The following is a 72,089-nucleotide window of genomic DNA, read 5'->3' on the forward strand; positions in this document are numbered from 1 at the left end:
GATGTCAGGGTTTTGACAAAGCCTTTGCCACCCTGGACTTTACAGATCCTCAGGATAACACTTGCTTAAATAAAAGGCAATATGGAATTCTGACTATATAATGGTAGTTGCAGTCCCATGAAATCCAAAGTTAACTGCATCTATATGCTAAGGTGCCCTCCAAAATACCATCCTATACAGCACTGACTCAGCCTTGACTTTGCCTCATCCCAGAAACAAGGAAATGGTTTACCTAGAGTTTAGATAAAATGTGTTTTTGCAGCAGTGAGCCATACACAATAAAGAAAACCTTGTTCTTTGTACCGGAAGAGTGACAATGGCATTATCACTTTTTCTTCATTCACACTGTAAAACCCCCAATTAATGCACAAATGTTTGGAATGACACACACAAGAAAATTTTACTATATAAACTGGTTAAAAAAAAGATTAAAATAACTCTGTCTCCTGAAGAGCAGCAGGAGTTATGCACGCTCAGAGCATCACAGGCCTCCTTTGCTCTTGGGGCACCAAAGATGCTGTGCTGCAATGCTTGTTGTGCTGACGAAGGCTCCTGGGCTCTGTGGTCAACCTACAGGTAATACCTAAATGCTCCAGTAAAGGTTACAAACAGGTTAAGTGAAACAGGACTTAACTATAATCTCAATGGCGTTTCACCTTGTCTGTCATTTTTGGGCACTATGCAAATTTCAAAATGTCAGGATGTGAGAAATATAAATGGTCAGAAACCTGGTTATTCAAGGGGTTCTTTAAAAAGGCTGAATGCTACTGCTATACCAAAAAGAAAAATCAAGTTCCCAGGTGTCCCAGTTCAGTCCAGGACAGAATAGTCTCTTTGGTGCCCTCTACTGTAATGACTTTAGCTACAGCCCACTTTTGTTTAATATTTATTTTGAACGTTGTTCTTCTACTGTACCTTTGTGCTTGTTCTCCACAGCTAGTTGCCAAAAACACTACTCTAAAAACTTGAACTTGGAGTCATAACAATCTACATTGTTACAGTAACCACATATAGAATAAACAACATAATGCTAAGACAGGGAGAATTGCATCATGAGGTAAATCTGGGCTTTTCATTCTCACACATACTGATAGTGACAAGGCCAAACTTGTGTTTCGCTATGAATCTTTGTCTTTGTTTGGTACTCATCACGTGAAGAATTAAAATCAAGAAAGATAGTGGCAGGGACATGATAAATAAAGTTGGTTTAGTGCCTTTTCAGGCTGCTTCTTGCAGCCAAGTAACTATTTCTGAAGGGAGTACATTGTTAAAATGGGTGCTTATAAAGCTTAAGGGTAGAACTTCAACTTTCATACGTCGAGTTCAAAAACTCATTTGTAAAGTATGTACTTCTATTACTGAAGTATGCAAAAGCTTCCAGCTTCTATTCTTAGCTTACTAAGATAAATAGATCCAAAGGGATCTCCATGATAAAATAGCCAAAACAGACAAGAAAAAAAAAAACCACCACACCCACAAACCCAAACACTTAACTGCCAATATTTTTACTATGGTAGTGACGGAATGAATGCTTGTTTTCAAGCTCCAGTGTGTTGACATATCTTTCCACCAACACTAGAAGCATTATCTTCAGGAACATAAATTCCTTCCTAGATCATTACAAGAGCTGTTCAGCACTCCTAATCATCTTATGATTTATTGTGTAGTCACACAGCAACATTTGTCTCCCCTCTGTATCATCTGTGCATGACACTTGGCCTTCCTATGACATGATCCTTTTCAGTTACTGCATGGATATGGATTAAACTTTGGCTACCCCATAGCAGAAACACCTAGATGCATCAGAATCCAGGGAAGAGAGTCAGAAGGGATCAAGCAGGCAAGGGAAGATTAAGCTGCTCAAGACAGCAAGCCAGCATGCTTCAGAAGAGGCATGGAAAAAGCCAGTCCCAGAAGATGATGGACGATTGAGATGTTTGGTTTGACATGAGTTTCCTTAGCAATTCTGTCTTGACAGAATGAGTAAGTCCTGGGGTTCTGCCTGCTCATCCTTTTAAATGAAGATTCTACAATAACAAAGTTTAATAAACAAAACGGCACAGAGCAAGATTTGAAGTGAAAAGTAAGACTGCCATCAGTGCAATCACATTAAGGAGAAATAAAGCTGTTACACTGGGTGGCAAGGGAGGGGCAGGGAAAGCTGCACAACAGCTTGTCACAGAGTGGTCTTTATAAAGATCAGCTGCATCTTCTAGAAGATATGTTAGTGAGTGGGTGAGGACAGATGCACTCAAGACAAGTAAAACCCAGACACTATTAAGCCATCCTTATAATCATTGAATAAGACCTTATCCTACCCCAAATGGCATTTTCACAGCATATTCTGCTACAGATTAAGAAGCACTTAAATGGAAAAATGAAAATACCTCTGCTTTTCCTTAGTTTACTGAAAAACTGACAAGAATACAGCCCCATTGGTACGAGCTGAAAGACATACACTTTTTGGTACATCCTAACGATCTCCAAGAAAAGCTGTACAGGCTTCCAGAACATGGACCTAAAGCATACCTCTCAATTTAAAAACCACATACCAAGTAGGTATCTCATACTAGTATCTTATTTTTGTAGTACCCAAAGGATCACAATACACTTCATTTTCTCAGCACATTAGCTCACCTGTGTGAATTCAAAGCTTCCCATGCTGTCTTAAAATAAAGGCCATAGTTTATGTGAACAAAAAGTAAATTCATGTTAAGTTCTCAAGTTGTGTATTTGTAGACAACAATAATAGTTGTGTATTTGTAGAAACAGTAGAAATATACAAGACAGTAAGCACTTTACAATAACACAGGCCTTCAGGGTCTGTCAAAGCTAAAGAGAAGTATAGAAACATTTGCCCTCCTTTTTGCCTCCCCTAAAGGCGATTCAACAAGAACAGAATCAGTAGACAATTCAAGTGAACAACACTAATTTTTATTTGTAAGTGTTACAATACAGCCACCATTAAAAAAAAGTGAACATTAGACTTGCATAGATTTTTTTAAATTTTTATTTTTAGGCCAAAGACTCTCCATTCACTGTTTGGCACAATAATAGCTAACAAGTTTTACTGTATATCTGTAATTCTCAAGAAAAAGAACGAACCACACATCTGGTTTATCTAGTAAGCAAAGCTAATACAGAGCTGTGATTTTATTTTCACTCAAATACTGGAAGTCTTCTGGGAAAGACTTCTTTGTACTTTGGTTAAGAACTTACAAATCAAAAGCCTAAGTATCATCCTTTTGCAGAATTACATTCTTGGAAATGCGTACGGTATCGTGTGCCATGTCCCTCTGATAGAAGGCACAATTTTTGAAAAGAACATTCATGAAAAAACAGAAGCCAATTCTGAAAGGATAAGAGTGACACCCACTAACATTGGTAGATTTTGTTTTTAATCTGGGCAAGACCTCAACTTTTATTTTCTCCTCACTCCTTCCCGCCCCACTTCCCCAAAGTAATAAAATCTGTAAAGTAACTTCAATATTCATAAGATGAAAACTTTTCCAGGCACAAACGGTTGTAAAGAAAGAGAAACATGAGTCACCAGAGCTTTCTATTGGTACAGAGTTACTTTATGAACTAGATGTGGGAATAGTCACTGCTCCAAGAACCCGTGTCAACAACAAGCAAATGATTACAGGCATTTTTTTTTAAGCTTCATTCTCCCTGAATACTTGAGGTCTAGTGAACAAAACTGTATGTGACAGTAAAGCTGATCATTTTGTCTAAAGTGCTTGATGAAAGCAGGGAAACTATAAAAATGATACATTAGTGACACTGAAAGTGAAAGAGTTAACATTTATCATACAAAACAAGATAAACTGGAACATTTCCATTTTTAGTTCTTCCATTAAACAAGATACAACAAAAAGATCCTTCACGGTGAAGAGCTCCCTTAAAGTCTATGTAGTTCACAACACATTTTTTCTTACATTTCTGGGATATGAAGTCATTTGACATAAGACTCAGGAATAATATTCCAAAAAAGAAAGTATTATTATGGCTAAGAAACAAAGATTATTTAGCAAGTTTTAGTCACTCAAAACAAATCTTTGGGAAAACGCTATTTAATACTTTCAATAACTTTGAATGCCCCAACACTACATATTTTACAGTAGAAATGCAAGAGCCTTTGGAATGCAGCAACACCTGGTTGTGTGCACATCTTTTCTTAAGACATCATCTTTTTCTTACATTCCACTGAGCAGAAGACCATCCCTTCCACCGGCATGAACTTCTGGCCAATTAGGCACTTGCTGCAACAGGAACACAAGAAGCATTCCTGCGTAGCGTGCCAGTTGAAGTTGTTGTATGTCACACGCTGAACTTCTGGATCTATAGCATTATGACAGCCTTGGCAGATCTGTTTGGAAACAAAACGACACTTAGAAGAAGCATACTCATCCTCTCTACAAACCCAATAAAAGCTGGAATTCTTAAATGTTTTTTGAGGAGACAGATGTTAAAAGAAGCCTTGGAAATAAGCCTCCAGCTTTTGATTTTCCTTTATTTTTAAAGCAGAGTTTCCAATCAAAATATAGCTGAGGACACAAAACAACAAAATGCACACAAGGTGTTAATTGCTGCTGGGACTAAACTTAAAAACTTGTTATACCAAACAGCATAGGTTTTTATACATTAACCCATACATTTGAAGAGATGTTACAAATTTTCCTGGGCATTGGCAGCTGCAAAACAATGTCAAATAATTAAAGATTACTAGAAAGTCTTGCATGTAATAAATCTTAAAATTTGATTATCAAAAGTTAGATCTCAAGGAAGTTAATGTTTTAAGAAAAAAAGAAAAAGCCTCTCCAAAAGGCAATTTGTCACACCTCCCTCAGAAGATTATCAACTGCCAGCTAGAGATAGTAGTTTTCCCCTCCATTAAGAGTACAGATGCACACTGGACTGAACTCCCAACTAATAGGTAGTTAATTGTTAGACATGAATGGACCATCATTTCAGATTAGAGTTCCCAGCATAACTAGAAATTGACAACTACCATCCTTTCCCAAACTTCTAGCTTTATCCTGTCAGTCACTCTCCTTTATAACTCACATAGATAGAAATACAAAGTACCTAGATTGCAGTTGCCACTACAGGCTTTTAGCAGATCAGCTGAAGTTGAATCCCACTGGTCTCAATGAACTACGATTGACACAAACTAAATATTTAGCAGCATTATTCATGTTCACCTACTTTACTACTCCCATTACAAAATCCTGCTTCACCACTGGCAAAGCTAAAGATATTTTCAGAACAGCCTCACCCCTGCCAGTGGCTTTTTTGCAAGTTTATGAACTGACAAAATATTTGTCTGTTTCTAAGGTTTTATTCAAAGGGGAAAAAAGATTGACTTAAGCCTAAACTTGCATTCAATTTATACTCTTCAGATACTCCCACACTGGGAGAAAGGAGGAGTTTCAAGCTCCATAGATTTATGTTCCCTTCGTTCACAGCACCGACATGTGTGGAAGGACCTTACCGCAGCGTGGTTCTTCATGTAGCAGGGTTTGCAGACTGGCTTGTCATTCACCATTACATAGATTTCCCCAGCCAAAACACAATCACAGTCAAAACAGCAGAAGTGTTTCAGATGCCAGTTTTGACCTTCCGCTTGAGTATATTCATTGCTGAATATTAGCTATAAGGAAGACACAAACCAATATTAACATATGCATTTGAGTAGTATTTATCTTAATAAAGCTATCCTCAGGAGGCTTTGTGATTTCCAAGGAACTCCTGGTGATTTCACTGTTTCAAATGATGTCAACAACAAAAATGGATGCATTCATTTGTTAGACTGTTTTATTAAGAGCCAGTAGATGCCAAAGAAGCCAGCCAGGCTCTGTATGCTGCACACAGTGTTATTTAGTAAGGCGCTCCCCCTAGTGCCCTTCAGCTGCATAACTGGACTTCGTAGAAGAATTTACACTTGCATATCACAGCTTATGTCCCTGTAGATTGCCCTAAAGCCCCACTAAATCCAAAGCAAACTATGGATCTTTCTGAATGTGAAGTGTCCATATTAGTTTCAGTTTCTTGCAACCACGATCAGCTAAAGCTGGTGAAGGCACATCATCTCCCTGCACTGAAATATTTTACTAAAAGTCATATTCACTTCTCAGGAGAGTAAACTTGTGTGCTAGACCAAAGGACTAGGATATTTCCTACCTCGTCACATCCAGCACAGCGAGGCTTTTCGCTATCACAATAATGTCTTCCACAGTACAGGTTACCATTCTTCCAAAAATAGATCATATCTACTAGAAGTTCACTGCAGGTGCAACAGACAAAACAAGCTGGGTGCCACAATTTGTCATATCCGGCACGTTCTGCATAGACAGCTGGGTCACCTTCTTTCATGTTCAGTTTGCAGCGATAGCAGGACTGGAAAGAAGTTATTGCCAAGTTAAAAAAGTCTTTGAAGAGATACATTTATAGCAGTTACATATTACTGACATACTTAACAAATCCCACCTTCCCTGAATGAAATTGAAGCATTAGTCCCATGATCAGATAGTAGCTTGACATGATGCCGCGGTACAGGTTTATCTAAGTAATTCAGAATGATGTACATTCTACTGACACTGTACTACCGGATTATAGTATTTTGCCGTATTCACATTCTTACAGCTACAGTCCAGTTCTTCAAAAAAACCCAACACCACATAATTAAAATTCATGTTATGTTCTGTTAGCCCTGCATACTCAAGAATAAGGAAAGAGTAATAAGAAGCCTCCCAAACTGACTAGACTATGACTAGAACACATGACAAGAAAATGGCTGTACTTATAAGTCATGAAAAGATCAAGCCATATTTGCATCACTAGTGAGAAAAAAAAGTGTTAATATTTCAAACTCATTCTGTTTAAAGCTGTGTTCTAGGGATACCAGTCACTCATGGCTGTTGTCCAATAGTCGGTGATTAACCACTTTAGGATGGGGAGAGCAGTTATAGAAAAGGGATTACAAAGTATATGAATACACTACACTGCAAATAGTTCCAAAATGTTCATAGTCAGTCTTCTGCCCTCTACCTGCTTACAGAGAGGGTTTTGTCATCAAGTCAAAAAAAAACCCCAACACAGGTGGCTTATGTTACTGAAACAAAAATTTTAATCTACAGTTTAATCACCAGCTTGGCATTTCCTGCATTCCAGTTGGTCTGTGGACTGGGCTGAACATCCTGGGAGGGTTTTCTCTATGATTCACACCACTACAAGCCCAGCCACAAACAGTTTTCAATTGTGTGGGGTGGTTTTTTTTTTTTTGTTTGTTTGTTTTTTTTTTTTTTTTTTTTTAATATATCTCTATCTATCTATATATACACACACATCTATACGTATTTTTTTTTTTTTTTTAAAAGTGTCTCAACTTTAGGCATACTGATCAGATCCCCACATTTATTTCAGATAAGCATATTTTGTGATAAAGACATCAAAAGGGGAGGAAGAACAGCTTGGATGAGAATGAAAGGAGAAGTATAAACATACATATGTATATAAAGCTTTTTGACTCTTCTTTCTACTTTAGACCTCCTATTCCAAGAGGAGTAAATTGGAAGGTTTAGTAGTTTTATGGACCCAGATCAGGGCAAGACAGTTTACCCACCATTTGCAACACCCCTAGCTGAGGTGCTTAAAAGGCACATAAAGACATTTGCTTCTTTACAAGATGAAAATATGCTGAATATCCATTTTACTGTTATTCAGCTTTTAATCATGGTGAAATAGATTTAATTTTTTAAAATAGAATCAATTATTATTGGTATATTTACATTAATAGTGAAGACCTAGTTGTATAGCTGTTGTGTTTTCTTTTTTTTTAAAAAAAGTCATGTTTAGAAGAATCGCAATCCATTCCTGTAATGAAAGTAAATTTTTCAAGAGATTCTGTTTGCCACAGCTACAGGAAAACATGCTTTGAGACTCAGTCTGAAAGCCAGTGAAGAAAATTTGGAGAAAAAAAGATTCCGCACTAACAGATAGAAAAAAGCATAGACAAGGACAATAATTCTTCTGCAAGGTATTTAAGAGCTCTTCTCTGTATTGGTTTATTTTGAACTGTCAAAAAAAAAAAAGTTGAGATAATGCTACAGCATATAGCTGAGGCTCAAGCACATTGCAGAAATCAGAAAAATATACTTAAAAATAGTATATCTAAATCCTGATTATTTAGTACCAACAATAGATAAGCAACTCAAATGTTCACTTACCCTATTAAACACTTCTAAGCCTCTTTCTAAATCACTGCACACAGTGATGAGATGCCTGGCCTTAATGCTAGGAGGCATATCCAGCTGCTCAAGTAGAGAAAACTTTGGAAGTAATAAACAGGTATAGTATAAAAACGAAGCACCTTTTGATACAATTACTCAAGAGGACAGAGTAACTCCTGCCCTTGACTTGAGTCCAAGTCAGTTGGCCAGTGGGGTACAAAGCAGGGTGAGCAATTCTGCATGTCTTTCTTGAGGAGGTAAGAGAAGAATTGCTGTGGAGAATCTACAGTAATCTACAGTAACCCAGCAGAAGCAGCTGGGTTACATAAAATGACAACAACCTAATCAAACCACAATAAAATAACTTTAGTATGTCAGAATGTCCATGACAAGATAATGGAAAAATAACTCCATAATTAATTTTAGAAAGTAGCTACAGGTAACCAAATGGCACAGCGTATGACAGATTAAGGTAAATGGGCATGTTCAAAGCTAAAATGTAAACGTTACCTTTATATTCCATATGAACTAAACCTGAAGTAATATCCTTTGCCAATTTAAAAACAAACAACAAAACAACACCAAAACCAGCACACAACATCCCTCAATACCACTGAAAACCAGACTTCAACTATGTTAAGCTTTTATCTCTGTCTAGAACTTCAATATGCATTTTCTGTAAGTAACCTGGAGATGAATAGTTTTGGGGATTCATACATACAAAAGCAACATTTCTGGAAATCAAGTTACAGTAGCTTTTGCCACTCTGAAGGTCTGCCTTCACTAAACTAATGTTATTTCAGTAATCCTACCTCTATTTTGTATTCATAATTGGTAGCAGAGACATGCACAGTAGAAGTTAGCAAGTTACATCAGAAATACTTTATTAAGTCTATAGGTTTAGAAATATCAGTGAAAGCTAGGTTATTACAGATCTTATTTTTTGTTGAGCTATTCCAAAGCAGAAATCAGATGCCAAAGAAAAAATTAGATCAAAGAAGAAAGATCCAAATATGAAAAGAAGGCTCATCAAAACAGCTGCTATATGGCTTGGCTTGTTGGAGATGGGAGGGAGAGGTGTTAACGTATTAGTTTCATTTAATTTTAAATGCAATTTGTTAATGGGTAATTCTGGTGCACTTCCAAGAAAGAAAAGAAAACAAGCTTCTAAAATTAAACGAAACTCTTCCAGAGGAAAAAAGTATAGCAATTACTCCATAAAACTACACAAGTTTCTTGATTATTATTCTGCAAAAGCCGTCCTGCTACACTATATCTTCAAGCTAACATGTTTTTGCAATAAGGATGAAAAGGTCACTTATGAAGTTATTTGCTGAAATGCACTAAATACAGACAAAACCCAGGGTTTTGTGCAGACATTCACAATGTTTTCCAGTTCCCCTTCTTTCTTTCCCTCCCCAGATTTTCACCTTTCTAAATTCACAAACAAGTTAATTGGGCTAAAATGACTAAAGAGAGCATTCAGATGGTACTATACGTTCTTGTTTTATCTTTCCTTTCTTATACTTACATACTGAGATGCCTTCTGATCTGGGGACTTGTCCTCCATCGCTCCTACAGCAGCCGAAGTGCTTCTGTCACCATTGCTCACGTTATTCTTGTTGGCAGCTCTCGTTTCTGCCTCACCAGGGAGCTTGACATCTCCTACGCCAAGCGCCTCATTTTTGTACTTCTTCACAAATTGTTCCATCTGCTTAACTTCGTTTGGGGAGAGCTCGTGGCATTTTGAAGGATCCTGATCGTGAGCAGGCAGCTGCTTGGCCAACTGCTTCTTCCTGTACTGGGCGCCTTCCGAGCCAGCAACAGGCTGCTTCTCCTTGGGCAGCATCTGCATATACTGCCTAGCCTGAACCAGGAGGAATTAGATATTAGATGCTGCTTTAACTACAGACTCATCCTTTTAAGCAAACACCCGATTAAAATATTTCTACTGTTGTTAGCGACAGCCAAATTTGTCAAAAATAATTTTTTTTTTTCCATAAACATTAAGCTCCTGAAACACAGTACATGGAGATAAAATACAGCAGATGCATTAATTGGCTTCTTCCCAGGGTAAGAGACAGGCTTCCTTTTAAGCCTCTTACAGAACAGAATTATTACTTCTCAGAGTAAACAATTAACATTTACACAGCACCTTGTCTCTTCAAAGCTATCTTAAACTGCTGATCATCAGTAAAGCTTTAAAAAGTAGAGGCTGAAACAGTTTGCCTGGGACACACAGCCCACTGCAGAAATAATTCTAGCTGAATAAATAAGAAAGCTCTAGTTCTAATAAAGCAAGTACAAGCCTAAAAATCAAAGTGGTAACTGAATATTAATTACCAGCTGATTTAGACACACAAAGCTTGATTAATTCACTGAAAAAAGATATTTTGAGAGGTAGATCAGAGATAATGTGACTCCAGCATGGATGACACAACACTGCCGTACAGTAAATTAGCAATCAAAGTTTGAAAAGCAAAGCAAAATCCTCAGAAGGCTATCTACCATCTCATCTACTTCAGCTGAAAACATACTGGAAGAGAGCTCTTCTTTTAGATGTCAACACTGACCTTGTTCTAACCATATACAGTAAAAGCTATAAGCAAGACAGTGTTCCCCTTAACTTTAAACAATGACATAAATTGTTGTGGGGTTGTTCAGAGGCTTTTTTATTGTTTTTTAAAAAAAATTGCATGGAGTGTGTCCTTAAGTTTACTAAAAAAGGCAGGTTAGGGAAATTGCACTCTAGGGACTTAACACATAAGTCTTAATCCTATCTTTTAAAAAACACTTCATCTCCCCAGTTCTCAAGAAGTTCCATAGAGAAGCATCCATATCTGCAAGGTGACACAGGCAACACTCATTAAGCAGGTATCATGTTTTCAGTTTTGAGGAGGAAAAAAGAAGAGGTACACACAGAATGACCACACGAAGCAAATTTATCCTTCTGGTAAGCTCTGCTTCTCTACCTCCCATCAACTGCTGCCTTGCCCATGAAGAAGAGATGGGTTGGACTTACAAGCGTCTGATTCTGCACAGGAGGAGCCCACTCATAAGTCACGGTATTGATCGATATGTTCTTTCTGGCTGGCACTGGATTAGTCAGTATCATTACATTACGTTTATACATGGGAATGCCATCACTCTTCAGTTTTGCAATAAGGGTCGTGTATTTTGTGTCTTCAAATAGTTTCCCCACTTTCCGATCTTCCTCATTGCTTGTGAGGACATCATGTTCTTCCTGGCCACATTTGCAGTTGCGGCATATTTTTCTGAAATTTATGGAAACAGCAACAAAGTTACAGTCTCAGCTGAACATCACAACTCACAGCAGCTGCCTACATAGTAACACCACCACTGGGAACCCAAAACCTTGTTTTCAGTGCTTTGATTAGGGAATATGCAAATTATTCTGCAATACCTCGAACACCTCTTGAGGAGATTCTTTATTTCTCCTGTTGTATTACTTACATTATTTGTTCACAGAGATTGTGATCAGACAGATATCAGTCAACTACACTAATGCATTTTGAATATGATGCTATGTCATTCCTTCAGTTACATCTCAGTTATGATCACACACATACACACCCATTATCACCCACCTACCAGATTTAGTATGGGTAGTCACCCATGAGTTAACTTAAATGCATCCACATGATCCCCCCAGCAACCATTTACTTGGGCTTTTAGTTTTTCATGTTCTCTTTACACACAAAAATTACACACACATGCTATACTATTCTCTTAATATGCACTTCAGAGTTGCTCTCAAGTGGAAACAAATATTTCCTAGAAAGGAAAAAAATGCATACAGACATATATACAGTGTAATTGCACCAAGCGCTGTTCAAAGTCCAGCATTTAAAAGAGAAGATGAAAGAAAAGCAAAAGGCTTATATGGACAAAGCCTTTCAAACAGCTCTGAACCAAGTTAGAGGTACTCTGGCACATGCTGTACAGAAAATTTTCACAGATATCATCCTTAAAAGGTAGAAGGCCTTACTTAGATACAAATGGTATTCTTTTATATACAACACATTTGAGCTCCTTTTATTAAGGGCTATTAGATAGCAATTTATTACCTTAATAATAATTTAAAAATTCACATATAATAAACAAAACTTTGAATTAGACAAGCTAGTTTGCTATTTATTAATGGCTTTCCCAGAGCTTCAGTTCAAAGCAGTCAGCCACAGTATATGGAAATTGGTAAAGCCTTCTGGATCTCTAGAGCTTGATAAGGAATGAGTAATATTTTACCACATTATTTATTTTTCACATAGCAAATAGCATGAAACTACCACCTATAAAATGCTTCTCAACCCTGCTTGCCAAAACCCACTGAACTCTCATATTGTTCTGCATCTTGCCTTCTAAAGTCTTGAAGGCAAGACACATACCTTACGGCATCTAACAGGTACATGACAAGAACACGCAGGCCCATTGGGTGGTGGGAAAGGAGGGAAGAAGAAGGACCTGCATAGAATGGGGCATGTGAAGTGATGCACGGCCAGCCCAAAGATACACACTACACACATACACCAGTTTTACATGTGGGGCACAATCATTTCAGTGTGTGATGAATGCTGGATGGTCATATGATCATACGGCAACCATAATTCATGGAAACCTAAGCTAAGAAGCCCACTCAAAACTAAAAATAGCTAACTCTGCAACAGAAATGAGCCACTCTAAAAATAACAACGAAAATAAGAACCTTAAGCAGAACAGACTTCGTTTTGCAACACATAAAAACATAAAGACTCAATAATTGAAGTGCAGGCTGTTTGACAGCTTGCATGACTTCCAACTCATTTCCACAACAGGGAAGATGCACAGAATTTCAAAAGCTGGTACTTATTTGGACACCTAGTAAACACTGAGCACTTTGCAACCTCCCAACTTAGCAAAACATGAACTAGTATCACCCATTATGCCTAAATGCTGTACTATGCATCTCAAGCACTTGCAACATAAAATTTTGTAAGGTCTTCAGCACCAATCTACATGCGTCCTTTACTTAACTAATACTTAGAGGCTATTTAATATACTAATAAAGCAATTTATACTTCACTCTGCTCACCTTTTAAGGTGTGCATGTGATCATATCTTATTACCAACTCTCAATCATGCCATCTTTGAGATCCAACACTAGGTCACAGAAACAGACCTTACTTCTAGCAGGTTTAATTCATTATTGCATTATGACCATCATGCAGCTATATGCCTCACAGCACACATGAAACTTGTATTCAAGCAGTTAATGTATTTGAACAATATTATAGCTTTGCAGATATTTTCTTCACTTTTTCAACTTAAGCAACGGTGTGCCCCAGTTTTATCCTTGCCTCTTTACAGGATGCAATCTCATAACATCGGTAAATGAACAGACATGCTCAGTCAACCTGCACACTAATGCAAGCATAGTCTTGCTGTCCAGAACTGCTCTGCTTGCAAAACAGAACTCAGTAAGAACAATTCATATTGCCGTCCTGCCTGCATGGTCACGATAGCAGCGTGACAGACTGTGCAGCTCTCCCCACTCTGTACAGTGTCCAACTACAGCAAAGCAGCATCGACAGCCTGTAGAGAACAGACCATCCCCAACAAGCTAGAACACCCTGACTCAATTGCTTTTATCTTCCTCAGTTTCACCTTGAAGGCTTAACTTGTTTCACTCATTTCAGGATCCTTGAGATTTTGTGTCTTCCTGAAAAATAGATTAACAGATACTTGCAAAGAAGGGAAAGCACACAGCATGTCTTCAGGTCCTTGCTGAGTCCCACTGTGAAAACCAGCATAGAACTACTGTGCTTTATACTTGCATTGAAAAGAACGAGATACTCAGTAATCTTCCCCACCCCAGACTTAAATGAAGAATTTGATTGTGTACATTTCAGTGTAATGTTACCTACTTGCTCTTTCAAGATGAAGTGGATGACTCTTTGCCTACATGGAGTTTATAGGAAGCTGTTACAGGGGCTATGTTACAAAATTACAAGTGTAGTGGTCCTGGCTTGTGAATACTTAAGTCTCCAAATGCAGAAAACAATCCATAAAGAATGCAGAGACTGCTGAGTCACAACTGATGTCACCATAACTCAGTAAATCGAAGGAAAATCCCTGAGGTTGTTTCCATTTCCACTGCCTCTCAAGGCTCCTCTGGATCTCAGCCACATGAAGATGTCTGTACACCACTAACAGCCAAAAAAAGTTTCCTGTCCTGATTTATAATCCCTTTTCTTGAATAGTTTCCAGTCCTAAAAGATATCCACTTGACATTTACACACATAACTCTTCCTGCAGAATACTGTTTACAATTTAGTCATACCTTCTTCCACTGAGTTGCCACATCAGAGTCCTGTTCATTAGTCACTGTTCCTTCTGCAAAAGGGATGTGGCCAAATACTTAGAATAGATCAGCTGGTCATTTCTTTGACTACAATACAGCTGTATCACTGAAGTGACACACACTTCACAAGTCTGTCTGAAAACTGATGCTTTTGTTGTTGTTGTTGGAGCAAACACCTGACATGTGCCAGCAAAACCAGTTGCTGTTATATATGTGTATATACACACGTATTTTTGTAGACTTTCTCTCCTTTGGCTCTATCAAGAAGACAGACAGTGACAATTTCTTGTTCTCTCCATTTGAATTGCTGCAAAGATTTTCCCTTCACTTGAGGACATTCAGCAAGATCCTACTGAAGGAGATACTAGGGACTCCAACTTATGTGTTCACAGCCCTCAGGACTTCAAAGGAGAGAAATGTTCCTCCGGACAAATCTCAGCAGCTTAGGAAGCTTTTCCCATTCAAAACATGGAAGATGGGGAGGAAGCTTCAAAAATTTATGGAACTAAAAGTTGCATATCCCTGTAAAAGACTGATCTAGTAGATCGTACCTTGCTTCCAGGTCTTGGGTGGTTTGAAAGTGGAAGAAGGAAGGTAAACAGATTGCACCCTCTCTCCCAGTCTGGTGAATTCTTGTGTCCTAGATGTCTACTGACAGCAAGGATCAGAGACTTCCAGTTCCTTCTCCAAAACTGCCAACCATCGTCTCACTTTATCTTCTGGTGTGTGGAAAGGAAAAATAATTCTGATCATGACTCTTCCTACACTGGCTTTTCAGCGGCTCTTAGTGACAAGAGGTGGCAGACGCAAGCACAGAGAAGCCCTCAACAAATAGCTGGCAAGTCCTAACTGTGCCTCAGTACTTGTCCATCAGCTGTAATATCAGAAAATGTCAAAGCCCGTTTAAAGCCCTTCCTGCCTTCCAGAGATTGCACCCGTGCAGAGAAGCCACATGCTGAAAAAGGTCACTCCCAAGCTTAAGATTCTTGTCTTCAGAAGCTTTTCAGTACCTTGGCAAGCCACACCAGTGACAATTTTTTCTTTCCAGTATATACATGAACAAGATAAACCAGAACATTCCTTCCTGCTTTTCACAGCTTCTGCCTCTGCTGTCCCACACCTCCCTCTAGTGAGAGATTCCCAAAGAGCAAACACATACCCGAACAGCAGGCTCTTACAGCCAGCCTGCCCTGCTAATTCTGTGGAGGCTATTTTGCAGTCTGGAAGTCTAACACCCAAACTGAGACGACCCTGCCTGCTGCCACTGCTACACAGATAATTGTTCAGCATTCAGCTACTGTTATAGACCACGGCTCTCATCATATTCATTTTGTGTTCAGCTCACAATACTGAGGCTTTCAGAAGTTCAAAATTGAGGAACAAATTTTAAAAAGGGCTTTGTCTACCACCATTTCTGTACTAGCCCAAATGAACAGTTCTGCACCTATATAACCATCCCACACACTGTCAAGAATTATAGCACAAAGTGCTTAAAGAGCACTTGCCACCCCAGAAGAGGCATTTTTCCAAACACCCCCATTATAGAGAACAGTGTAGGAACTCCACATAAAACCCTGGTACAAGATTGGTATACTTGGACTTTTTTGTGCATTTTCCAATCTGACTCCTCAAGGGCAGAGTAGAGAGGCTCTTTTGTGCAGAAACACACAGAGAAACAACAACTAGACCTTTGAGGTAATACCAGAACTTTCCTATATCAGACCAGGGAACAAGAATTACACGATCTGTTGAAGCTCCTCAGCTCCACCCAGGAGAGGGCAGTGTCACCCTTACACAGAGCACAGCAAGGGCTGCAGCCTGGCCCTGCTGCAAACAACTGCTGCCTCACTGTGCTGGGTCCAGCTGGCAGCCAGGTAGGTACCTTTCTTCATAGTGCCCATATAGTGTGTGTCTTGGACACGTGGCTAAACCAGTGCTGATAGCACTTGCTATTGCTGAGTGGTGCTTGCACAGTGTCAGGGCTCCTTTTAAGACTCTATTCTTACTTCAGCAAGTAAGCTGGGGGTGGGCAAGAAGGTGGTAGGAGGCACAGCTGACCGGGAAGAAGTACAACTGACTCTTAATTGGCCAGAGGGATACTCCATACCATTCAATGTCATGCTCAGCAATAAGGCGGAGTAGAGGATGAAGAGGTAGGGTTTCCAACTTCCAATGTGGCCGTTGCTCAGAGACTGGCTGAGCACCAGTCTGCTTGTGGGATATGACAAATTAATGCCTTTGCAACATTTCCCTCCCTCCCTGCTTTTTCCTTCACCTGTTAAACTGACTATTTCAAGCTGTGAGTTTCCTGACTTTTGTTCTTCCCTTTCGCTCCTCCACCCTGCTGTGAGGGGACAGAGAACAAGCAGCTGCCATGGGTGCTTGGCTGCCGGCTGTGGTCAATGCACCACAGTGATCCTTCCCAAATTGTAGCAGCTTCTCTAACTACAATTCTTATTTCAATACCTATTACCTACAGAGAAGAAAAAGCAAAATTGGTGATTTAACTTGAAGTACTCCTGATCATTCATGTTATAAAAACAATATTCAGTCTACTTCTGCTACAGTTTGCCTCTATTTAAAATAGAGTTTCAGATTTTAAGGCTAATGTGACTAGGCGAACAGGTATTTAGGATCCATTCCTTTCTGTTCAAGAGGCAGAATCCTGAAATCTTGGTATCATGCAAAGCATATTAATATTTTTTTTCTTTGAAAACTGTTAAAAAAATTATTTCAGACTTCAGATTCGCATCCTTCCTACCCCCAGTAGAAACAGCTGTTTTCTAACCCATGCTTGAATTGCCTCAAATGGCTAACTTTTCCTCTATTTCAGACGTATGTGCTACATTTGCGTGACAGCTAGAATATGCTTCTCAGACTACATCCAACCACCTTCTATATCAATTACCTTTCCAAATTAAACCTTAATTAAACAGCCACTGGTGTTATGCCTTTTTCTTTCTTGCTATTTAATCCACTGCCATCTACAAGCTCTTACTTTCCAGGACAGACAGCGTTCAGGCACAATGAGCCCTAACTGCAGGAGCATAGTGAAATGTGTCTAAAGAAAAACACGCACAAAAACCTCCTGATATACACACCAAAGCAGACACATTCCAGCCTGATAAACATGCAATTATGTAACTAAATAACCTTAGACATTTTATATGTTATCGCAAATTCTTCCCTGTTGAAGAATAAGCTAGTAATTACAAGGTCTCTTAATAACAGGAACAAAGAAAAAGACAACAAAAAGGAAGAGTTAAGAAAAAGTTAACTGGCCTAGTCTTTTTTTTCTCCTCCACTTGTGATTTCCTTATTTATCACACTGGCCCTAAGCAAAGATCTTTCTCTCAAGTAGAAAGTGACATAATTTCTCATATAACCACGGATAAACAACACTACTCCTGCAAAAATTTTTATCCTGTTTTATCAAATTACCTACACATGTTAACTATGCTCTGTTTTTCTAGTATCTTTGCACAAGCCCCCTCAGTGACCACCTGTATACTGAAAAAATATTTTCATAAACTAATAATTTTTTCTATCTTTAGATGATTAAGTTTATTAGTGTACTACCACTTCATGCTCCTTGTCATCATTTATAAGGTGTTTTTATAGTTATGTATTACAGATACGTAACTGAAGCTGTATCTTCACCAACTTATAGCAAGTGTTTGCTGTGGTCTGTTTGTCTGCATTATTTTCTAAACTGAGTCTCAGCTGCAGACAAATACTTGGGTAAAGATGTAGAAATCTCCTAGGCCTTATCAGATACTCTGGCTGGGATGTAAAGACTACCTTAAAAGAACCTCACGAAATACAACCCTACTGCAGATACAGGTATGACTGTAGCTAAATAGCATTGTTGAAACATAATCACTTTCATTGCTAGCATGTGCTAGTGCACATGTATGTCCTGTGCAGGCTGCTACCTTTAAGAGTAATTTTTTTTTTTCTAATAAATCGGAATCACTAGGCTGTACCTTAAAGCACAACCAGTATAATCAGTGAACTGAGCTGTTAAGGTTTCAGTAAGACAAGAAAAGTCTTAATGAAATACAAAATTTCTGCAGAAGTAACAGCACAGACTACAGCATAGCCTATTTACTGCAAATATCATCAGCTCTTACTGGTTTAGGAACAGCGCATCACCCAAGGCCAAGCACTATTTAACTTGCTTGAATTATGGCACCTCTTTCCCCTCCAAGTAATTTGTAGATGTATACGAAGTTTCAATATCTTTGCAACATAGTGTTACCTAAAATCTGAGATCAAAGTGTATGCCTTTGGTCAGGAGCTGAGAAAGCATTTTATTACTGAGATAAAACACACTTCTTCCCCATCATTTCTCTTACTGTAGGGACAGATGTTTTTACAAACCTGCTTCAACTGTTCATCAAGCTAAAGCAAATGCTTCAGTAGAAGTACTAGCATTTACTTCAGTGCAAATGAAAGGTACGTTCACAAGTGATGGCATACTTAAACGCTCTGTTGTGCAGCTGAGAAGCTCTGGCCCTGAACCTAGACACAGCCTCTTTAAAGCATCTGAATAGTTTAATTGAAAGAGAGAATAAAATCAGTTACTTACACATTTGCCTACACATGTACAGATCTGTAGTGCTGAGTCACAGCTTAAGGGACACCTGGTGCCACTTACCTCCAGAAATGAAGCTCAAATCCTTCACACTTATCCTTGCATTTTAAGCAGGGGGCACCAAATCCTTGCTCATGGCCCAAGCCCATCTATGTAAAAAAGCAAGAAGAAAACTACAGTCAGCTTCAAGAAATATGTTGCATGAATGATGTTACTGCTGCCCTTATGATCTACAATCCAGGTAAAGGTAAAGATTAAGCTGCCATCAGGACAGAAGGTTAGGGTCCAATCACCTTTCCATTTTACCTACATAAGTGACAGCGTTTGCACAAACCTGTTTGTAGGGCTGAGCTAACAGGCAGAAAGTTAGCCTTAGCCAAAAGTTGTCTCCCCAGCCCAGCTCTCTGCAAGTTTCACACAAGGAAGGAAGCAGATTCTTTTCAGCCCTGACTTAGGTCTGTGGCTGTGAAACCACAGCAAGTGAGGCCATAAGACCTCAAGTCAAAGGACATTTAATCCAGCTGTCAGGACAAAGTGACCTGCAGAATATGATTTGGCAAGATGCAAGAGATCAAGAAATAAACAGATGCCACATTCATATGCACTAACCTGGGCAACCCACAGGAATAAAGAAAACATCCAAGTCATTAGTCTAATATTCCCAAGCCTATTTGAGACTACTCTGATAGTGACTGAGAGCAGAACACAACCTTTACACTTATGTTTCAGCTGGACTAATATCAGCTTACTTTCCAAGGAGAAAGAGAAACAACACAGTTAGTGAAAGCAATGACCATAAATGATATGCAAAGGGTTTCACTGTGAAAAGATTAAAAGGGCAGACGACCAATTCATAATGCAGAGGAAATATGAGAGAACATAAAAACCAGTGCAGAGTAAAGGCCAATATTCACACAGACACCAAGCTCTGTAGCGTATGCATCCATATAATACGGTAAATTTTAAATGCCCTACTCCAGCTCTTTAAGCCTTTGGGGAACATTGCTCTTAAATCAGACAGATGAAGGACCATGGAACTGTAGTCACGGCCTGGTGTGCAGATTCATGCCCGACGCACAGAGGGGACCCATCCCCACCTCCCACCACCCCTCCAGCAGCATGAGGAGCACTCCCAGCGAGCTGCGGGCAGATGCAGCGGGAAGGACGGTCATCACAAAGGGGACAGCTCACCTCCAGTTTGCCTTTTACCATGAATGGAAAGTGAGCTAGAGCTGACAAGTCCTGGTAGTAACCTTAGTTCTCGCAACAATAATGGAATGTCAGGGTTAATTAGATTGTATGATACAGTTTTGTTATTAGGAAGTTTGCAATATGCGCCAAGAAGCCATACTGCTTTTGTTGTACATACAAGGATATAAACAGCTAAGCTTTCAACTTGTTTCTGTCCAAAATGAAGGAACACATTATTCACAAACCATTTGCTCAACAAAAAGCACATAAGATGCAGGGAAGACCATAGTCTTAGTTATTTTATAGTTTGAAGGATCATTGCCCCTGAGGATATTATAAAACCTTCCTGCAGATTATGGGCTATTTAGTGAGAGGAGATACTTCTGCAGTTATTAATCTACTGCTTGCAACTGCAGGGATACATTAGAGGGACGTGAAATTATTTCTTGCTTTCTTATCCAGAGGAAGAAATACAAGCCCGCTGTGATCACGGTGACATCTTTATCAGCCTAAAGGCTCAACAAGTTCACATTCTAGAGGCATCAACCTAAAGCCAGAGCAGTAGACACCTAAAATAAACATAACTTTAAGGTTCTGTTTTATGAACTACAATTTTGACTATGTTGGATATATAAAGCTAATAGGGATCTCCACTGATGGGTGTTTACAAAGGTCTTCTCATGTGGAATCCAGAGTCCCACCATACACACACTGTACCTCATACACACACGCCGTACATCAGAAAACAAAGCGCTCTTGTCAGGTCACACACAAACAGAACAAAATGTTGGCCAGGATGTTCTGTAAAGACAAAGAGGAAGCCAGAGCAACACACAATTTTTTTTTTTTTTTTTCAGGACAGGTTGGTTTTTGGTTTGGGTTCGTTGTTTGGGGCTTTTTTTGGCTGGTTAAAGGAGGGGGAAAAAAAAAAAACACCAAAACCAACAACAACACACAAACACACCACACAAACAACCCCCCTAGGAAGCTTTTAAAATTAAAATGTGCTTGCATTGCCCCCTCCCTCCCCACAAAAGCCAACATTAACCCATTCTCTCTAGCTGCCAAGTTCAGCTACAAAGTGGCACTCCTTACATAAATGTTTGGGCTCTCCCCCCCTTTGAAAAAGGAGGAAGGGAGAGAAAGAGCAATAATGATAACTTTATTAGCATTGTAATTAGAAGGGTTAGAAACCTAGGAACATTTGTGCATAAAGCTGTCACGCAGTACACAGAGAAATAGCCTGAACATTTTCAGAATACCCAAAATAGAATCTGAAATGCAAGAAGATTAAAATGCTTTTTGTAATTTTTTAATACATCATTTCCAAGCCTCTTAAATGTTAAGGGTTCAAGCTAAAAATACCTCCCCAGAAGCAAATTAAGGAGAGGAAATATGTGCTGTCTAAACGCTCCACCCAAAACATACTCCCTTTCCAGTCTAAATGGAAAACAACCAGACAGCCTGCTTGCATCTTCGCAACCAGCAGTCTCAGCGTAGATTTCTTCAGAAATACAGGATTCCGCATTTCCTTTCCAGTAATAAAGTGCACATCATTCAATAAATGCCTATGCATCTTAAGACAAATAAACTGAATTAGCAAAGATAGACTTGTTTTGAAACATTTCTCAGTCTCCTGCAAATGAGAAAGAAGGGGATGAACTTTCTATGTGCAATGTCTGGTCACCTTATGGAAAAGGTTTAGCTTGAAACTAAGGGGCACATTGAGAATTGAATTAGACATGACTCCAGATGCATGCACAGCCTCTGCCTTTGTTCTGATGGAGAAACTATGCGGTTACTTGCCAAAATATGTATAAAATAACAATAGAGTCAAACCCAAAAGCACTGTGCGCTATCTAAAGATAAAGTCTCTGCCTGTCAAATATCCCTCCACAGTGCTGTAACAGAACCTGCTTCAGCAGCAAGGAAGTATCAGTCTCGGAAGTGACCGCTTCCTCTCCAGCAGCTGATTCTGCTGTAATTCGGGAAATTCAGAGAGCCTAAAGCCCCAGTGTGCTTCTTCATTGCTCCTGCCCACGTTTATTCCCCAAGCCTTCTGGAGGACATGGCCAGCTCCATGCTGGAGCACCCAGAGATGCGGCACAGACTGAGCACACCCTGGAGTGGGAATGCACGCCTGGGAACAGGAGGGAATCCATTTTCCCCACAAACGGAGTTATGGGAGAAATAGCACAGACAAGTCTGCTGAAATGCTGCCAGAAGAAGGTTCCTGCCTGTCTACTGCCATTAATTTTCATTTTACAGAAAAAGCTATCCAAAACCATCTGGTATTACTAACATACCCAATAGAGACTTATATAGGCTGAGTATGGAAGAGGACAGAAATAAGATTGAGATCATCTGTTGCATGCTGCTTTCAAGATTAAAGAGTCTTCAAGTGCAAAAAATTTTAAATGGTTACAGTTAAAATGAAAATCAGTGAAAGACTGCCCCTTCTCAGCTCAGATTGGAACCCAGTGTCAAGAGTTGGCTATCTTTATATTAAGGTAGAAGTTTACTGTCATCTTAAAAATCCAAATGGTCCAATGCAACTGTCTAATAGTTTGTTCAGATGTAGAATGGAAACACAGCAGTTGCTATGAAATAGTTTAAACCTGGATTATCAGAAGTGTTTATTGTTAAGTTTATTGAACATTGAGAATGAAAGTCCAACAAATCCCATTTCTCCTTCCTATTAATTCAAATCCTCTGGCAAACACTGAAATCCTGTTTTGTTGCAGTTTCAGAACACTAATTTTGGAATTCGTATTCCTGTAAATACAGTAGACTTCATAGAGCACCAGACAAAACAACTTCCACATGAGATGCTATGAAAAAAAATCATGGAGGCAAATAGACTATGCACATAGAGGTAGATGGCCAGTTTAGCACTCCGGGCTGATACAAATGCAATTATATTTGGTCAGCTACAGTTTCTCTCATGTGGTAAAATATAGATAAATTTAACAAGTTTGCTCCTACATGGAATAGACTGTGCCACAGCTCAGGGCGCTGGCAAAAAAAGTGTTGTGATGAATAGAGGATTAGTTTTTTAATAGTTAAGAGTGTAATGTCACAGAACTCAAGGTTATTGTTGACAGTTACAGGGAAAACAAAAGATAAGCCCTAAGAAATCTTAGGTAAATTAAGACATCAGGCAGAGCAGTAGTTTTTAAAGCTTGCTTATACTTGCTTTTAATGAGCACAGACTATTTTAAGTTGCAAGGGCTCTCTGGAGGTCACCCAGTTGCCCACAAAGAGCAGGTACAACAAAATCAGATTTGCCCAGGGCCTTGACCAGATGCAGATTCAACATCCTATTATGATGCTGGACCACAGAGAGAAAATAAAATCTGTATGTTCAATCAGAATATCTCGCATTGCAGCTTCTGCCCACTCTCATGTTATCACTATACAGTGACTACAGTCCGATTCTGTCTTTTCTGTTCACTCTCATGGAGCAGCTGGGCACAAATGATACCAAGAGCATCCTGGCAGTTCTACTGGAAGTCTTTATTTTAATAGTTATCATACCTAGTACAAATATAGCCCTCAAAGTGACCTGCTCTGACATTTCTTCCCCTTTATAAAGGTCTCCCTTGCACAACACTTCTTTTACGTCTTCAGTCCCACCAAAAGATGAGGGTTAACTTGGTTCTCAGCTCCTTTTCCTTCCTGCCCCCTGAAAGCTCTCCTGTACTGCCAGGCAGGTGATCCGCATTAATCTTTCACTTTGCCACGCACAGCAAGACACAACACCAGTACACAGCCTCTGCAGGAGATCAGAAGTCCTTCCACTGTTTGAGGCCTCTTCAGAATTTGAAAGGTTGTGGCTATACAGTGAGAAAGTTGTCATTAGTGGGCTGTGATAATTAACAGTGCGTGGGTCCCAGAATAGACTTAAATCCTTTTCACTGACCTTTTTGCAGACCTCTCTCTCATGCCCAAATGCTCCAAGGGCAGAAGCGAAGAGATCCATGCTAAAGCTGGTTTTGGATTTACCATAAAATCCCAGGGATCTTTTAGTTTGAAGATTACCTAACTATTAATCCATTTGAATGTTTGCAGGGGCACATCAAATGATACTGTTTCCCATCTTCAACGCAACCTTGAGAAAAACACTCATATAGCATAACAAAACAGATTTCTAGTATATCCTGATGTACTTTAGGAAGTTCCAAAGAAGTGAAGGTAAAGCCAAGTATGCAAAAAACCAGACCATGAGAACAAGAGACATTAGAAATCTTCTGTGCATGCTTTATTGCCGAGACCTGATCTTGTACCACTATGTTCTGTACCAGCAGGAGACTTCTCTAGTAGGGAAAGACAGCAAACTGGAAATTTAAACAGCATTTAAACTTTAAGAAACAGAAAAGCTATGTTATTTCCTAGGATTCCAAAAATGGGAAAAAAAGAAACAACAAAAAAAGCCAAAACACAACAACACATTTGCATCTGGAAAATGCTCTTAAAAGACTTCTATAGACATGGTATGAAAACAGAGGAAAAGAGTTTCATCTGTAGTGAAGAGCAGTATTCCACAGACCACTCTATATTTGCTATTATTGAACATGTCTATTAGAATTGATGGCAAGACTATCCTAGCTTTTTTTTAAATATGCATTTTGATCTAGGGAAAAGTTGACTCAGATTAAGATGTAGAAGCTTGAGTAAGGAAGTCCATTTGCACAGAAGGAAGGATGCCAAAAAGTGGTTGCATCCAAGAAAAATATTTGAAAGACGATCTGGGCAGGATGGGCAGAAGAATAAATCAAGGAGCTGCAGCAGCCTACAATAGTACACAAGTACTAAGAATTTATTTTATTTTCATGTCTACAGCTAAATATCAAACAGCTCTGCATATAAATATTTAAGACACTTTTACACAGCCCACTGTCAAAAGACTAACAGCTATTAAAGACATCCCAGCTGGGTTGAAAACAAGTAGTGTTTATTCACAAAGTCCACTATTAGACCAGCTAAGTTTGAATGCAGTTGACAGGCACTATAACACTGTCTATAAACCTCCAATACAGCACTATCCATCACCCAATACTGCAGAGGCATTTTCACAATACATATGTATTTTGTTTTGTCATCAGTGCTCTTGCCCAGCTGCATCTTCTCATACCAGGTTTTGAAAAGGTAACCTGGAAATCTACATACTCACTTATTAGGGTCTGCAGTCATGCAGGAAAGAGGTGTGGTTTTGGTTTTTTTCAGCTAGACAACCTCAGACTGGAAACAAGGTACAAAGGGAGGATTAGACAGACTTTAAAAAACAAAAAGACCAGAAGTGCACATACAGCAGTACCAAAGTACAGTTATGTCTGATGTGATCTGAAATTACCATGATAGAAGCCTCCTTATCCCTTTGATCCTCAACCTATTCATCTGACCAAGTCTAAGACCCAAGATAACACATGCGACAGGTTTTCATCTGCACAGCTCTACTCTCCCTGCAGGTCTTCAGCACCTAGAAGAACATCACCAACTCCTCATGTTAGCAGAAAGTATGTATTAGGTAGGGTGTTTCTTTTTTTTTTTAAAAGACATACACCCTACATAAAACATATATACATGTATGGGATGTATATATATTAGTTATATACATAAACCAAACATGCATATATTTTAAAAATATACTGTAAAATATGATTTTTAAATACAGCACGGTATATTTACATCTACTGTATTACACCTGTAAACTTTGTATTTGCTGAGAAGGCGGCATTAATTTGCAAGACATGTTCAGAATACTTTCCCGAAGTAAAAGAAATGTGTTTTTAAGCAACTTCTACCAATAAAATTTCATTCACAATTGCAACTCACCATTATTATTATTTTACTTAGAGGAAAGGAAAAACATTTCTTTTACACTTGCAGAAACAGATCTTTGTGCCTTTAATGACAGAATACTGTAACTTAAACAGCAAGATGGAAAATTAACTTACTTTAATACTGGGCTTATAATTATGCCATATTAAAGAAAATTTCGCCTAATCTTAGAAGCCATGCAGTCCTGCATCCAAAGAGTTTCTTGGCTTGATATTTTATATCATTGCATGATATTTTATGGTCAAATACCTGGGGAGTACTTTTGCAACAGAAAAAAAAAGTTTAATTTAGCCTTGCTGTCTTTGCCAAGCTGATATGCAGGCACGCCAAACAAAAAGTAAGTAGGGGTGTGTATTCAGACAGGTGTTCCAGAACAAACAAACAAACCAAAACAAAAAAACCCACACCACTTTTTTTTCCCCAAAGTCTGAGGGAAAAATAAATCCCATCACAACATACGTAGGAAGTAGTTACTCAGTTTCCTTGTTAACAAAACTGAAGTAGCTCCTCTCACATCTCCACACTTGTTTTCATACTCCTCCTTGCAAACAAAACTCAGCCATGAGTCACCTTGCATTTCCTTGATCTTACTATACCTAAGGAACAGCAAAAAAGCTCTGTTATCAGGATTTCCATGGCAGTAACACCAAAACAAACAGTGACATCAACAGGAAGTGGAGCCCAGCAGATATTACTAAATCATGCTTTGCAAAACACGAAAGAGTTGACTTTGCTCCTATGCATACTTTATTCACTGCTCATTTATCAAAGAGCATTACAGTTGTTGACTTAACAATGTCTAAAGCACTCTGTGTTTGGTTTTCCACTATAACAGAACCAACCGAGTCTCACGCTATAGGAAAAGAACCACGCAGAGATTCCACACTGGAGAAGCTGCATCTCTTCCCTCAAACTCCTCTGACCCCAACCGTCTTTCTATAAAGCAAGTATTATACAGTGAAAGCTTATACAGAACAAATCTGCTGCCAGATTCTTATTTTCTCTAGCAAAGCACAAGACCATGGTGCCAGCAGGACCATGACCTACTGATTCATTTTACCAAGTTCAGGGAGGTGACAGACAGGGCAGGAATCCAGACTAGCAGAACTTTGTTCTAACAGACTCTTCAATAAAAAGCATTAAATCTTCATTTTCCCTATACCCTCAAAGCAAGGTTTGAGAACACAGTGTACATTGTATTCAGGATAAATAGCGGTCTGTTTGTTGCACAAGTACTTTTCAAGCCAGAGCTACTGTTTTAAGGCTCCAGCTCTGTTGTGCAATCTCTTTTCAGATACAAAGCTATCTTCACAATCCTCAAATGCAAGAGCAAATCCAAGCCATCCTGAGACAAAGGAGAAAACTGCACAGTCAGTCTTAAACTCCCCATCCCCTTAAAAGGGAAATTATAACAGAAAATAAGGTATCAGACTCAGTATTCACATAGTGGCTAAAAAGACAGTCTTGCAACTACGTTTTACCACATTATTCACTGCCTACATATTTGCCAGTCACTTTGTTTCTCTAAGAAGCATGGAGACCTGACTACAAAGAAGTTATACATATATGTGGAATAAAGTGTATGTTCTGCATATATTCTCAGTGCTGAAAATTCATTCTGAAATTTGTGTTTCCTTCAGGCTGAGGTTGTCCAGAAGCCAGGATTTAGACCAAAAGAGACATCTGGTTACACAGTAGATTTGCTTCCTCTGGCCAGCTGTGAAGACAGCAATATCAGTCTTACAGCACATAAAAGAAACCAAACAGAAGAAGTTCAATGAAAAGTCTGAGCTGAAGTAATTGTGATTCCTCAAGAGCCAAACGCTTAAGAAGGGTATGTTACACAGGACTGCTGCTTTTCTCTTACCAGATAGCAAACATAAGCTATTCACTGCTAAAAGGATGGGTTAGAAGTTGTTGCAGATGGGGCAGTAGTTCTTCCGGCTGAAGGACAGGTAGGTTGGTTGAGCCCTCATGCCATTCTACTGGAGGGGAAGCAATTCCTGTCAGATGAACTCTGCTGGAACAGTTACATTTGGAGAAAAAAACAAACAAAACCACACAAAACACCCCAAAAAACCCCAAACAAAGAAATCAAACCTGACACCAACAATGAAAACAGACTTTCTTGAGGCATTTCAGAAGGGTGTTTTCTTTTCTTATAAACCCAAATACATAGATATGTGTACCATCCATGTATAGGTGCATGTTTTTCTCCTGTACAGTACCAGCTCCTTGAAAGCCAACAGCAGCTTTCCAAAAAGACAATGCAGAAGACCACAACTAGACTACTGACACTTGGAGAAATCTCAGAAATGTCACCTTGGAAATCTCATCTCTTGAGTTTTCTAGAAGCAGAAAGCATCCTATTATATTACCCTGTGCAGTTATACATAAGCAGTTGTGGTCAGAGGAAGAAATTTTTCTTTCACAGTATCAGCTGGGTGTCAGAGCCTCCACACCACACGCTGCTCCACTGGACACTCATCTCCCTCTGCTCTGCTGAACATGGCTACAGAACAGCCAACTTCTGAACTGAGACTTTGAGTTCAGAAGAGAGAGGCAACAGCAACTTATTTGGGGACAACATGGTAATTCCTGCTTCCTTCTGCACAGTGTTACTGGAACTTCCTACCCAACAGGCAGGTCTGCCACTCATCAGCCCCCCTAACATTTACCTTCCTTTTCCAGGCAGTGAAGAGGTACAAGTCACTACAAAATAAAAAGTTACATAAGGTAGCAAGCAGATTTTGTGAAAGGACTCAAGTTATTTCGGCCCAGGGTGTAGCAACTAATGGCGGGGGTGAGAACCACGGCGTGTGGTTCAGTAACTCATTACTGCTGATGGACCAAAAAAAAGAAAGAAAAAAGTAATAATAATTAAAAAAAGAAAACCGTCAGGGACATCTCCATCCACCTGAAGACAAGTTTCTCTTAAAGGCTAAGTTTTTGATAGACTTTATGGGAACCTTCCCAGAATGTTCTTCCACCTTTCAAGAAAGAGGTGAGTTTGCAAAAAGAGACAAGTAAAAGATAAGGAAACAAACATGTTGAGAATAGGAATTTAAGAGTGGAGAATGAAGAAATGCAGCTATTGCTGAGTAGATGTGAACTGTTATTCATTCATTCCAGTATACAAAATCTGAAGAAGTTTTAATTAAGTAAGTATGGATAGTCAAAAAAGAAAAGGATTTAGTACTGAACACACTGGCACACAGAGAAGCTTCCCAGGTCTCCCTGCATTGACTTCTCACAGATCCTGTTCTCTTGGGAAAGGAGCTTCACCTAAGTAATAAAGGGAAAGAGGGTGGTAAGGAGATGTGAACAAGCAACAGGAGAAAGAGGAAAAACAGTAGTTTTCTGAGCATAGGTTTAATAAAAACAGAGAAAATGTGAAGTTCTTCACATCATAAGCATATCTTAGCAGTATTAATAGTAAAACCGAACAGAACAGAAAACACAAATTAATTTCCACAGAGCTTTGCTGGTTTCTTCTGCTGCACTAGCTTCCACATCTGTCTGAGAGGTTCAAAAACAAAATCTTCAGGAATCTTTGAAGTTGACAAAAGAGAAAAGTAAAAGATGACCAAAAATAGTCAAATAAACTTACAATACACACAACTACCCAATAACTACAGCGCAATTTAAAGTAGATGACACTAAAAGTTCACTCAAAACAAGACTCTATTATCAGCAAATCTTTATCAGTATTTAACAGCACATATTTATTTTCTCTTTAGATAGAGAAATTCTGAATAGGAATGCTGTATCTTCCAGAAACATGCACCTCTCCGCTCTTGGAGTTCAAAAAACTTTCAGCGACCAACCTCTGTGAAGCCATCAAGTTTTAAAATGGGCTTAGAAAGTATGAGTAAATCTACTAGAGAAGCTTGTCTTAATTACATACGAGCAGTCATGCAAAGGGGACAACTTTGTGCACACAAGTAGCTTCTAAAGACAGTGACAGTACTTCACTACATCCCTCCATCCCCTGATGTCCTGAAGTTGGCTGAGGGATGAGATATGCAGTTTCTTCAAACTGAGACCCTCATCTAGGTGACATCATCACCTGTGGTGACATCACTTGGAGAACACTGTAACTCAAGGCTAACCTGCTTCAATGGGATTCAGCCTTGACTTAACAGATAGTCTTCCACATGGCACAAGTACTTCTATATGCGAGTCAGTCTCTAGCCTGAAAGTTGGAAACACATACAGGTACACAAAAGGGCAGATGGATACTTTAGAACAACTTACTGCCCTTAAATATAACAACTCAGGAATACAAGTCGTGTGTCCATACAACATGCACTTTAAAAGACTAGTTTTGATATATCAGTGAGGGTTATGTACAGATTTAAGCCACGTTCATATACAAAGTTCCTTCTGCCTTTATCAAATAGTGTTGTAACAGATACTATAAAGTTCTTACTAAAAGAAGCCATTGCTTAAGTGCTGCATCTAATTTCCAAAAGCACTAGAAACAAGGATTTAGAGGTGCGTCCCACATGACGACAGTTTTACATATCGAGTTTTAAATAGCAAGTTTTGGAAGAGATCCAATACAGCTGGATTACCTATCGCTGTTACTTGTTACTGCTTCTTGCCAATTTGACTCCAAACTAACTAGTTAATATGTCTGTTTAAAAAAACCCCAAAAAACACAATAAAAGACCAACTCTAAGTTTCTGTCTTGGGTAATCCATACAAACACTGAGAACATATTTGTCATGAGTTAGTCACATCAAAAGTCAGAACTTATTCTTCAGCATACCCACGAACAGCTCTTTGGCTGCATGTAATTTGGGTTTCACATTCACAGAGCACACACCTGAACACAGCTATTAGGTCTCAGGGTTTTTTGGGGGAAGGACACATGTTTTTACTCGCATGACAGGACAGGGGTACCCACTTGGCTACCTGGGGAACAAACTGCAGCGTCCTAATTACCGTCGGGCGCAAAGCAGAAGTTCGCCGTTCGCCTGCGGGCGAGGCCACGGCGGCGGCAGGAGGTCGCTTCGCAGGCAGCTCCCCGGCCCCTCACCTGCCCTCCGCTTGGAGATGGGGTGACGGAGCGGGAGAAGCAGGGCCCCAGGACGGGGGCACGGCTCCGCGCCCGACCCCGGCGCTCGGGGGGCGACTCCAGCGGAGGGCAACGCCGGCTAGCGCGGCAGGTAACCCGGCGGGCGGCCCCCACCTTACCTTCTTCACTCTGCTCTCCAGGTCCATGCTGCCCCCGGGCCGGGCTCCGGAGCAGGGCGGGTGTGAGGCGGCTCCTGTTCCGTCCGGCGCGGCCGGGCTGCGGTGCGCGGGGTGAGGCCGCACCCGCCGCCGCCCCTCGCACCCGCCGCCGCCGCCGCGCTCAAACTTCCGCTGCCCTGCGGCAGTGGCTGCAGCCGAACAAAGGCGGCGCGGCAGCCAATCCCCGCCCGGCCGCCCGCCGGCCCGCCAGCCAATCACCCGCCGCCGCCGCGTCCCTGCCCGGCCCTGCCTGCCCGGCCCGGCGCGGGGCTGCGGCTGCCGAGCCGGCGAGGGTAAAGGCGCGGGGAAGGCGTTCGCTGCCGCGGCGCTTCGCCTCCGGGCACGGGCGCCTGGAAACGCGGACTCTGATGATTTATTGACCGGAGTAGGAGCGGGAGGCGAGGGCGGGCGAGCCCTGGCCTTGCCGGGGCTGTTCCCTCAGGCACCGCAGGACGGTGCCGTGGCCGTCGGGTCCCAGGAGGGTGCCCGGTGCCGGCTGGGCAGCTCTTACAGCCGGGTAGAGTTTCACCGTGCTGGGGCTGGGCTCGCCTTGAGGCGACGGAGGAGCGCTGGTCGTGCCCACGGCACAGGGGGTGGTGGCAGGGCTCTGGTTGGGACAGGACCCCACCGCCCGCCTTCTGCCCAGCCCGGTCCCCGAGATTGTGTAGATCTGCTCTTTGACGCAAGTTCCGTGGCCCAATTCTGCCCCCTCTCCCCTCCACTACATCGGGAGGAAATTACTAGTTTTGCCCGGGTGGATTTTCTTCCGCCTAAATCCACTCAAGAGGTTTTGCAACTCTGGAACCTGATCTCATCGGGTGTTACCACACGTTTTACAACAGCGAGTTTTGTCTGTTCGCTGAACTGAACAAAATTTTTTTTTCTCCTGTTGGCCCTGGACAAATACCCTGAAAAAAAATGTAGGCGGTGATCCCAGTCTTCAAAATCATATGCACTTGACCAGTCCTGGGATGCCATTGCTAATGTAAAATATGTTTTATACATAATGTATATGTAATATAAAATGACAGAATAATTTAAGCATTTGCAAGATTGAATACTTCCATAAATATTTTCTTCTTTCATATTTCTTTTGATCTTTGGAAAGAGTAACAGATGTTCATACAGACTTTATAGCTACCCTGTGGCCATGAATAATTTGGTAGATTATTTTGTCATTCATCTGCAGAATCTAATCTTTTCTCTCCACACATTCCAACTTTTCTCAAGGAAGTTTTAGGTCATTTTGCTTCTTCCCCAGAGGCCAAATATACTTCTCTTTCAGTGTTTCATTTTTTTGTCTGCCATCACTTGTTGAAAGATGTTTGCAACAAAGCAAAAATGAGACTCGGTCTGTTTGTTGTCTGTTAACAGGCGAAAGCAAAATTCTGTTTGATTTTTCTGCTGAGACAGGCATCATGGTGTATGGCATGGGCCAGCTGCTCCTACAAATGAATCTATGCAGCGGACCTTGGCCAAGAAGTTCAATACAAAACTAAGAGAGAATGATCTCAAGCCATAACAACAGAAAAAATGAGATAAAATAGACCATCAGATAAAGCAGCTGAGCTCAGTGTGTGTCTTTTCCAAAGAGAGGTGAATAATAAGGGCTGTTGCATGATTTTCGTTTGGTTGGTTTTCAAATTTTGTTTTTTCATTTCTTGTTCTCATTCTGTTTGGTTTGGTTTAGTGGTTTCTTTCTGTTGGTTTTGAGAGTGAAAAACAAGGGGAAGTTAGAGTGCCTGAAATGTTGGTGTGCCTGGGACCGATATAGTTTGAATACCATCCATGCTCATAATTTCCTCAGACTAAGATCAAAGGACTAAGCAGGAGATTATTCTTGTTCACTGAATGTGCTGCTGAGTGATATAATGTAATAGTAAAAAATGTCAGCAATTACAAAGACTTGCGAGGTACCTTTGACTGTGCTAAGCAGAGAAATGAAAGTATCATACTCCTCATTATATGCTTTTCATATGGAAATGTATGTAGAAGTGTATTTTCATTTTAGGAAGCTAAAAAAAGTAAAGCAAAAGCTTGCATTATTTAACTGCATTTTGCTTATTCCTGTCTCCCTGAGAATAACAGCCTAATCATAGTTTTGATCATTATGGGTTGTCGTTGTTTTCCTAATAAGCTATGACACCACTGGGTTAATAATAATAATTTCTTTTGCTTATATTTTTCTTGAACCTCTTGAGTTGGAGACGCTCTGGCTGTGATTTGAGCATCTTTCAGTTGTGTAATTTAGTGCCAAAATACAGTAAACTTTAATAACTTTCCTGCCCAGGAATTTGTATATGAAGCCTACAAATTCATATATGTAATGGAAAATGCAAACAGAAATATAAGACTTCTGTTTTGCAAACCAGCAGATTGCTGTTGGAACACACTTCCTCTGAGACCTGGATCAATAAAGAATGCATTTTAAGATTCTAACTATTTTCTGTGTTTTCTATGAATTTAGTTTGGCAGAAGTAACTTCGTATCGTGTGAATGTGACCCTGTATAGCTTTTCCACTTAAGGATTCTGAAGCTGCCAGGTGCACAGCATTGAAATGTGCCAGGGCACAGAGCTGGGCTTTCTCATAACTGTCTAGGAAATATCAGATGCCTGTTTTAAATATTACTATTTTTTGAAGAAAGATCAAGGCGCATTCCAGCATTAACATTCCCACAATAACCTTCATGGAGACAACAGACAAAAGATGGGAAAAAGCTAAACTTCTACCATACACACTTCTGGGAATATGGACAGCGGAGGCTGGACAATCTGTCAGATTGTCATCCTGGTTTTACAATTTTCTTTTCACTCAGATGCCATAACAATGAATGCATTTGGAGTAACTATGTATCTCCAAACACCAGATATGTAGATTATATGGGTGATTTATAAGTCCATCCTTGAATGAAAGGGTAGTATTATAATGACTGAGCAATGCTGAAAATGTGTCTCTGTAATAGTAAAGCTGCTATTTAATGAACAGTTCTTTGTTTAAACTTTGAAGCAAATACTTCAAACTAGCTTCCAGCTAAATTCTTCTAGTTGTGCTGTTTACTCAGTGCTTCGTATATTATAACTAATGATACTGTGTGCTTTTAAGATTTTTTTTTAAAGTATAATCTTAAGTGTAATATAAATACAGGTTTCTGTCTTGCCTCAAAGTGCCTTAATACACTAATTTAGTTTAAAAAAAAAATTCAGTTTGAGAAAGGAATAACATTTACGTTTTTGTATCCATTTGAGTAAAACAATGGAATGTTACATGGAATGTCTTAAGCTAAGCCAAATAAAAAACCCAGAAGGGAACTTGGGTGCCTAAATCAAAAGTTGCAAATCTTACTGCGTTACTGATCATCTGCTTCCCAGCTAAGCATATACTTAGTTCTCCATTGTACGTTAGTTGTTTTACTTTTTGCTTTCTTAGATTTGTCTGAATGTTAGTATTGATAAAATAATGTGATACCTGACACATGCTTGGTCTATTCAAGATCTAGAGACTAAATGTAATTGGTTTTGACTCTTCAGCAAGGCTTAATGTGTTAGGAAGTTTCAGACAATCCATGAAATAGAGACAGATTTAAGATCCTTACAAAATTCAGTAGTAGCTATTGCTTTTTGAAAAGAATATCCTGGGAAGGGGCTCTGCCCCACTCTTTCTGTAATGCCCTAATGGTATTTTCTACCTTGTGGACAGTATTAGAGGCAGAAAGAGAAAGAAAGGGAAGACAATAAAAGAAAAGCATCTTCTGAAAAGAATAGGCTGTGCTTCGTTCTTTGAAAGAACCGGGCTAGAAGGAGGCTCTATTTCCCAACAGGCAGCGATGTTTTCTATCAAGTGTGGATGATTCCGATAAGTTGAGAGGCAGCTGCTTGCTGACTGTGGTTCCTTTCTTGCTCAGAGCACTTTATAGCTCGGAATCTGTTCTGGATTATTGAACTACTCCATGAACTCTATGTGCTTTAGGTGCCCTAACATAGAAACCAAGCATTTTAGTGTGTGACTTTTAGGATTTTAAGTCATTTACTAGATATAACTCAGAAATTATGTAATGGATTTTTTAATCCATCTCTGCTCTTTAGTCACAGTGACAAAATCAGTAGTTACAAACATGGCAATGTGAAGAAGGTTCCTGTATTACTAAATCTCTAGTTGAAGGAAATTTACTTCGGCCAAAAAACCCCAACCCTTACTCGAAATATATCACAAATATTATTTAAACATAAATTATAAACATAGTAACAGAAAAATACGAATGCCAGAGATACACTTCTTGTTCTTTGAAAAGTTTATTGTTCAGTATGTTTCCATAAATATTAATTCATGGATGAATAAGGACCTCCTGGCAAAATTCAAACATAAAAAGGGTGTGTACAGAAGGTGGCAGCAGGGATGTGTAACCTGGGAAGAATATGACGGCACTGTCTGAGCATGCAAATACATGTTTATGAAAGCCAAAGCCTACCTGCAGTTGAACCTGACAAGTGATGTCAAAAGCAACAAGAAAGGATTTTTAAATACACAAGCAGCAAAAGGTGTGGACCTGCTGCTGAATGGAGCAGGGGCCCTGGTGATGCAGGACATGCCAAAGGCTGAAGTACTGACAGCCATCTCCACCTCAGTCTTTACTAATGGCTTGGTAGATGAGAGCGGTGTCTTCATTAGTGGATGATGGGGCAGAGTGTATCCACAGCAAGCTTGCTGATGACACAAAACTGGTAGGTGTGACCAGAGGGATCTTGACAGGCTGGAGAAATGCGCTGATCGGAACCTCATGAAGTTCAGCGAGGGGAACTGCTAAGTCCTGCATCTGGGGAGGAAAAACCCAGTCACCAGTACATGCTGGGGGCTGACCAGCTGGAAAGCAGCTTTGCAGAAAAGGACCTGGGGGTCTTGGTGGACATCAAGTCGACCATGAGCCAGCAATGTGCCCTTGTAGCCGAGCCAGCAATGTGCCCTTGTAGCCAAGACAGCAATGGTATCCTGAGCTGCATTAGGAGGAGAGTTGCCAGCAGGTTGAGGGAGGTGATCCTTCCCCTCTCCCCAGCACTGTTAAGGACATATCTGGACTGCCCACTTCTGGGCTTCCTGGTCCAAGAGAGACACAGGTATACTGGAGAGAATTCAGTGAAAGCCAGTATGTATGATTAAGGAACTGGAGCACCTCTTAGATGAGGAAAAGCTGAAAGAGCTGGGGCTATCAGGGGGAATTTCAGGAATGTTTGTAAAAATCTGAAGGGAGGATGCCAAGAGGACAGAGCCAGGCTGTTTTCAGTGGTGCCCAGTGACAGGACCAGAGGCAATGGGCACAAACTGAAACATAGGAGGCTCCGTCTGAACATCAGGAAACAGTTTGTTACTGCGAGGATCACCAAGCATTGGCATAGGTTGTTCAGGGAGTTTGTGGAGTCTCCCTCCTTGGAGATATTCAGAAGCCATCTGGACATGTTCCTGTGTAATGTGGTGTAGGTGGCCCTGCTTGAGCCAGGGGGGGTTGAACCAGGTCGCAGGTTTCTCAATGTCCAGTAGCAAAATTTTGAAACTAGAATTATTTCAGAATTTAATGTGAAACAGTTGGAGTTTTATATATATATAATGAGAACAGGGCAGTTCTTAGAAATAAAAACTTTCTACAGGAATTCAAACACTAGAAGTGGAATTTCTGGTCACACTGAGACAGCACAGGAAAAAGATTTCCATTTCACCTAGGATTAAGGTATTTACATGAGTTACAGAAGACCAATATCTGATCCTGCTCTGCCTGGTTCACACTAGAATAATGTAACCATGGTGAATGCTTTCACTACAGGAGTAGTTACAGTAGTTCAGTAAAGGGCAAAAGGTGTTCCTGTCAGGTTTCTCACTTTTAACATTCTTGGTTTCATTCCAATGCAATGTAAGACAATTTTTGATCTCTCAAAAATCTATGGGATGGGAAATAATTTCCTGTACAGCTCTGCTAACAATATAATGTTATGAGCAATAAGGACTTGCTTGGCTTCTTTCCCATGCAAGAGAGCTCCAGCAAATGTTCTGTGGTTCTCAGATTTTCCATTAGTAATAATTTACACAAAGATTGTATATAATGTCTAAAAAGGGATAACATAAGCACCAGCTGGATAGAAACATAACTACTCTTTTGCTATAATGTATATTTAATAACTTCGGCATAGGTTTGCAGAGATGATGTCTAACACTATTGAAAGAAAGGAGTTACAGTATATGAGATCATGCTTTTTTGGCTACAAATGCCAAAGAACATTAACAGGTAATTGAATTCTTCATGTGTCCGTTCATAATTACAGACTCTTATAATACTTGCCACCCACACCTGAGAAAAGCAAGCCTGTTAATTCTTAGGAAATAGGCACTGATCATCAGCTTTCCTGCATACCAGACTCCTTTTATAGCTATTGAAAAATCTCCTGGCTTGGCTCTGCAAGCAGAAATTTTTCTCTCAAGTGGGCTGAGGTTGTCATTAGGGTCATACATCTCCAAGCTACCACTTTGATAGATGAGATGCTCTTGCTTTTTCTGTCACTGATCAAACCCATTCTTAGCCCAACCAGAGGTACCCAGTTGCGATCTTACCCTGTAACTTACAGCTTGTCAAAGGACTAGTCTCAGTGGGAATGATTTATAGTTTCTGGTGCTATGTGAGGTATACAGTAAGAAAAAATAAAATTAGGACAATTATCTAAACTACAGTAAGTAAGCTCCCTGCTTGGGCTTGCTACTTCTCTTTATTATTATTATTATTATTATTTTTTTTTTTTTTTTTTTTATCCTAGAAGGTCTTCTACTGGATTCTAATCCTTCTTCAGACTTAAGTGGTGGCATGTAATATGATATGACTTTGCTATGGGTCTAGCACTTACTGCCTCTACTGCCTCTATTGAAACACAAGTTTAGGCCCTAATCCAGCAGATGGGAATGCTAGTTGAGATTCATGTCACCCATTGAGAGCATTTCCCTACATTTGTATCTTCATTTAAATTGAAAAGGTGTCATTTATATCTGTGGCAGCAGTGGAGTCTGCCACGTGCAATTCACTTTGGCCGTTGTATTCTGATGTTTGTTTTGGAGTCCTTTGGTGTAGAGGTTTTCTGTCTCTGAAACAGATGGAAAGCATGTCTCCAGAGGACTGATCTGCAGGAGTGGTGTTCACTAGAACAAAAGGCGACATTGTCTCAAGAACAGATCAAGAATCAGAGCAAAATGCATTTTCAGAAAATGAAAGAAATTTTCAGAAGCTTTAAGGAAGCTTACAAAGATAGTTCAGTAAAGGTACCTATGCAGATGAGGATCAATTAGAGAAGACAACTGATCATACCTAACAGGCATTTCTGACCAAAGCAGCAGTTCTGGTTTTGCCTCCTTCCCTCCCTGCAGCCTTTTGAGCAGTCTCATGACCTTCCTTGGGCCACTTCTGGTACTTCTCCGATTCCTTGAGTAAACAGTTCAACTCAGCAGACCAGAAGAAATGTATTCATGTTTTTATTGATTAGTTTCCTGTCAACTCAGTCAGCTGAATTGGTTATGAAGAAAATCAAACACCAGAGAGGGCATAAGTAGAGGGGCAGGATGGCATAGCTGGGAGAGGGAAGTTATAAAGAGGGAATTCATTGCAGAAGCAGAAGTGGTAGGGCTATTAAATACAACCATAAGGCAGCTTTTCTACAAAATGGTGTTCTGAGAGGATTAGGGATTGGGCCTTGAAGATTGGACAGGCAGAGTCAAGCATGGGTGGCTGGTTGTTCAGGAGACACTCTGGAGTTATTGTCTTCTATACTGTATCACTGGGAAACCGGATGTTGTGCATACCACAGAGCAAGAAACAAATCCATGAGACCCAAAGATTGTCCCTATGTTTGCACACCTTCACGCACAGTACTGTCTAGATTCTGGCTTGTTCAATGTGCAGTAAAATAGTTACAGTATATAAGCTAAGGACTGATATCACTGTTCTAATGAACAATGGGTGTGTTGCTGTCTCCGAGCTGTTGAACTGAATGTGGTGCATAAATGCTGAAGAAAACAGATGCTGTTGAAATGATATCCCATGTTGTGTTTTCCCTTCTTCATCGGTGTATTTCTTCTTTTCTGTGTGTATTAGGCATAAAAAATTGCAGCAGAATTTCTGACAGCTGTTTTATATATGCATCAGCTGTACTCCTTTATTGGTAAAGACTAAGGGATTCACAAGACATTGATAAAAAGAAACAGTATGAACAATATGGTTCATCAGATTAGAGCTTTTCATATATTTTCCTTGTTTTTTTTCTATGTATGCATTCTCTGACCCTTTGCCACTCTGTTATTTGGTTTCCATCTTCTTCCCACTCCCTTATACGGAGTGACTGAAGTCTTAGTTTACTTTTCTTATCCATGTTTTGCCTTCCTTTCTCGAAAGAGTATTTTAATATAGCCTGATAGCATCTTGTATTTATCTGTTACTAAGGGAATATATACAAAAAGGTACACAAGAAAAGAAGGTCAGCAGTCAGTGTGCCCACGTACATGTCTACCTCTCAATGTTTTTTTCTTTTTTTCTTTCTTTGCTCATTTTTCCGTGAATAACAAGGTATAGTACCAATAGTCAAGGCTATCCAACACTTCCCAGTACTGGGTCTCTTTTCAGTTTCTTATAACTTTGTCAAACATAAACCATTTGAGATGAAAGCTTCCCTACTTCAAATCCTACCCAGCATATTTTTTAACGTGTTTATTTTTGTTTCTTTTTTGTTTTATTTGCTCGTGGAGGTGGAACAATAGAGGAGAGAAATAAGTTGATTTATCGTTAATGCCTGGTAATTGAAGTGTTTCCTACAACCTGAATTGTGGAGAATATTTTTGTCAGAGTTAAAAATTCTTGTGCATCTTTCACTGGATATTTTACTGACATCAGGAGGCTCATTTTGGAGGCATTTTAAATAAAAGTTAATGGCTACATCCAGCAAACAAGCCAAGTGAAGGTACTGATCTCCTCTTGGATAGTCTTGTGGTTAGGGCCTTCAGCTGTAGAAGAATGGGAGTTCCTTGTCTAATACTTTGTCTTTTTATACTAAATCTCCCCCACAAATCTGTACCTACAACGTAAGGAAACATTCTGTCTCACCAAGTATGTACTTAAAATATTTTTTACTGAGCAGGACAGCTTTGACAATAAACATTCTTTTTCTGATATCTCTCTTTTTGTGCAGAATCCCTGCTGAGAATGAACAGCCCTTGCTTCTGGATACTTACCCATTCCATTTAATGTGGGACAGTTGCAAGTGTAGTCACATGTAGAATATATAAACTAGGCAATTTCTGTAATCCCTGGAAACTTTATCATGCACTATTAGATAAGGTTTGGGAAGAAAATATACCCATCTTTCTTGGTTTTTTAAGTGTTCCATGCAAATGGCCTTATTTTATTTATTTATTTATCTATCTATCTATCTATCTATTTATTTATTTATTTATCTATCTATCTATTTATTTATTTATTTAAAATAAAATCTAATTGCCAAGTGCAGCCCAGCTTCACAAATGTCATCAGATGAAGTAAAACTGCCTTTTGCTGAAGCCAATTATTCCCTCCAAAGATGCATCCAAATGTAAGTCTAATATTTCTAATCTGTGCAATGAATACTTGATTTTTTGCAGAAAATAAGTCTGAGTTTTCTCTTTTTATGTTTTGTAAAGAATAGGTGAATTTGATTCTAGCTTTGCCATATTATAAACGTCTAAAAAATTGTGTTCTCAAAAGCTTGTCACAATTTGGTAGCTCAGTTTGAAAGCTGTCAATGCCATATAGCTCAGCAATCATTCACCATGGGCTCAGTAACCTGAAATGGTTACATGACTCTGAATAATGTATTGGAAATAAAAAATTAAGAAAAAATATCAGCTAACATTTGAAAAATCTTACTGATTTCTCTTTTGAAAAATCAGATTTTCTGTATCTCAGTATTTGTGTATAAAATATAAATAATGAATCTTCCTTAAATCCATATGACATTTAAAAAAATAATTCAAGGATCCAAGAATTTCATATGCAGCAAGGGAGTAACTTAATAAATACCTAAAATAGATTCATCGCTCTAGAGCAATCAAATAGAGACTCAGTTCCAACATTTTACAATTTCCTGATGTTAGTTAAGTCAAATAACATATGTCTATTTATTTCTTCTGGACTAGCTTATCTGTCCTGTTGAGAGGATGCCTTTTTTAAATGAGATAATTCACTTAAGATTTTGATCCACTCAGATTTTTAAGAGAAATTTTTCTGTCATCAGTGTGCTATGCATCAGATGGTCAGCTACATCAAATAAAGACAAATTACAGACTTGTTTTATCAAGTGCTGCTACACTTTTAAAGCCCTGCTTAGCACTGCAAATAAAGATTCTACTCCCTCTGGTAGAAGAATGCTGCATTTTCCATTGAATTCAATTTTAAATTCAAATCGTGTCTTCAAAACAGGATTACCAAACATCAGGTCTATGCAGGATTCCTAAAACATCTTAATGCAAGTTGGCAGTCACTTATCAAGCATTATTAAACAGTCTTCAAAAATCACACAATGTTGTCACTGTAATTAGAAGCCTCTTTATATTGTACTACATAAGTGGCTTGTTAATCTGAAAAGAAAGTTATTAATAGAAGGGTCTTAATTGCTATAATTACATTAAAAGTAGTCTTGTTGTGAAGTCTGAAAATGCTCTGGTTGCTTTACAGAATTTCACATCTTTGGATGATCATTATAAAATGCCAGTGATTTTGAATTAGCTTTCAGAGATAATTACTATCTAAATTGTAAACCCCATTTTAGTACAGTATAGCACACATGTACTTTCTCCTTTGAAATTCTAATATAACTAAGGATGAAATTCTACCGTGGCTGCCATCACAATTTTGGTATCAATTTTTTTCGGGGGGAAAATAATTAATGATTTTCTTTTCTCTTTTGAAGGCAAAGTGAATCTGTTGAGAAGCAGATTATCAAACTACACTGAGATTTTAGAATACCACAGGTAGTAATCTTGGCATACTTCAGGGACGAGTGAAGAGAAGGTGATAGTGTTCTCAAAATATCAATTTTTGTAAGTATTTTTAAAGTTCCCACCAATTGAATTGATTTTAGAAAGCCAGATGGGATTTCCAGAGTAGCCACTGCATGGGTGGGAGTGGGATCCTTACCATTCTCAGTTATGTTCACTCTCATTCACAGGGTTACCCACGATTTGCCACTACAAACAAATGATGGAGGGGAAAAAGAATATTTCACAGAATCATTCAGATCGGAAGGGTGCTCAGAGCAGGATCAACACTGAGACTATATTGCTCAGGGCTTTGTCCTCTTGGGTCTTGAAAACCTCCAAGGATAGAGTTTGTGCAACTTCTCTGGGCAACCTGCTCCAGTACTTAATTAAACTGATAGTGAAAAATGTTTTCCTTATATGAGGTCAAGACATTCCCTCTTTCGGTTTATGGGCATTGTTTCTCATTTGTGCTAACAATTTCTAGCCTCTGTTCCTTCACTTAACTGCAAGCTCTTATTGCCACTTTACTGAGGTGCATTGCCAAGTTGGACACCTCATCTTTTGCCAGCAGGCTTGATTTCTGAAACAGAGACCCATGGTTTTCATAAGAACCCTTTCTGTGTGAATTTGTGTGGATGGGCTCTACAGGTATCTATGGGTGCAGATGGGGAACTAATAACCAGAAAACAGCAATCTGAAGAGAGGAAAAGTACATACTGAGAAGCAGCATGTGGAGAAGATCTTCCAGGATCTCCACAGACTAGTCATTCTTTTGATTCCACAGGACGTGGTGAGTTTGCTGAATCTGTACTTGGCCACTAGCTTACATCAACCAGGGGCTGTGTAGCTCAGACTGTCTCCAAGAAGCAGTGGTGGCTGCTGTATGCAGATGAATAGTACAGGATTGCATAAACAGCTGGTGACATAAAGGACAGTTGGAGGGACTATTCTCAACACCTAGGTACAAGCCACTGATGCATCAAATACGACCCCCTGCTTCTGAGTAGGCAGCTGGAGTTGGCCTTTTAACTATTGCTCCAACTGGTAACTGCATGTGTGTTAAAGTGAAGTGTGTGAAGGACATGTACCGTGTGAATAGTTATCTGCTATTAGTAACAACAGCTTAATTAAAAAATGCTCTAATAAATATTAGCTGTGACCTGCATCTCCCTCTGACTTGATCCCCTATCAGGGAAAAAGGATTTTACAACATGGTCATAAAAGCCAAAGTACTGCTTGTAACACCAGCCATCCAGCCAGCTGGTAACTCAGAGGATGTTCAATCCTACCAGGCATTTCCCTTTCAACTGTAGGACTGAGGAAAATTCTACTTGGATTCCCATGTCCTTCACCTTTGCCTCTTGAACTCTGTAGAGCTCATAGATTTTCTCCAGGTCTCCCTTGGTGCCTGTGTGGATGAGCCATGAGAATAATAGTTTGAGAGCATCATGATCCCCAGCAGTTTCTCCACCGTGTCCTGGATCAGGTCCACAGCAAACAGCAAAGTTCCCATGACAGGAATTCCATCCCCTGCATAAGGAGATCTCCAGCCATTGTCAGCCATCACTTCATTTTGGTGCTAATGCACATTTCAGGCTCCAGTCTCCCCAGTGGAGCTTGTGCTGCTTTGTTTGCTCTCAGGGCACTGGAAGCTCAGATCTGAAGACGGAGGACCCATTCTGTTGGTATCAGAAGTCATAAGCTTCCAGAGTCCTTCACTGTGGAAGTCTCAATCCACCACAGATTGAAGCATGGCCTCATGCCATGCTCACTCCACTGTGTGGCTCAGGCTCTTGCCCCTGTAAGGTGTCTGGGAAGACTGGGCGGTTTCCTCTTCCTCCTCCATGATGGTGTGCAAGTCAGTCACCTCACCCCACAACCCCTTTGCCTGGCAACCTCCCACAAATGAGGCCACCATCAACCCCAGCCGAGAGGCTCCCTGCAAACTGTCACCTGGCCACAACGTGGCCACCTGCCCTCCAGGCTGCCATTGGGACTGAGGTCTTTTATGTACCAGAGTGCTTTCTCCAGCTAGTGACAGAGGCTGTGCCCCAGGGCACATCACCACCATTGCTGCATGGTCCCGAAGCACTTGGAGCAGTTATCTTTAAGCCTTCTCTAAACAACCTGCCCTATTAACTACCCAGCTCTGTTTGCTGCATTCCTATTTAGCAGCTGAATAGGTGTCCCCACAGTGGATGAACAGAAGATTGCTCCCTAATCAGTAGGAAGCCAATGACTAAAGAGGTAAGTGATTTTTAATCATGAACCAGCCTAAAAAATCCTCAGTCACCCAGGCGCTGTTATCTGTGGATTTCACTAGAAGCTACAAGAAGCAGCAGTTCGAAGAAAAATAAACAGAACAAACTCCAAACCAGAATAAGTAAATAAAAGGACAAACCTCAGCTACTGGGGAGAAAAGAGCTACTAATGATGTATGTGGTGTTACAGCAGTGCTGCTGATGACAGTACCTACTTTTACCACAGATCATTGCTCAGTAGAAATCTGTCCAATCATCACTATTAATCAGGTGTAAACACAGATTGTAGGGTAGTCTACAACTTCTTATATTCCCTCTGAAGTTAGGTAAGTTGTCTCTCTGGTTGTTAAGCAAGAGCTTTACATCATTCAACTGTAGGCGTGTAGGAGTTAAATGTACGAGTCATGACTATTCACTCTGAGCTCCATTTATAGTCTACGGAAAGAAAGAAGTACCACTAGTGGGTGGTTCATCTGCCTTACTTAAGCACCAGTCTTAGGGCAAAGTGATTCATCCTTTAGAGACAACAATTTCTATTTGTCCTTGATGTTTGCTTAGTCACACTCTTACTTGTCAGATCACCCCTAGCTGTGGTGAGTATTTGTAGCCTTGAGGCCAGAGTAGTTTAACTCATTTTCACAGAGTGGCAGAATCACAGAACCACAAAATTACAGAACAGCTGAGCTTGAAAGTGCCTCTGGACACCCATTACAGCCAAGCAAAGGTGGCAGGACTGTATGAATTAACATTTTAACTGGGAGTTACCATTAAATAAGGTTCCAAGATGTGTTACTTAGTTTGGCTATCTCAGATTTTATTAGGCATACACCTTTCTCTTGTAGCAAGACTATTTGTAGAAACTCAGAAGAAAGTAGCATAGAAACCTGCTTTGTGTTGCAGAAACCCAATCAAGTTGTTCAACCAAATTCCTCGTAGGACTCAAAGATAATTTGTGTGAGAGGGAGTAGTATTTTGATTTATCTAGCTCTGAGCATAATGCAAGGGAGTATAGCTAGCTGGTTTTGTTCTTACAGTGATGACTTTGTTTTTTTTTTTTTGCCTCTTCTTTCTCCAATCTATCCTTCTTAAACCCTTTCCCATGCCCAATTTTAATCAGTGCTTGAATCAGTTAGTGATGGCAATACTACTGTCTTTTGTCCTTTTATAATACTAAGGGATTAAAGTTGCATTTGACTTTGACAAAGTAATGGAGTAAAATTAAAATTCAATTACTTTTATGTGAAGCAGAAAACCAAACAAATAACATCATAGGCATCAATCATTTACAATTGATTGTTGGTTTCCAAAGCTTCTCAGCTCATCAGTCTAAGATTTATAAGGTAACGACTTCTAGTTCCCCTCACCTCCAACCTTCTTCCTTTTGAAAGCCACAAACTTGTTTCCAGTGGAATGCTGCCCCTTTGCACTTCCTTTTCCACATTATTCTGAGCTGATCCAACTTGGTGTTAGCAGGAGGCTGCCCCACACCTTCTGTCTCCTAGTTTCAGGGTTTTACCATCTCTTTTCTGTTGGTCTGATCCTGCACTGAGCTCTCTTGCCTTCCTAAGCCCGTAGGAAACCTAGACAAGGGTAAAATTCTTCCAGTTTACCTGTTTGAATTAGTTCACTGTGTCAGTCTTGGCACCAAGGGATGGGAGGAAACAAGTGACAAGAGGAAACTGTGACACCTTTGACTTAGGGCAAAGCTGTCAAAACAGCATCCTCAAGTTGTAGTTTGAGATGCATCTAAATCACCACTGACTTCCCCAAAGCAGTTCCCTTGCTTCTTAACTGTGTCCATGGGCACGTTTCTGTGCCCACATTGGTGTGGGTGGATGACAGCAGCCTTGTTTACCATGTGGCTCTGGAAACAATTTAATTGGCACAACTCAGCAGGCATCTCAGAAAGCAAAATGGAATGAAGCAGTGAGGCTGATAACTTTTGGTAAGAAATCCAGCTCTGGCAGTACTGTTCTCAATTCCAAAAGCATACCAACCATTTCAGTTGAAATTACATACAAATAAAAACTACAAGATGTGTCTTGCTTAAAATTAAGTTCAATTTTTCTAAGGGTTCAGCTGATGTAAATAAACGTCAGGCTGTTACAGCTCACATGGAGAAAAGGGAGAGGTATGAGTGAACCACTGATTTAATAAGTAACAGTATGAATGGCCCATATTTTCCATTGCCCAAGAAGGTAATCCTTTCTAGCTCTGAAGGAAATGAATAACTGTGTGACATCAGAGAATTTATTCCTGTCATTGATTCATGTATCTTTAAGTAAGTGCTGAATGAAGATGTCTTTCCCATGCCATCATTTTATTCCATGTATAAATGTTTGTGTATTCAATATATAAAACATTTCAGAATTAGACCACTATATTTTTTTATCGTTTTTATTAAACCATTCCCAAAATAAGTATTTGTTAAAGCAGGAACGTCTTCCAGCCGCCCAAAGAATTATTCTTTGTTACGTAGAGAAGACATTTTATTACTGATTTTGCTTTGCCCCAAGAGTCAAAGTTAGTTTAGCTTTTGAACAAAGTCCAAAGAAGAAAGTATAGTGCTAACTAAAGGTCACAGTTCTTCCATGTAAAAGCCACGTTGATAAATCTTCTTGGCTAAAATAGCTCCATTTTCTGACAAGTTTAGCTCATAGCTGATATCATATTAATTTAATGAGCAGATGTGGGACTTGTTTCATTCTTTTTCTTCTTTTATTCTTTTGATTTAAAATAATGTGTAGTCATTAATATTGGTACATTAATTATGACAGAGTAATATACGATCTTATGGAATCAGGAAAGCTTAAAAACAGATGGCTCACAGTAATGCATGAAACGCAGACAAAAAGGATGTCATTTCTGAAGGTCGGAGAAATATCCTGACACTGGGTATTTCTATATGAGCGTAGCGTGCACTGACCTGTTTTGTTTCAGCTGACAAAATGCAACATTCGGTGATTGTTTATGGTAGCAGAAACAGGGAAAACAATGCCTACTGAATGGCACAAGAACTAAGTTAGGAGAGGCCTAGGAATAGGAAACACCTGTGAGAAAGTCAGGAAACAGCAAATTCAAACCTCCAGGCTCCTTCACAAGCAGGGAGAAGGCGACACTTGTTGAAGTTGCAGCTGTAAGTCCTGCAGGCTGTGAGGCAGTGTGATCCAGGTCAGTTGTAGTTCCAAAGGCTGCTGTGCCTTATGGTTATGGATCTCCTCAAATTGCTCGTTCATTAGCTTGATGATGAAGCCAAGGAAGGCTTTGACAACTCAGAAATGCAAGTCTTCATTCTTGCTAGGTTTTGCAAGCTGAACAGCGTTTAACATAGCTTGGTTTGAAAAACTGCAGGCTGATATTGCCAGGGTAGCAGGCATTAAAAATATCTTTATTTGAAAACTGAAGAAACAAGCTCTTGCTGCTAAATATCAACTCCAGTAATGTGGTTAGGCTTGTGTACATTATGACCAACATTAAAATGGCTGCTACGTACACTTACCTGTGATTTCTTGTGTCTGTGTTAGTGTGGCCTATGTACATTGGGTGCTATAGGCTAGCATTTGTACAGAATGAAGAAGTATGATGAAATCATGGGTGCAACATAGATTCAGTGAATCAAATGCTGTGCAGAAATACCAGGCTAACTATATGTGTACTGAGGTGAGGAATGTATATGCAGAGTATCTGTGTCTGGGATTTCTGCACAGTCAGGAGTGCAGCCACAGCCCAGTGCCTTGCAATCCTTCACAGATGCACAGAACCACTCACTCTGCCTGGACACATTTTTGATGCTAAAAAGATTAAATATATCTGGGGAAACCCAAACATAGGGTAACTTGGTTCCAGCATCAAGCGGATTTGAAAAATACAACAAGGCTTGTAGATAAGACTCTTACAGACTTGTCAGCACCACGCATACTATGTTGCAGCTGTAGACTTGTAGAAGCAATGAGAATATTTCATATACAATACAGCTTGTGCATTTTTGACAGTGAACCTCTCTAGTGCACAGATGGAGAGATTTCTTAGCTGTAAACATGACTGTGAAAAGTAACATATTTTCCGTGCTGCTAGCAAATATATGCTTTCCAGAGATACTACAATGGCGTGGGGCTCAGCAACATTAAAACTTAGAGAAGGGAATTTTATCACAGTGAACCGTTGCATAAGCCATGTTGTTAGTTTTGCTCATTCAATAGCCAGAGCACTGAGATCAGCTGGTTTGTAATGAAAAGAAGTTACCAGGCAGTTCACAGTGGGGCACTTTCTGTCCTTTCATTGTGAGAGATTGCTTGTGGTGGTGGTGTGGTTTTTTTTCTTTCCCTGAGGATCTAAATGGCATTTCATTTCACTTTATGAAAGCATCTGATGTTCCTGGAAATAAATAATACTTTTTAAATTAAACGGATACATATGCTACTGGTTTATTTTTTTAAATTTTTTATTTATTTTTTATTTTGTGTGTGTGTGTGTTTGTGTGTGTTAACTGGACGATGGGTGGTGGTCCAAACCATCAACTTTGTGCAAACCAGACGACAGAAAGTTACTGCCCTCAGCTAAAAAGGAGTTTGCTGCCACCTTATGGATTTGTGAAGTATTTTTCCCCTAAAAGTAAAGCAACACTATTAGGAAGCGTTCTTACAATTATTAGTGTATAGATGATCCTATGAGAGCCTAGCCTGCCCTTAGTTCATATTTTTGATTTTAATTTTTAATTGCATTTTAGTAAAAAGACCTCCCATATTTTAGCCTTAATTAATTGCCTTATTTGGTGCTTTAAATATTAATCTTCTCAGTAGATATTAACACTCCACCCCAAATACACATTTTCGTATTTTATTATTTGCAACTTATGTATAATTTTTGCTATTTTTTTGTCTATTCATAATTTAGCGGAAATTCTTTTAAGATCGTAAGTTACTACTTTTAAACCCCTGTTAACAGTCTGGATGAGAGACATTTAAGTCTCTACATGCTCTACTGCTTTAAATCGGTAGCCTTGTCTGTTGATGGCTGAAAGAGTTTTCTTTTTTATCTACAGAAGATATACTGATCTTGCCATGTACTCTGGAGTGCTGTACATATGCAATACTCTTCTCCCTGGCCAGGGGTCAAGAAACAAATACTCATATTAAATAATACTGGTTTTCCATACCTTTTAACATATAAGTAACTGGTCCAGATGAACTCGTAAGTCAGACAAGCTCAGACTTAAAATTCTGGCTTTTTTAAATACAAAGGACGAAAGATTAACTACAAACAGAATTTGAATTCTTGTATGTCTCTAAGCATGCTGCCCATCAAAGAAAGCAAAACAAATGTGGTATTTTTTGGGGGACAGCTATGAGGAAGTGTGGCTCTGAATGGTGCAAAGATTTTCTGTTATACAGAAGTTTCTGACCTTAACAAGTCGTGTGTTGTCTTAGAATAAACCAGAGTCTTTACAAATTTCTTGGAGAATGAGGTTCCAGAATAGTAAATATGCCTCTAGTTAGTGCATTCATGTGACAAAGAAAGGAAAGAAATCCTGCTTCAATAAGTTTTCTCATTTTTTAAATGCAAACTGTAACAGCTTCTGAAAAATAGACCAACTCAGTATTATTCAAGAGCTTCTTGGTTCTGTCACTCACCTGTGATGCAAGAAAGCCAGATAACAGGGCAGAACTGCTTATCTGGTGTTGCAATTCACACTTTTGCTCTGCCTGGAAATTCCATGGAAATAAAAATTGGGAATTTACTGAATTTAAATATAATTTTCATTTCTGAAAAAAAGGATTCTTTAGTGATTCAGTATTTTCTGTCATGCTGTTTTTCTTGAAAAGTTCTCATTCAGTTTTATTCTCAAACAGCTCAGTGATATTTTTGGGCTTTTCTGCAAATCTGAAAGAAAATAGGGCAGACTGGGTTGCAAAAAGTTGAATTGCAGGGAACAGCTTTTCCCTTAAAAAAATTTCACTTTCACTTTCAATTAAACCTTAATGTTATACTTTCTCTGACTTGAAATGGCTCAGTAGTGCACATTTCAGAAACACTATGTGGATGACAATTTTGATAAAATAATTCTAAAATGAATATAAACCAGAGAATGCAAAAATCTGTTCTTCCTGTGTTAGTAATTCCAGCATGTACGTGTTCCCTCTAGTGGCTGACTGCGGGCTGGAGATGCCTGCTGATGGTGCTTGGACTGACGCACGCTGCAGTAGTGATTTCTTCTGAACTATCTTCCCTTACCTACCACTTTGCTCTTCATGTCAGCTTCCCGCTGAAGCCAGGACCCCAAGCTTGATCGATCCTGCTGTTTGCAGTGAAGAGGAGGCTCAGCATTTTTGTACCATCTTCTTCATTGCAGCCGGTTGTGCCAGTTGAGGACAGCGGTGGTGGGGAGCAGTGGAGGTTGCTGCTGCTGGGGCAAAGCTGCCAAGCTCTCATTGAGTAAGGCTCATATTAAATACACCAAGAGAGGTGAAAGGATCATGGACCTCATGCTACTTATAGAAATATATTCTTGTATCTAATGTTCTCCGATGTCTTTACCTGGCTACTCATTCAAAGGAAGGTAGTTTGTATGCAGCTATACTTCAGGTGTATGAAATGCAGGAACCTTTTTTTTTTCCCTCCAGGGTATTTAAAAGTATGTATGTCATATGATAGGTCTCATTAATAAAATTGCATGCCAAAACAGGACAATATGTATGTCACTGTAATGTCACTGCATAGCTCTCACTCCAATGATCTCTCCTTTTGACTTTAAAGAAATAATTATTGTTCCTATTCTCACATGACATGCAGTTATTTACCACAAAGAAAAAAACTCTTTATTTGTGACATAATTTATAATTTGTCATTAAGCATTTCCTTGCTAATACATGACCAAAGATAGAATTGCCTGAGTGCAAAATGACTAATTCTTCCCTTAATATCTTGGTTCCTCCTTCTCCTAGACTTGGATAATTTGCGCATTCAGAGAGCAGGCAATGAATGGAGAGTACAAGGGGAAGGGCACATAGCCATCCTTTTAAAGAAGGGGTACATATGGAGGATATATTGGTCAAGGGAAACTATACTGGACATCAAACTTGGAATTTTTTTGGTGAGATTAGGTTTTCATCTCTGAAGGAGAAAGTGGGACAAGTAGTTTGTCTAAGGCAAGCATATAATCAGTGTGGGCTGGCAGGTGCTACTGGCAGTGCCCAGTGATCGCAGGTTTTGTTCCTGCCTCTCTATTCACTAGCTAGGGAATCACTAGGAAGTTCTGGGGGAGTGCCCCCACTGTGGGTTCCCCTCTGCCCGTGCCCCTCCTGAGGACACAACCTGTGGCGGTGCCCAGCCTGCAATGTCTGTATGGAGTTTTGTGTTCTTACAGATATTGTGGGAGGGACAGAGGCCATCAATACCTTGGTCATCTCCTTGTCTTGGTAATTATATTATTTTTCTTTTATTTATTTCCATCTTCATATTTAATGCCATTATCATGCATTCGATTTTCTTTTAAAAATAAATGAATCTCTCTCTCCATAGATCGCTAATGAAATCAGCGTCAAAAAATGTTACGTCACTTTTGTTTGTTTTCTACATTGCAGACTGTCAGTCGAGGCTATATGTTTAGACTTTTCTTTCTTCTGAAGTAAGAAACACTATTTTCTAGCATGAAGAGTGTTCCAGGGTAACAGGTACATGCAGTCCCACTGAGTGATGAGTAGGAAGTTCAGACCCTCTGTCCTGCTGCATGTGCTGCTCCAATGTAGAGATCTGCAGTAACTTTTCTTAATCCTGAGTGCTTTGGAGTAGTTATCTACAAATATAGATCCAGAACAAAGAGGTTTACTACCATCTAGTGATTTTGATTTAATTTTGATATAAATCCGTAAATTTAGAAGTTGTTTTTGGTGTGATCAGATGACACAATGACTCAGCAGTTAAACTCCAGCATCTGCTGCAACAGCATCTCCTGGGAGTTTCTAACAAGAACTAGGTTGTTATCAGTTTATAAATTAGTCATATTGAAATAAAAGGAAGTAACCCATAAGTAGAGTAGGGAAGCATAGAAGAGCTTCCTATAACAATATAGAAAACAACTAAAATGCCAGTAATATTTCCTTTTTCCTATTTCAGCATGACCGTGTAGACAATCAAAAATTCTGGAGAAATACACGAAGTGGTCAGAAGGTTTGGCTCTTAGAGGATGCTCTAGAATGGCGTGTAACAGCAGACTGTATGCGATATTACAGGCTAGAAGATTTGGTTCATCTCTAAAGGTTTAGGAGATTTTGCTACTGATGCTGAATGAAGGACTGGACACAAAGAATGGATAGATTAATTACAAAGAAGAAATTCATTAAGCATGATTAATAGTGACTTATCAGTTTCTGCCATTTGCTGTTACTATTCAGCTTCCCACAACAGCTTTTAGAGTATGAGGATTTCCTTGCAGCGAGGTTAAACTATGGAAAAGGGAGATTTTTTGGGGTGGGATACTTTCCCTTGAAGTTCTTTCACAAGAGTGTGCAAACCAAATGACATGTTGGGGTGCAGCATTTGTGTGTGTGGGTGGGGAGGAGGGTGTCAAGTCAGGGAATTTCAGATGAAGCAATATAATGAAAACGTGGGAGTACAGAGAAGGGTAGTGTGGGTGGAAATCAACTGAAATGACATCCTGAGGGTTGATAACCCATGTTTGGTCAGATTTTGTTATGTCTAATGTTAAGATGGGAATGTGGCCTGCAGGGCGTTCTCAGCAGGGGTGGGAGGAACCCGGCAGGTTCCCCTGCACTCGTGGGGTACCAGCCTGGCTTCTCGGTGGCCAGCGGAGGAGCTGAGGTTTTGGCCTGACGGACAGCAGCGCAAAAACTTTGTAAACTGTCAGCGTGTGTATTGGTCACTTGCATTTTAATGCCAAAACTCAGAAATAGCAGCAAACTGGTTGTAGTAAAGAATTTAGAAAACAAATGTGAGAAGAGAGTTGCTAATCTTCGTGGTTACATACTCTTGGCCTTTGGATTTGGAAGTTGCTGGTAGGTATAGGGAATTTCAAAACCTAAATGTTGATCCTTATTTAGAGGAAGAGTAGGAACACTTGAGCAGAGGATTTCCTGGACAGATATGTTACTTCTAATGAGCATGCACTAGGAAGCTCAGAAATTATAAAGCCAGAGGTTCCAAAGAACAATGAATTACCTGCAGATGGTAGGCTCCTACATCTATATATCCAGAAATTTTCTAACATGGTGACATGTTTCACAGGTATGAATTAGCCCTGATCATACTGCATCTGGTGTTTCTAAGATGCCCATGTCCTTCAGAAGTATCCAGAGCAGACTGCATCTTGAAGATGTTGAAGTGCATCTTAAAATTTTAAAAAATGGCAAAAAAATCCTGAAAATTTTGCCTGGAAAAAAAATTCTTATGGAAAAACTGAACATGCCTAAGTCAAAACCATATGCATGACAACTTTGGAAAAGACTGCCTCAAAGTCAAATATAGTTTGTAAACCTCCATGAAGTGAACAGTACTTTTTCCATTCAGAGATGCCATTTTTGTGTACAGTAAATGCAATATTAATGAAGAAATCACATTTGACATAGTTTATTTCCTGAAAGCTCCTCAATTGGTCAGAAAAACATATAAAACTCATATAGACAAAAATACATTTCAACACCAAATGCAATAGAAGTAAAATTGGATTCCGAGCTATTTTTAGAGCAGGGAATATGTTTTGTATCGAGAGTATTAATAATGAAATGCCACATGCTATTTTCTGAATCTAACCATAACAATGCTTTTTTAAGTATACTCACAATTTTACTGAAAAATCTATAAAATATTATAATGTGCAAAATGTCACACAAATTGCATATTGATTCGCTGGAACACTTAAAGTAAATGAGGAGAGAAATTATACCCATAATTTAAGATAATGTTAAAATTTTTACATATATCATTTTTTTCTAAATGCAGTTGACCTTTATAAGGAAATAGTAATCAGTTGTGCTCTTTTTTGCTTAGCTAGTTTAACTTTTGTTATTGGATAGTACTGTTATAATTTAGTGTAAATGTGTATTTTATTTTTTATCATATGCAGTGTTGAATACTTGCTGAAAGATACTGTGCTATTTTTCACGGCCTATTTAGTAGCATTGTGTTAGAGGAACAGCATTTTAGAAATACCTATAGTTCCTAATTTTAAATTAATATCCTCAGATTTCTCTGAGAGGCCTGACAGTATTCAAAATAGTTATGTTTTTACATTAGTCACAGCTAACATTTCTGTTTAATAAATGGGAAATGAGTTTTCTGCGAAAAAGAGGAAGCGACTTTGGTTTATATAGCATGACCTTGTCTAAGGGGAGACACAGTTGCTCATTTAGAACTAAAAGAGAACATGTTCTGTGTCTGAAAAGCCAATGCAGAAAATACTACAGCAAATCATGTGCCTGCAGCATTACTAAAGGTAACATTTTTTAGAATATTTCTTCAGGAAATAGAAACAAGAAAGCAGATACTAGTGATAGAAATATATTAGTTATTTAAAAAAAAATCAAAAGACATAACTTCACTGCAGCAAGCTGTGAGAACTAAATTATTTTTTAATTATGTGTTTGGATTACAGTCATGCCCAAAGATGTTCTGAACAGGTTGGGGGTCATTGTATTGGACAAGCAGGAAAAGACATTTAATTGCCGTAAAATGCTTTGTATCATGGTTTAAAGTGCTAATTAAATGAGAAAATGAATGTGTTAAGGGAAGAAGAAACAACTAATACCAGTGTGCTTATCTGTTTTAAGAAAATGCTGTGCAGTTCATTATTATGTGTAAAATTTTGCATGTGATATACTGCGTACATTGATGTTATTAACGGCTCTTGTACCGTTTTGCAAGGCTGGTGCTAAGATGTTCAGACACAGGTCTGGTGTTCTTGGCGGGATATTTTGATGTATGCTGCTGAAAATCACTGTCACAGCAGCGTGCGCAAGTGCAGTGCTCGTTGGTAGTGGGTGCTGGCTGTGCCCTGGCCTGGGTCAGTCCGCGCCCCGGCTGCACATCCCGCCCCGTGCAGGGGAGGGCACGGGGCAGAGCGTCCCACAGCTGGGTCATGGTGGATGGCTTGGTCCTGTTCAAGCTTTGGTGCCTTCCTTGGGGCCACGCTTCCTCAGTCGAGTTTTTCTGGAGGAAAGGCCCAATGCGTGGCCGTGAAAGAACTGTTTACCAGACTTGACCCCTCTCCTCTTGGCTTTTTGTTGTACTTTTGATGAAAGACAGAGCAGCAAATCTGGTGTGGGATTTTGAAAGACATAGAATCTGTTGTAACTTAATGATTTCACACTCAACTAGACTCTGGCACACTGACTTCCTCTCACCTCTCAATTGCAAGAAGTAGGTATAATGGCACTGGACAGAAAGTTGCATCATCCTTGCTGCATTTGGTCAGAAGTTTTAGAACGGCGCAGTGACAGATCCAAAACTTTACTTTCTAATTGGAATAGCTGGTCTAGGTGCAAGGTAGCAGGAAAGTAATCTCCTCTCTGACAGATTGTCAGAGGTTTCTCAAGCCAAGAAAAAGGAAGCTAGATGAAAGAGAGAGAAAAAAGTAAAATGACAGTGTGTTCCTTCCAATCTCTGCCACTGAGGAGGTAACCAAGTCTGATTTTTCTATCTGTTCTTTGGTCTGTCTATATTTAAAGCCCATTACTAAAAGAAAAAAAAAAAAAAAAAGAGACCAAAAGAAAAAAAAAGACTGGATTCTGGCATTCAGATTCTGCAAATTTGATGGAGGCGAGAAGCTTATTCAAGTGCGACTCTCCCCAAAGCGTCTGTAGAACTGGATGTCATATAAAAATAGGCGTGTCCAGCAATTTATCACAAAAAGCTAGAATTGCTCTCATCAATCCAAGATGTTTTTTCTTTCCTAACAGCAGTCACTTCCCTCATGCTTTCCAAAGCACTTAGCGCATTTTTGCAATTAACAGACATAATTGATAGAAAAATCTTAGCTTCTCAATTCAGCCACAGATGATTATATTTTCATGACATACCTAAGATTTAAAGCAATAATTTTATTATTTAACTTCACTAAAAATATATTAGTGCTGTTTTGTTCCACTTATCCTTGAATGAAATCTTCTAAAATAGAACCACAAAAATTGAAGGATGTATTTGTATTTACTTTTATTTTAAAAGCATGATAAAATATCCAGTATCAGAATATGTTTATTTGTATTGCATGGGTGCTACCACTGACATAAGTGGAGCTACTCAAGAAGTAAAGCACTATAAAACATGAGCAAAGACATAAAAATCATGCCCTGAATGTCTGGAAAATACACAATGTCCTGTAATTGCTCAGTTTATGGTAATGGCTCTATGTATATGGAACGATGGGTGTTTAGTTATTTTAGCATAGTTTTTAGCAGCGCAGGATGACAATGCTGAAATCTCCCACATCTATATTTGGATCATACTTCCTTCTTTCAAATGTCACTACATATTTTTAGATATAAAGAAAGGGGGATCTATATTCTTTCAACATATTGCACAACATGTGATTTCTAAACAGGAGACCGTGCCTGCCCGTTTTTTAATTGATCTTAAACGTAGTTATGCTTCTTCACCAGTTTCTTCTGTGGAAATGTGTCCTGGAGTCTAGGAGTGAGGACGTGGCTTACACGAAGGAAATATTTGTCTTGTGTCCAAGGGCTTGGCCTTCCCCCAGAGGAGATGTTCCCAGATGTGCACACTGTGGCTCCAGAGGTGCAGTTGGCAAAGACGTTGTGCTCCGTGCACTTGTTTTGCGTGTGTGAACATTGTGTAAGCGCTGAGTTCAGTGTCTCTCAACTTTTGATGTGGTTTGGGTACCTGGAACTGTGTAGGCACATACAGGCGATATATCAGTGCTCAGGCACAGAATACATATACACATGTGTATACAATATAGGATGCCTAACTCCCTACGACTTTGAAAGCAGCTTTGGGTGGAAAATATAATGAATCATCTTTTTCTCTGTTTGCCCTCAATTATCAGGAGTGTTGTTCTCATGGCCTAAGAAGGAAGGAGGGCATTTACCTGAAAAAAACTGTCTTCTTATTAGGAGGTTATGGTAGATTTGGATGCTAAATAGCTAATTTAAAAATAAAATTTGCCATAGCTTTAAAAAGCTCTCCTAATTTCATGTATTCGAATTCCGAAATGGTGTTTTTGCCTTACTATTATTGTCTGGACTACTGTCTTGTATCTTGGCCACATTTTTATCAGTAGCTTTTTCCATAAGGTTGTGTCTATGTCATCTCCAAATGACTCATTATAGTTCTGGGATCTTTGTGATCCTTTTCCCTCTAGCTTCTGCTGTCTCACTCTGAAAGTTTCTGTGTTCTCTCTACTTATCCAAGAGTACATAAAAAATAAGATGTTAGGTTCTTAATAAGACTAAGGTTTTGGGGTGATAATGTAATGAATGGACAGGACAGAAAAGTGAAAGACATAAAGAGGAGCAATAGCTAGAGGAAAAAATGTATGTATTAAATGCAAAGCTGCTGCCTGACTTAATAAAATAGTATCACGATAAACTATGAACATATACACAAGACAGTTTTATCTTATATGTAGTAGATTTTAATGTTACCGTTTTGCTTTGGTTTCATTTTAACCTCAGTTTTCATAAATACAGATGTGAATAATTTCCTTATATAAAACATTTAGCCTGGCACTTGTGTGTCATTTTGCTTTCTGATGGAATACAAGTTTTCCTGTATTTTTTATGTTTTTATGTATTTTGCTGAATCATTCACAAAATTCTCAGGCTTTTTTTTGCTGAGTCCTGAGCATGTTGCATGTGCCTCTTACCCAATGTGGAAATCAATTATGATTTTTCAGTGGTGTGGATGCTTTAACCCCAAATAGAATAATTATTTAATTATCAGATATCACTCTCTGAGCCCTTGTTAGTAACTGAAATAATTCATGCCAGTTTTGTTTTATCCCTAGAGCTTAAGGGCAATGTCTACGTTTGCACTAACTTGTGGCTTTTTTTTCATGCTGCCACTTTCACATCATTCTGCCATTTTAGAATTCGTTCTCTTATTCTTGCCTAAATAATCCCATTGGCTTTTTTTAAATTAATATGCCCATAGTTAAATTTCTAAGTTTGGAAATGGCTTCCCCCCCCCCCCCCCTTTTTTTTGCTTTTCTTTCCCCTTCTTCTGAACAGTCCTACTGAAAAATAAGAAAGAACTCGGCTACTGAATTTTCAGAAATGACTCAATTTTCTCCCCTCCTAAATGCATCTGGTTTACTGCTAAGATTTTTAATATCTCCTCAAGTTTCTCACCTGCTTATGACACAGAATCAGAGAGAGGTGACAGAAGTGACTTTTTGTCACTTTTTCAGCATCCTGGTTCTGGCCCACTCATTGGAAGCTATTTTTGTAACTGCAGATACCACAGTAGTGATCCTTCATTTTTTGCTTTTCCCATTCTGACTAAGTTTTAGGAAAAAGAGTAAAGACTATATCCTGGCTCAAAAGTATGTACAGAATCCCCTGATGGAGGAAAAATCCCCTGTTGGAATTGCTGAGCCAAATTAATGTCTCCCAAAACTGGTCTGAATATATGATCCCATGTTGGTAAAATTTCATTTTCAGAGTATCATGTTGACAAAAAGTGAAACTAGAGTGAAAGCACCAGTCTAAGACATTTGAGGTCTAAAGTCTCTGGGGTAAAAAGTTGTGTATATTATTTTTTGTGTGTGGGCACTTCAACATCATGTGAATGAGAATGACTCAGAGCTGTCTTGAATTTCCTCAATTCAATAAAATACCATCACATTTACCAGTAACAGGTGCCAGCCCTTTTTGGTAAACTTAGCTTATTTATTCTATATTGTGGCATGTGTAAATTCTTGTCAAACAAAAAGTGTTGTTTATAGATGAATAATATTGTTTGGAGGTCTGCTGATAATCCTGATAATTAGAGTATCTGAGATTAAAGGACAATAGTCACTGTGTTAAAACCATAATGTGCAGCTTCTGAAAAATGCCATTTCTGATAGCGAGACATTCTTATCTAATAAAATTAAATAGCCAGGAGAATTTTCATGTTACAAATACAAAGTTTATAAACATAACTACTACATAATATATGTAATATTTATGTATATGCAGATACTTTAATACATAATATGAATTATATATAAAAATAGAGTAAAGGTAAGGGATTTCTGATTTAGTAAATAGTAGTACACAGGTAACAGTGAAAAATGAGTTTATGCTAAGGCCTACACATGCTGCTACGAAGAAGTGTTTTGTTTTCTGTAAAGGAATTTCTACCACTGTATCTTTTAAAAATCATATTATATAAACATCCGTGATGCAGCTACAGTATATCACACAGTAGATCTGGGTAATGGATGAGGTGTTTTCCTGATGTTTGCCTTTGTTGTTTTCTGTGATTTTGTGTAGGAGGCTCTCATGTTATTTCTGATTCATGCTGAAGTGTTGGGAAATTAATTAGTCTGAAGAGCTTGAGGTAAAAATAGTAAATTTGGTCTGTGTAGAAAAGGTCAGATAAATGTGTAAAGGAATCAAGACTTCAAGGCTGCTTACATGGACTTTAAGCAGATTTTTAAACTGTGAACTTCTAATGTTTCTTCTTACTAATCTACCATGCGCTTTAGGATCTAACAGTAGAAAATCTGGCAGCAATCTTGTGCATGTGCTCCTCAGTGCATGCTTGGAAAAAATTTGGCAGGGTAAAACCAGTTGCTAAAGAAAGGATTTAGTGCATGTGAATTTCCTCCCTTCCTGCCGCTTGCTGGGGACATTACTCACTTGGATGCTCTGAGCATCCTACCAGATTCACTTCCACTGTTCTGCTATAAGCATCACTATTCCCGTACATTAATAACTCTAGGGTCAAGTTATAGACGATCACAAAATTTAATTCAATATGTATGGATTCTAAGGATTGAAATCAAGAGGTGCTTTATTTTTCATTTTAGTTTGTTTCCCTTTCGCCAGCTTTTTGTGTTCAGGTGTGATGCCATTCCTCAAAACTGGTGGTACCCAGTCAGTGAAATGGCAATACCAGTTTTCTTTAAGTGGTGCTTTTTGAAGACCCTCCCTGTCTCAAATTTATTTAGGCATCTGTGCTTACTCCCAGAAGATTTGTCAAGTACAGTTTCTTATAGCAGAAGTACTATCTTTCATTCATAAGGACAAACAGGCCTATCTCTTTGCATCAATATTCATACTTTGCATAAGCCCCTTAGAAGAAGATTTCCATTTTTAATGGTTTTAATTAGCATTTATGAAAAACTGTGGTTTCACATGATATAAAGCGACAGATTAAATTTGTTAAGTGGATGATAATAAAATGTGAGTTGATTTGTTTCACTGGAGTTTAAAAGGCTTTTGCTCAACGGGGCCTCCATGTTAATTCATTAAGTATGCTTTAGACCTTATGGAGATTTTTTTTTAGATTTAATTAACACAGATCAAACTCCCAGGAGATTTCATGTCCTCCACAACTCTGTGTGATAGAGACAGTAATTTAAAACCTATTTATAGGTCTTTGTGTTCATTTACTTGAAAAAGGGATTAAAGAAATTCTATGGAATAATTCTAATACAGCAGAAGCTACTGAAGTTCTTTTAGAGTAGGAGCCAAATGCATTTAGAAATGATGGAAGGGCAGTGGCTAGAGCCAGGCTTCAGAGATCAGGTTTGTTTTCCTGCTTGCAACAGTGGTATCTTCTCTGCTACCCAAGTCAGTTGTACATTTTCTCCATTGGTGTTTTAATTCATGTTGCATAAGCAGACCCTTGAGTAGGGTCCCAGGACCTTGATGCCTCCCTCTCATGGTGTCTGCCAGTGGGCTACGAGGTCAAACTACCAATTTCCTTCTTTCTGTATCAGGAACTCCTGGCTGAGATGTGTCCTAGTTTTAAGACATGGAATGAAAAACTGTGGTGTGGTTAGGGCAATCTCCTGGGAAATCGTGGGTAAAAGGTTTCAGCTTCAGCAGACTGAGGAGGTCCCCAAAAGCTTGGTTTCACAGTTCTTGGAGCACTGTAGTAACTTCTTAATGTAAGTAAATCACTTCTAGGGTCTTCTTCACACCTCTCAATGTGACTACTTGCATTTTTCATTGAAGTCAGTGATTTCTAAGCACATTATATGCAGTCTGAGAATGCCTCACAGATCAATTCCTTCCTGTCTGTTTTTGATAATATTTTAGCTGAACTGAGGTATCCAGCTTCTACATGCAAGGTTTCACAGGATGATCTGGATAAGGATCAAAGAGTGGAAAAAAAAATCACTTGCCTGCAAAAAATAAGGAGAAGTGGAGAGATGCAGAGAGAAGTAATAATTGAGGAATACAATGGCAAAGATAAATGATAAATACTCCAGAACAAGATTCTGTAAATCATATGAGAGTTGTGAAAGGAGATCTCAAAACAGGTATGCAGTGTCCTCTTCTTATGTGCTTGAAATTCCCCTTTTATCCCATGTACTGTCAGGCTTCTGCACTGAATAAAAAAGGGTCTCGAGGGAAAAAATAACAGCATAGGATCTCACAATTAAAGAATATATTCTGTCACATACATAAAGAACAGCAATTGCATACCCTAATTGGCATACAGCATTTAAGTTGTTCTTCCAAGCCAGGGACCAGGCTGGATCTTAGTGGAAACAAGTTGGAACAGAATGAAACTCTACTGTGCTCAGGAAGAGCCATAATATCATGTTTTAAAGTCCTTTAAAGAACTGGGATTTGTTTTGGGATTCAGAAACTTGTGTGCCCACCTGTGAGCTAGCTGTCTAAACTCCCTTAAACTCAATGGAGTCAGAGCTGCCTGGAGAGTGATTCGACTGACCAGCCACCCCAAGGTGAACTGAATTGCTCTTTGACTGCTGCCTTGATATCCACTGACTGCAATGGGAGCTTAGAGAACAAACACAGTGAGAATTTCTACATATAGACGCCCAAACTGATGTCTCTTAATCTTGAACGGAACCTCAGTCAGAGAAAATCTCCTTGATACAGATGGTTTTTGAACAGTTGCTACCTGAAGTACTTCTGCAGGAGTGCATTTTAATCTCTGTGGTCTGCTGTAAAAGCAGATGATATTTTTTTTGTACATTTTATTTTATGACTGTATTGCTGGCTACTATATACTCTTCAGAGTTCAGTAGAGATTTTCCAGTAGTGACCAGAATTCTGTGCATGTTAAAAGGCTTAATGATGAGTATTTTACTATTCCACTCTCCCAGCAATCTCTGAGAGGTGCTGCTGTCGACAGTAATCAGGCAGATCTGTATTTTGGTGCTGAGGCACGGCATTGCTGTTAATCTGTGTTCCTATTCTTTGATAGTTAGGAAAATCTGGAGCTCCATCTCCGTTGTTGGTTTAATAAAAAACAAACAGAAAATGTGTGGGCTTGTGTTGGAGGTCTACTGCTCCCTCAGATAGTATGGCAGCACCGTCCTTCCCAAGTTTGATTTTATACATATCTCAAGCTAGTTTTCAGTTATTATTACTACTATTATTGCAATTATTGTCATTATTATCTATTGCACTTCACAGATTTTAGAAGTATTCCTGTGGGATTTTTTTTGGTGTTGCATTCCTTATACTGTGAAAATATGATCGTAGAGGATCATAAGGATTTTCTCTGCCCAGTGCTATGGCTTTCAAAAAAGCATTTGTTTTGTCTTTGAGAACTGCTTTTAGGGAGTCCCAGAAGATTGTGGGCAATTCCTTTTCACTGTTATTAATTCTTGGGAATATTTTAATCTCCATCAAAAAAACCCACCCCAAAATGTGTAAAACAAACATCTTTCAAAGGTGCACTCCTAGGCTGTAATGATTTAACAAAAGGTCTGAGGCCTGCCTGATGTCTAGCAGAACATCTGAATGGTTTGGCAGCTTTTATGTTAGAAAATTGCATTCAGAAGGAACTCCTAGCAAGGTAACTAACAGAGCTGTTAAAATTAAACATTTAAGGGAAATTTAATTTCTTAAAGCTATACCATTTAATATTTTATCCAGAAATTAAAATTCAGAATGCTTCAGCTTCCCCAACACCTAAACACATACTTAAGAGTGAGAGTACAAGTAACACAATAACTTTGTCAACTTTATTCTGGACGACCGATGAACAATCTTCCTGAATCTGGGTTTATTATTTTTATGATAAGAACACAGTTTATTACAGAAGAAGTATTACCTTTCACAGGAGAAAGAGTTTTGGTTCAGACTATCCATCAGGTTTTGCTAATAACGGTATTTCTGAACATTTTATTAAAATCCTAGGCACAGCAAGTTGTTTTTTTTTTTAATTTTATCTTTCACGAACATTAGAGCTATAAAAATAAAAAGATATGATAAAACTGTGGAGTTTAGGGGAAAAATCACCTGATCCCATCTGAACTGTGTGTCCTCATACACTTTAATGTCTCATCATATAATGAAATGATACTGTTTTTAACCACAAGAGTAGTAAAGATTCAACAAACTACTATTGTGTAGCTAGAAGGCTTTATTATAATATACAATTTATGAGTATAGCTAGGAATTTTCAAAACATCCTTTATGTGAATGTTTATAACAAACAAAACATGGCTTTTTATTACAAAAAAAGATACATAACAAAATATTTATTGTCTTCTTTGCATTTTCATATTCATATTTTTAACTCAATTGTTTATGCTCTTTAACGATGGGAAATTAAAAACCACTAAGGGCAAATGATATTTCCAATTGCCTCTATAGAAGAAAAAATTGTTTAGCAAATTGTAAGGAAAGACCACCTGCTCATATTTCCTTGAGTTCTGGATCCAGCGAAACATTCTATGAGTCTCCTAGAGGAAAGGGTTAATACATCTTACGCCTATATGCAACTAAGTGTCACATATGCAAACAAAACAGTATTCATGTTGGTAGTTCCCCACACAGGATCCTGGAGCTACATATTTATGTCCATCTGTGCATAACTTTAAACTCATTACAGTGTTAGATACTCAGCCTACGCTTGGAGTGTTGAGTTATGGTAATTTAGATGTTCTTTTTGAGAGTGCAAGTAAACGTAATGTTTTCTTGGTTTCTGATTTGTAATATTTGAGCAGTGAAGCGGTGAGATGGTGGAGGTTCTTGGAAGTTATGTATCCCCTTTTTCCAAACATCCCATATTTTGCAGAGGCAGAGACACGACAGGCAACACTAACCTTTTCCAGGAGAGAAGGCTGTATAGTGTTTCCAGTCCTTTTTTGCTCAGTGGATCAACTGCTTAACAAGCCTTATAAATCATGGCATGGCTCCTTCCTTTTGAGGCTCCTTGAGAAGCCTCTGCAATTTCCAAAAATACTAGAGAGTGGAGGGGCAGAGCAGCTGCTGAGGAGGAAGCTTTTGGTAAGTGGTACTGAAAGTCATCCTGTCTAATTTTCATCGAAGAAATGTTAAGCTCTCAGTCTAAACTTGTTGTCTAGACTTCCTCCAGAGAGAGGGAGAAGGGAAGAGGTAGAAAAACTCCTCCCAAGGTGAGTAATTTTATCCTCTGAAGTTTTAAAACAGAGATTAAATGAATCATTTTCTGTGTCTCCATTAAGGAGCCTAGATGGCGAGCTTAGACCACACATGAACTTTCAGCAAGACGAATGTAGCCTGCAAAAAGATGAGAAGGATAAATAAGACAGAGCTCAACTCTGTAGAAGACGATAATGAGTGGGCTTATGTAGTCAATGAACTTTCCCTGCTTTATGGCATCAGGACACTTGAGGAACGAGAAAACATATGGTTTTCTAATAGGGACAGGGCAAAGCAGAGAAGTCAGGAACAGGGAAGGAAAAATTTATGAGTGCAGCATATGACAAAAAGAAAAGCTGAGGTTTTTACCTTGTCTACCAGATGAACTCTGTGGGCTACCAAAGGGGAGTTCCAGTCCAGAGGAACCTCAGAGGACCTTAGACAGCCTGCAGACAGGAAACAGTAGAAGAAAACAGATGATCTGATATATTTGGCGATATTTCCCCTGCTTGTAGTCTGCGGAAGGGGAACCCCCAGAGACCTTTAGTCAGCCCACCACGTGAACTTTAGGGAGGAAATATTCTCCTTTTACATTGTCAAACATCCCTTGTGAGCAAGTTACATTTTGAGCACTCTGAGCACTATTTCTGTCAAAAAATGTCAGAGAAATTTTTCACTGTATCAGTTCAGATACTCTGCCCTGGTTTTGGAGAAAATCCAGCCAATCACAGACCTTCTCAGCTCTCAGTTTTGGAGGTACTGGGATGCTTTTATGAATTTTAGGGTACAGAGGAGGTGAAAGCAAACCTCTGCACATTATTGAGGGAAATGTTAAACTCTGTGGTAATTTACTCTGTGAGAGTTTGTCAGTCATTACAAGATGCAATGAGCATGCAGAATGTGTAAAAAATATCAGTTCCTAGAAGATGATACGCTCTCAAAGACTCCCACAGAGTTAAGATGGTTGAGTATTATCTCTGCTTTGCAGATGGGGATGCTCAGACAGGCGGCTCTTCAGGGACTTGAAGGTGACACAGGAAGCCAGCAGTAAAACTGCGCTGTAAGCCCTTGTGACTTTAGGCCTAATGCCCTCCTCACTTACTGAAATTTGTTTGGCTTGATTTGCTTGAGGCCTAAGTGAAGAAGTACCAAACTTGTTTTACTTCACATAGACCTTTCACAGCGTACTGCTGCCAGCTACTTGTATGCAGAAGAGGATACACGCTGCTCTGGCTGGCTTAGTTAAAATGGATGAAACAAAAAGAACCAGAGATCTCATCTATCCTATGTTTAGCCAGTATGGCTACTTATTTTCAAGATATTTGTGATATTGATGTTATTCCGTTTGATTGCCTAAGCAAGAGGCAACTGGGGCTGCGTGTTGCTGTGGGTGGGAGAAACCGCCTCATTTGTGAGCACAACAGAAACAACTCTGCTTTTGCTGTCATTTTGTCACTCACGTCTCCCCCATGCCGGCAAGGCATCCCTCGGCTGCTGCCCCCCTGGCCCACTCCATGGCAGGGACACAGAGAATGCCACCGCTCCCAGGTGCCCAGTGTGGCCCCCAGCAAGCGGTGGGGGTCTGACACCATGGCCTTTCCTCCCCAGGGCCACCTGCTGCCCCTCAGGCTGCTCAGCCCATGGCGGTGTAAAGCCCAGACTGCCCTGGGGGCCGGTTGTCCCCTGGATAAAGGGCTGGGTAAAGGGTGAAGCAAGTGGTTGCTCCTCACACCACCGTCAGTGTGGGGGGCAAGGGCAGGCAGCTGAGCTGGAGCCTCACCAGGCCTAACGCAGCCCCGCTGCAGAATGGCCGCCCTGCCTTAGTGCCAGGGTGGCTCTGAGTGTTCCCCCAGCCACCAAAAACATCCCAGCTCCCAGCCCTCAGCTCTGCCCGGCCCACATGCAACCCAGCGGCAAAGCAACAAGGCTATATAAGTGGAAAGGTGTGGAAAAGTTCTAAGACTGCGAAAGTTCAAGCTGATTTGTGAGGGTTTATTACCAAACCCAGGGCAAAAGCTGCTGCAAATGACAGCAACTGAGAACTCATGGGCTAGATGCTTGTCTCCTGCCGATGCTTAAGGGGACCGGAAAGCTGCTGTAATGGGGATGGTGAAGATTTTCCCTGTCATAAGAGAATCTCTTTGTTGCTTACATGTTAATGAAGAGAAAGCAAACGATAGAAATTTTTGAAAATATTTCACTCTATTCAAAAGCCACTTTTTCTCAGTTTTTGCTTCCCTGAATCCTGTGATGTTGTTGCTTCAGCAGTTTTTTGGACAGCACTGATGATGTGGGCTAGAGAGAAAATTATTTTGAGAGGAACAAACTGAAAATTAGAAACTTAATTGTCTTTCCAAAAAAAAACCCCTGCACAAACCCTCCAAGATTCCTGGCATGAAAAAGCCTCTCAGCAGAATTCTCAGCCAGCTTACATTTATGACTGCTGTTTTTCCTCTGTAAAATTCTTCGGAGCCTTTTCCACAAAAGAAAAAAAAAATAGAAAAAAAAAAAGCATGTTTCTGGTAACAAATAGCATCTCACCTAAGCGCTGGAAACTGAAATACCAAAGTATCTGTAGCAAATGCATGGCAACAAGAGCACCTGGCTTTGTTTCACTGTTACTTACATTTATTCTTTGTTAGTGTTGGCAAAATTAACACTTTTTATTGTCACAGTAAGTCCTAGTGGCTCTGCTGCTGTGCTGTGAAACCACTGGAGGTTGTGGACTCCCAGTCAGTGTTTACTATTGTTCCAGGGGTGTGTGTGAGCTGTAGAGTAGATCAGCCAGAGTACTTGCTTTGCATGGTGTTTGTGGGCTTTTTGGTTTTTTATTTTCTATCTAGGACAGGAACTGCTCATCTCCACAGCGCTAACTTTTTATCTGATGCCCTGAGAGTCAGAAACCTGCTGCTAGAGTGTTTCCAGTTGGAGATCCACTGACACCTTTTAGAAATCTTTATCGTGTCCCTGAAAGCAAGAGACAGAGCCCTCCGCTGCACTGCTCTGCTGTGGCAGCACTTACAGCAAAACCCAAAAGCTCCACAGAGCTTACTGCATTTTCAGAAAAGCCAAAGTATTGCAAGATTAGTTCTAGCTCAGCTTACCTGCTTTAGGAGCCTGATATGACAGCTTTGTTTCCAGCCTCCTATGCTTTGTTTCAGGGGCCATTTTGGAGAGGTGGGAAAGGCTTAAAATGAGAATTGTGATCATTCAAGATTTTGCTCTCATCTTACTTTAAAGATCCATTAAAGCTCAAATTAAGCAAGACTCCTGCTGTTAGCTCAGTCAACTGTGAATGGGTCTGTGTAACTGTTACACATTCTTTGAAAAAATAACATACACTTCAAAAGAAGTATATACCCTTTCAGATCACTAAGGTACCATCAGTGAAAGCAAAACGTACTGTGACGTGCTGGGGACATCTAGTGGAGGAAAAATAAAATAGTAAAAATGCACAACAACGTTGCCCGCAGTTACAGGAAGATCAAAATCAGGGCTTACACGGCTGAGCAAAGATTTACTTATCTAAACCCTAAATTAAATGTTTCTGGACAAAACACTCCTGTTTTCTCTTTCTAGAAGCGCCAAATATCGCTTTGTAGTTGTCTTTAATAGATTATAATTAATTTCATTAATTGAGTGGGAGTTTATTTCTTTTTTTTCATAGGTTTATTTATTTGGCAAGTAAACCATTTACCTTTATTTCAGATTCCTTGCCTTCAATAAAACAAAGGTAATACTTACCAAAAAATAGTTGCCAACTATTTTATTAATTTTGAGATGTTTGGGTGGTAGACGTTAAAAGTGGTATGTACAGGTAGCTCGAATATTCCTTTTTTAATAGAACTAAAGCTGTCAATGAAGTTGATTTGTACCATTATTATTGCTAGTGTTATTACACTTAATCTTTGACCTTCTGTTTATGTCCCTACAACTCAACCTGGGTTTGGAGCTGTACTGTTAGATTAGGGAGTAAAATGGTTGCTTTGACTATCCTCACCACAGACTGAGAATCCTGAGTCCCTATCAGGAATAATTTCAGATCTATAGGAATTGATGTATTGACTTGCATGGGCTCCAGTGAGACTGGTATACCTTGAGGCTGGTCAATTGAAGCAGCCTGCAGTTTTTAGAAATGATTTGGAAATAGTATCAAAACAACTACTGACCTGCCATTATGATTACAGACAGGCCAAATATTATATAATACACACAGTCACCATCTTCCCATCTATCTCACTTCACTTGCATACTCAATTCACTTACAAACAAACCCACAAAGGTATGAGCATGCAGGCTTGTAATGTGCCAAATCACTGCTTATGGGGGCAGCTTGAGACTGATTTCAGGAGCCAAAGCCAAAGAGAACCACTTAGTCCCAAGCAAGTCTTCAAACTAGAAAGCATGGGAGGGCAAGTCTAGTGATATAATCACAGAATCACAGAATGATTGGGATTGGAAGGATCCTTTAAAGATCGTATAGTTCTAACTCCCCTGCTGCTGTCAAGGACATAATGCTGTAGTTTAACTACATGGAGCTATGCCAAGACTCCATAGGGAAGCAGGACACCATCGATATGTGTTGATTTACATTTTTGTTGGTGAAAGAGAATTACATTTTTGGACCAACAGTGGCAGTGGTTTCAGACAGGAACATTGAGTAGTGCCTCTGTAAAGAAGCAGAGAAGAATGGTACCTTGTGTAACAACAACCTTAAGGAAGAACTGGGTTACTTTGGATCTGAAAGTTGAGAGAACCAGGAAACAGCAACTCCTCAGAGGTATTGTTCAAGCTATTCTACTCAGTCTGTGCTATATTTTTTCTCAGTGCATCAAGGGATCTTTGGACAAAGGAAATGGTGCCACAGATTTTTATTTTAGTGTAGAGGTTTTGAGATAGTTCTTCAGAATGGCAAAATCTACAATTAATTTCAGAGGGGAAAAGTCAAATGTACATGAGCTCTGAGCCTTCACCACAGGGAGTTATAATAAGCAGGAGTTGGACAATATAGGAAAGTAGGGAGGTTGAGGAAGAGGTATCTGTAAACAAGGGTAAAATTTGCTGCCTTAGTTCCCTAGAACAGTGGCCTTGCTCTCTCCAGATAAATGCTGTGATAATCCTCTCTGCCACAAAATGGGTTACCTTCACCAGTCTAGACTACTATTTTCCAATGACTTGCGACAAAAATGTGTGATCAGGCACTATGAGAGTACAGAGTTCTACTGTAAAATCAGCAGATGAAGAGACTCAATACATAATTAAAACTTTCAGGTATTAGAATCTATGGGTCTGTAACAAACTGTTAATTTGTCTACTGTTTGTTTACAGGAATTGTCCTCAGAACTCTTCCCTTGTGCATCTTGTGTTTTATAAGCGCTGAGTGGAGAGTAAAAGCCTCTTTGGAGGAAGACTCAGCAGTGAAAATCTGATGGTTATTTAAGTAAAATTTTAAGCTTAAGAGAAATGTAAGATTTGCCAAGATTATGCAGCATATAGCTAAATCACACAGTATTGAAGTCCAACTCTTACTCCAGTGAGAGCAAGCCCATTAGGGTCTCTAAGTAGCTAAATAGACCAACTACATTTTTGGGGTATTTTTCAGACATTTCGCACTGAGACAGTTCACATTATAGTTCTGATGAAACTACATTTGAACAGGAAATAATTTGGACCTAGTGGTGCCTGCACAGTGGATTAGGAAAACAAAAATCAGCCTTTGTTAGACCAAATGGCACCAGAGATTGTTTCCCTGTTGTAAGCAGAGTCCCACTTGGATCAGTTGACCTCTTTAATAGAAGGAGAGTCTGTCCTTCCATTAAATCAAAGGGAACAGAAATCAGTCTTGTAAGCAGGTGGTTGTCTCTGGGTGATGACCAAGGTCAGATTTTCTATTTCTAACTCTTATATGAGTTACTGGGGAAACTGCCCACGAAATTGGAGACATTGTGAAGATAGAGGCTAAAAAAGCTTTTCAGTCTATAACACTCCCCTGCTAGTGTTACTGGGACCCAAAACTAATGGGTCTTCATGAAAACAGAAAGGCTTAAACTCTCACCCTGTGACTGGTGAGACTTTAAACAAACTTCGCAGTGCGTTCTTCCTTATGGAAGAATGTTATTTAAGTGTTATTGGCCTCTAGACTTGGTTTCAACATCTGGTGAACCAAATCATTGAGGAGAATGAAAATACTTGCCCAATGATATATTGCCAAATGATATATTAATAGCATCTTGTTTCTATCTGAGCAAAAGAGAAACATGTTTCCAAGGGTAAGAGTGAACTTGGTTACCTTCAAGGTAAGTTATTGATTGCAAAGACTGAAAAATATATGGTGGGATTGTTAGAACTGTTTTGTCAGAGTGACACACAGTCATATAAAGCCACATGTAGAATGGGCAGGACCTACTGAGGGATGATACAGATCCCAAGAGCATGCCTGGTCCCTTTTAAAACATTGGACTTTTACAGGAAATCTGTGCCCTGTGCAAATTTGATTGACTTAGGTAATAAAAAAACCAACATTTTCTGATCTCATTAATGGGAAAAGTCTTTGCATGGCACTTAGAGTAGCACGACATAAAAATGCAGGTCTGGTAAATACAGATTTTTACTAATCCTCCAGAAAATTTTCAGTCACAGATTTCTAAAAGAACTGTGCTGATACAGAGTGCTCCTAAGGCAGGAGGATAACCTATTCTGTACTTGGGTCAGAGGAAAATAAGAAAATCCTACTTGCCATGAAAGTTAATTGCAACTATTGAAAAAGAGAGCCCTGTAATTTTTGATTCTTTGCAAGATGAGAAACCAGGCAATATTTTTGTCTAGGCAT

The 72,089-nt window shown here is 39.4% G+C and overlaps 1 protein-coding gene across 1 annotated transcript; it reads right to left on the reverse strand.

The window, feature by feature from the left end:
• Positions 1 to 2,964: 2,964 nt before the first annotated feature.
• Positions 2,965 to 31,574, reverse strand: TES (testin LIM domain protein). Its single transcript, XM_065645970.1, has 7 exons — positions 31,421 to 31,574; positions 19,250 to 19,335; positions 11,254 to 11,506; positions 9,763 to 10,098; positions 6,184 to 6,399; positions 5,495 to 5,653; positions 2,965 to 4,369 (listed from the first exon to the last, which is right to left on the reverse strand). Exons 1-7 carry the CDS (start codon positions 31,445 to 31,447, stop codon positions 4,178 to 4,180), a joined length of 1,269 nt encoding a protein of 422 aa, XP_065502042.1. The 5' UTR covers positions 31,448 to 31,574; the 3' UTR covers positions 2,965 to 4,177.
• Positions 31,575 to 72,089: the final 40,515 nt, after the last annotated feature.

This window comes from Caloenas nicobarica, chromosome 1 (genome assembly GCF_036013445.1).
Source record: "Caloenas nicobarica isolate bCalNic1 chromosome 1, bCalNic1.hap1, whole genome shotgun sequence".
In the NCBI taxonomy this organism is placed as follows: domain Eukaryota; kingdom Metazoa; phylum Chordata; class Aves; order Columbiformes; family Columbidae; genus Caloenas; species Caloenas nicobarica.

What these genes read in the sequence shown, in the direction of transcription:
- TES (XM_065645970.1), bottom strand. Translation starts at nt 31,447, where the DNA reads ATGGACCTGGAGAGCAGAGTGAAGAAG. An exon ending in TTTGAGCTTCATTTCTGGAG is followed by an intron (nt 11,507 to 19,249) that starts GTAAGTGGCACC and finishes CATAAATTTCAG; the next exon opens with AAAAATATGCCGCAACTGCA. An exon ending in ACATGAAGAACCACGCTGCG is followed by an intron (nt 4,370 to 5,494) that starts GTAAGGTCCTTC and finishes GTTTCCAAACAG; the next exon opens with ATCTGCCAAGGCTGTCATAA.